Here is a 65781-nt window from a genome sequence, read left to right on the forward strand (position 1 = left end):
TTAATTTATTATAAACTTGGTAAGAAGTTTTTGCTTACGTTTGATATAGAATCGATTATGGTGTTATAGGTAACGTTTGCCATAGAATTTGATCAGACATTTTTATTTCACATTTACATGCCTTATTTATAGGTAAGATTTCACAAGTTTAAATTTTTTTTCAAGTTTCTCTATATCTAAGGTTCTCTTTTTATCTCTCACTTTCTCTTTCATACCTTTATTTTGATTAGGTATAGGTTTTTATGTACATATTTGTACCTTTTGATTAGATTGGTAATATATTCTATGTTTCTTTTTCCTACTTCATATATCTAGGTACGTCAAATCTCTACTATACAACTTTAAATACCTACTATATAGATACAATTGAAGTAATAATGTTTAAATTTTTGTTCTAAAGTTTTTCATCCTATAATATAGGTATAGAAGTATTCGATACCTACATCTTAAGTATATTGATTTCATAGGAATGCATTTAATCTTATATGTTTGAAAATGATTCATTGATGAATTCTAGATTTTGGAATTTGAATTTGAAATTGAAAATTGTGATTTTATTAGTGAATTTGGAATTATTTACTTTATTTGGTTCTAAGGGTAAAATGGATTATTAAAAAAAACCAAATGGACGGCAATTAATAAGAAAAAATGTGTGGACTACATCCAACTTTTATATAACAAAAAGGACTGGGATCGAAAAACCTCTAGTTTCAATTGGGGACAAAATTTAATTTAATCTCCTATGTGCTTTGAATTATCTAGATAATTGGTAAAATTTTAAGTGGGTAATTGCACTGAATTCCAAATTTTGGATGAAAAGAACTATTTTTAAGTATTTAGCCCCCGCCCCCGCCCCCGCCAGGGGGGGGGGGTTGTTGGGCAAAAAATAAATAAAAATACTGGAAATTCTAAATTATGGATGAAAAGAACTATTTTTAAGTTTGGGAAAAATTCTGTTTAGTCCCCGTACTAAGACTCTATCATTATTTCAGTATCTGACATTCTAATTTAATCTAAAAAGTCCCTAAGGTCACAATTTCAATCTAATAGGTCCTCGCATCCAAATGCTCCGTTAACTAGCTGACGTGACACACAATTAGACGCCACGTCAGCACCATGTAAGCAAGGTGGATGGTAAAATGTCCACTATACCCCTATTATTTCTCCTTTCTTTTTAATTTCTTTCATTCTCTTTTCATTTTCTTTTCTCTTCACCAAAAATCCACCATCACCTAACCCTCTCCGCTTCCTCTGATCCTAGAAAAGCCGAATTCCACCTCCATGAAATGATGTAATACCTCAAAAATTTGTTATTAATTTCTTAAAATTTCCGGGAATTAATAAAGTGTTCTTTAGTACAATTTCGCGGTTCGAGAGTGGAGCGAAAGTGTTTCGGACAAATAATTATTCTAAACGTTTTATTTTCGAGCGGTCAAAGAGTTGACTTTTATTCGTTGAGTTTCTCCTAAAACTTCCTTCACGAAAGTCGTAGAGCGCGTCGATACAAGTTCGTGGATATGCGAAACGCAAAAATCGGAGTTCGTATAAAGAAGTTACGGTCATCAGAAGAAGTTTCCATTTTAGTATAAATAGGAAAAAAAATCCAAAAAATTCATAATTTTCCAAAAAAAAAAAAAAAGGAAACTTTCCGGAAACTCTCTCAGCCAACCCCCGACCCACGCTACCCGGTCAGAACTCCATTTTCCGGCGACTTATGGTGGCGGACCAGGCCTAGACCGAAGGGCCTCGGTTTCCCCTTTTGACCCCTGGCAGCGGCTTCCCCTTCTGACCCCTGGCAGCGGCTTCCCCCGGAGAGCACGGTAGACAAAGATCGCGTTGCGGTGGCAGCGGCTCCGTCAAACGAGGTCGGATTTTCTGATTCCGGCTTCGGCAGAGCTCGAAACCGGTCACGTTGGGACGCTTTCCTCCTCTAGATCACAACCATGGCAGCCTTGAAACACGAATTGAAGTGTGGTGGTCGGAATCACGATTTGAAGTTCAACAGTCTAGATTTCTCAGGCATGTTCAAGCTTAATCTAGGTTGAATTGGTCTTAGCTCTAGGTATGAAAATTGCTCCTCTCATCAATATCTACATTCTGGACAGTTAGATTAATCTAGTTTTGAGTTTGGTCAGTGGTGGTGCACCGCCGCCTGTGGTTGAGCTTGGCGGTGTTTCTGGCCATGTCAGTGGCAGTTTCTGGTTCTATATACCATCTACTCGTCGATATGAGCATTTTGATATATAATACGTAATTTTTGGAGATCGTATGAATTTGTTAGGGTTTTTACCGTTTTTGATTGTCTCGGCTTTCGATCTGTGAGGATCAGGCTGTCCGATCGATTTGTAGTTTTGATATATTGACCGTAGAAGTGTTTTGGAGATTTTGATTGGTCTCATATGAGGTTTTGCCCCGATTAGTGTCACTTTCGGATTTTTGGATCTTGGGAGATTCAAAATTTAATTGTTGTTGTGATTCATGTACTGATTCGAGGCTATATTGTCCTCAGGTGCTTGATAGAGTACATTCCATAAATTACCTCATTTTGTGAAGACGCAGCAGGAATTTCAAGGTGAGTAAATCTGACGTGATTCATTTATGAACCGAGTTACAATTTTTTCGATTTAATCGTTAAATTGTGAAATTGTTTTCTGGAAATAAAGATTTGTTTTAAATTATATGAACTTGATCCGCCACTGTTCATAGGTAAGTAAAATGAGAATTTAAGTATAAAAATGATTTTCTCAAGTTTTGCGATTGTGGACTATAGTTGGTATTAGTGGCATTCCTGAGTGAATAACTACGTATATATATTTATGTGTAATAAATTGTGAATTTGTTTGGATTACTGTTGTGAGCATTTACTCTTTGCGGGAATACAATATATCATGTAATTGTTGATTTTATTATATTGAAAGAGTATTTGAGTTTATAGGGTAACATTTTGAGTCGTGTGAAACTTTTTAAATGTTTTCGGATCTATGGATCCGGTGTCACAATAGTGACTGAGGCAAATATATCGGGAACCACGTCTTTACCCGGGTGAGTGGTTACGATCAGTTAGAGCTCTAGTCTGTCAGCCATTGTATGTCATGGGAAGTAACACGTAGGTTACTTGGGACTCATGAGTACACTTTTTTAGAAGAGAGTTTCAAATGGTCTCTTTCTTTTATTGTCCGAGGAGCGACTTGATTTTCATATTATAGGTGAATTGAAATAATATGATTTTATCACTTTAGTGATGTATGTTACCCTGAAGGGGTAAGGATGTCGAGTTTTGAAAATGAGTCATTTTGTGAGATTGTTTCTTTGGAGTTGAAGGATGATTTCTTAGCTTTAGCTTGAGTTGTTTGATTTTCTTATTTATTTTCCATTTTCATTTCTATTGTTTGATTTTAATGTAATCTCCTAAAGTAAACAATATGTAGGGATGTTTTGTTTAATTTTAATGTAATCTCATGAACTAAACTATATGTAGTAATTACTATGGTTTTGGTGATCTCCTAAACTAATATTATATGCAGGGATTGCTAGTTTTATTTAGTATAATTTATTCAATAAAAATGCAATTCTCACCCAAATTTGTTATTTTCCTCTGGAACTTCATGACTTCCATTGCCATGCATATCTCAGCACAAAGTGCGTTTTGTATATGTACTTTTGAAATCTGGCTAAGATGAACATGTGCAACAATGTAAAATGTAAAATGTAGTTATAATATAAAGAGTACGATGTATGATGTAGCTATATAAAATGCCTAATGACTGTAAATGCATATTGATGAGCGCGGGCCTTAAATCTAGTAAAGCATACTGATTGGGATTGAAACGACTTAGTATCGATTCAGATCTCTCCCTTTTTTCTCTCCTAGTCTCAGTTCTTGTTCAGTATTACCTCCCAGCGACGGTGTCTCTGTCATTTAATCCCTTTCATCCATGTCTCATCTACTGGTTTCCCTCTCATCCATCTCTTCCCCCTAGGGTTTTCATGTTTATTGAATTTCAGTCTTGTTTAGTTTTGGTACTGCTAATTTTGTTTCATCGGATTTGGGTCACATATGCTAATACATGATTTTCACATGGATTTGATTAATTGGATTTTGATACATTCGGATTTGGGTAAGCCTTTCACCCTCGTTTTGGTCCTCCAAGCCGCGGGGACATCAGCTCGGTGAGTAGCTCTCAGATCACAATCTCTATTCATTTATATTTGCATTTCGATTTCATGCCAGAGATTTAAATGACTTCTTTTAAGTAGTTGTTCTTGCAATTTTGGATCTGTTTATGGCTCTCTATTCTATTGCTCATTTGTTTTTGGCAAAGTGGTGCGGAATACAGTTTGATTAAGACATAAGCGTCTTTCAGACTAGTATGTAATATTTCCTTTGGTTTATATATTTGACGTAAATATATATTAGTGTGAAATTGCCTAAAACTGTTCATTTCTAATCTATTGTCTTTCTTTTATGTTTAACAGTTTGCAGTTATATGGTTTGGCGGAGCGCATTGTCATGGGAGATGGCAACTGTCAGGTTGTCTTTTCTTGAACGTTATGCTCTGAATTATTATGCCTACAATCACAATTTCATTGTTTGTTCTTGTGATCGAGACGTAAAACATTGATATGTTTCAAGTTTTAATCTATTATTTACTTTAGTTACTAGCAAGCTAAGAGCAAGTTCACCCGTTCGGTCGCCGGGTCACCCACTATTCACTGCTTTTTAGTGTATATTTTCATTCTCTGGATCACGAAATACACTGTGCCCGTAACCCAGGGCAAAAAATACACTGTGCAAGTCACCATGGTGACCCAGAACACTGTACAGGGTGACCCAGGGTACAAAATACACTGTGCTCGTGACCCAGAGGGTAAAATTAACACTAAAAAGCAGTGAATAGTGGATGATCTAGTGACCCAACGGGTGAACTTGCTCTAACAAGTCTAGCATTGATATTTTTATTCAATGTAGAATAATGCATCTTGTGTTTCTTGTGAATAAATATGGTTGTTCGGCCTTCATAGTTGCTGGCCTTCTAAATTGCACTGCACAGCTCAGATTTATAGTAACACATCAATCTTTCTACGTTGACTTTATAATACATACCTAACAATATATGCTACAAATATGTGATGTTATCGTAACTTTTGCAATATTGTGGGGTCCTATACTCATTGAGTGTCTCACTAGTCTCTTATTTTTGTAGCATCGTGCTAGAGTTGGCATTTACACTCATTGGGTATTACTCAGCGGGTATTACCCACCCAATAATAGTTTGTGGGTAATACCCATCAAATAATTCGCGGGTATGGGTATTTACCCAACCCATTTCTAAACGGGTAAACCCATACCCACCCATTTACCCGTTTTGAATATGGGCAGGTTTTTTTTTTCTTTCTATTTTCAATCTTTTCAGTTTTTTTTTTCTTTCCTTTTTTGACAAAAATAAATTTTTTTTTTATTCTTTTTATTTTCATAGTCAATTGAGTATTTCAAATACTTGAGACATTGTTTAAGAAAGAAATTTTTGGTTTAGTCACGAGGAAGCAATAAGTTTAAAACAAATATTTATTTCCGTAAAACAATTTTCACAACTTGGTGATTAAATGTAAAATAATAAAATTCGGTTCGTAAATGAACCATGTGAGATTTACTCACCTCTAAATCCCGCTGTGTCTTCTCTAACAGCCAAAATCACAAAATCACAAATGATTGTTCAATGCAATTCCGTCAAGCACCTAATCACATACGGTCTCAACTTAGCATACAAATCACAATTATACGATGATCCAACGGTCGAATCCTCACGGATCGCCTTTTGAATCATCTTTTCACAAGTATATGATGATCCAACGGTCAGATCCTCACGGATCGCCCTTAGGATCATCCTCTCAAAATTATATGAAGATCCAACGGTTAGATCGTCCCAGATCGCCTTTAGAATCATCCTCACAAACTTATACGACGATCCAACAGTCGGATCTTCACGGATCGCCCTTAGGATCATCCTATCAAAATTATATGATGATCCAACTGTCGGATCGTCCCATATCACATGTAGAATCATCCTCTCAAAATTATATGAAGATCCAATGGTTGGATCGTCCCAGATCGCCTTTAGAATCATCCTCACAAAATTATACTACTATCCAACGGTCGGATCCTCACGGATCTCCCTTAGGATCATCCTCTCAAAATTATACTAAGATCCAACGGTCGGATCCTCTCAGATCGTCCTTAGGATCATCCTTTCAAAATTATAAGAAGATCCAACGGTTGGATCGTCCTAGATCGCTTTTAGAATCATCCTCACCAAAATTATACAATGATGCAACTGTTAGATTCTCACGGATCGCCATTAGGATCATCCTCTCAAAATTATATGAAGATCCAACGGTTGGATAGTCCCGGATCACCTGTAGAATCATTCTCACAAAATTATACTACGATCCAATAGGCGAATCCTCATGGATAGCCTTTTGAATCGTCATCACAGGGTCGAATCACAGGTGATACTACGATCAATATATCAAATCTACAAGTCGATCGGACTGCTTGATCCTCACAGATCAAAGCCCATTTATGCCAATATATCGAAACTACATTTCGTAACAATTGAAACTACATATTGAAATCCACCACGTTCTCAACCCTAGATGCCGGAGTAGCCAATCTCCGGCTAGATTGCTGGGTTGAAAGGAGAGAGAAGAATCAAAGAGAGAGCAGAGAAGAATCGGAGAGAGAAGAGAAGTGAATAGAGTTTGGGTATTGGGTAAATTTTATGTACCCGTGGGTATACCCATACCCACCCGTTTCTATAATGGGTATTTTATAAAATACCCATACCTACCCAAACTTCATAAATGGGTACCCATACCCATAAAAAAATACCCATATGGAATAAATACTCACGGGTACCCATACCAATGGGTTAAAATGTCATCCCTATATCGTGCCTTGTCAGATCAGATATATAGGACCGAAGACAATTATGATCATGCAAAAAAGAAAGTTATTGAACAGGTTGGTTGGTTGGCATTTCAGTGAGTGGATATATTGTAGTAGAGTTGCAGTTAATTTGGCGGTGATTTCCAATGCCTTACCTTTTTCTTCATTTTCTGATGTCTCAGCTCAAGAAAATGCCACAGAACTACAGTGGGTTTATTCTTACTGATGAGTATCCTACTTTTGATGCTTATATAGAAAAAATAAGCAGGTATTCTTCTAATCTTTTTTATGATTTCTTTGTCCAATGCTTAACCGGATTTCTTACTTTATTTAGTTTTCTTTTGCGATTAAATAGTATTGGGGAATGGGGAGAGAATTGCACATTGCAGGCGGCTGCTGATGCGGTATGAGGCACAGTTTTGTGCTACATTTTCCAGTATATGGTTGTATTTATTACCTGACTCTGCTGGCTCAGTTGTTGAATAATATGTCTATGATTTTACTTCAGTTTGGTGCTACGATATACGTATTCTCAATTGCTTACCCTGACGGTGTAATTGCTATTCCTCCCTCATCAAGGTCCACTAGAGGTATCAAATTTTTTTTTTTTTTGCTCCTTTTTTGTCACATTATTTGCCCACTAGAGGTATCAAATTTATTATCTCCTTGTGCAGTGTGTTACATAAGCCATTGGGCTGAGGTACATTACAATTCAGTATATCACAAGGTTGATTGAAGGTACATACTAGATAGCATTTTCTACATGTTCTTTGTTGGCACTTTGTATCCGCCAAATTAGATACTATGTGTTGTTCACATATAATAACTGCATAGTCACTGTCAGCTTTCAAAACCAGAGAAGAGTAAGCCAATGCAACATAAATGAATTGCATGCAAGTGATCAGCATATTTGATCTCGATGTTATATTGTTAAGGGAAAATTTTAAGAACAGTACATGAAGTATAGGCTATTCCGAAGTTCGGTGTATTTGGTTTCAAAGAATTAACTTTGGTACCTGAAGTTCTAATCCAGACCCACTTTTAATACATGACGTCAATAACACCGTTAAATCTATGAAATTATTCAATTTTCTAATTTTTAGGTTTTCACCTCTCTCTCTCTCTCTCTCTCTCGGACACCCATTTCTGGGTATCCTTCTTCTTCTTCCTCCTTTTTCTCCTTCTTCTTCTTCTTATTCCTTCTTCTCTCTCTCTCTCTCTCTCTGTCTGGGACACCCATTTCTGGGTATCTTTCTTCTTCTTCCTCCTTTTTCTCCTTCTTCTTCTTCTTATTCCTTCTTCTTCCTCTCTCCCTCCCTCTCTCGGACACCCATTTTTGGGTATCTTTCTCCTTCCTTCTTCTTCTTCTTCTTCTTCCTTCTTCTTCCTCTCTCCCTACTATTTGATTTGGATACCCAGATTATTTGATTTTTTTCCTCCTCCTTATTCTTCTTCCTTCTTCCTTCTTCCTTCTTCCTTCTTCCTTCTTCCTTCTCCTCCTCCTTCTTCTTCCTTCCTTCCTCCCTCCCTCCCTCTCCGATATCAAGTTTTATGTGGACACCAAATCTAATTTTCTTCTCCTTCTTCCTTCTTCCTTCTTCTCCTTCTTCTTCTTCATTCTTCTTCCTCCCTCCCTCCCCGATTTGATTTGGACACCCAAAATCTGGGTACCCAAATATGATTTTCTCCTTCTCCTTCTTCTTTTGCAATTTTTCTTCTTCTTCTGCAATTCTTCTTCTCCTCCTTCTCCTTCTTCTTCTTCTTCCTCCATCTCCTTCGTCTTCTTCTTCTTCCTCCTTCTGCTTCTTCTTCCTTCTCCTCCTTCTTTTTCTTCTTCTTCCTCCTTCTCCTACTCCTTCTCCTTCCTTCTTCTTCCTCCTTCTCCTTCCTTCTTCTTCTGCAATTTTTTTTTGTTAATTCATGAAGAGACGAATTTGCCCTTACAAATTTGACTAAAATCAGATAGACTAACAGGGGCCGTAACAGCATACACTGATTTTGGGTCGGGATTGTAATGTCATGTACCAAAATTAATTCTTTGAAATCAAATACACCGAACTTCGGAATGGCTTATACTTCATGTACTGTTCTTAAAATTTTTCCTATTGTTAATCATTCATTTGACTTAATTTATGGTTATAATGAGTGTTTTGCATTTTAACATGTAACCCAAGTTGTCAGTCGCATGGTTGTCAGACTGCAGTTCTTGCTGCTTGCCTATGTGTCCTGAAAATTCAACATCTGTCCCAGAAAATTTTCTGACTCCTATTGTGTTTTCTTTTGTTTGTTTTATTTTTCTTTTCTATTGGCGAAAGTAATTTGCTTTTTAACAAAGAAATTATATGAGATGTTAAAATAGAACTGAAAGAGTCCCAACTCCCAAAAGCCCTTTGCTCTTGCTTTCTGCCCTTTGTGACTCACCACACCCATATATCCTTTCTTGAGATCCTGAACTTCTTTCTGTTGCTCCACTATTACTAATCATTAGCAAATCCACTGCTGGGTGACAGTCAGAGTGCTTCATGGAGTTGGGTGAAGTAGGTGCCTCCAAATTGGGATAGGATTTATCTTGGCTTGAGGGTTGGGTTGATTCTGAAAGCTTTGAGTTCAAAAGGAGATGCAGTATTTGATTGTTCTGATATCTTTGTCATCATATGCTAATATCCGATCATCAAACAGAGGGTAGTTAAAATGGAAAGGATTTGGGGGAATAGAAGCTTGTTACGTTTTGGATTCATCAATTATTTTTGAACATGTTTGGGATTTTTATATTGAAAACCAATCCTTTTCCAAAAGGAAAAATGAAATTAATTTTCTTCTGTGGAACAGATGTTGAATTTTGTAGAGGCCAAATCGGCATCTAAGCAGCAACAGCTGCACGTAGCACGTGGCCGAACATGGTTTTCTTCAGTTATTACATTGCCTAATCTTATTCCACTCCTTTGTTTTCGGTTAACATTTTGGGAACCGAAATTTGCACATCCTATTTACCATTAAGGTAAAGTCAAATGGTCACATGACCATGCGCAAAATGGGGGGACTGGAAACCCGTGCGGCCACAATCAAAACACGGAGAGGAACTAAAATTAAACATTAGACATTAAATTTATAATTAATTACGAGAATACCACCACATATATTTCTTTCCCTTTGTACCGAACTACCAACTCATTAGTGACAGCCAGTTGACTATTATTATCAATATTACGAGTTTATCATTGTGATGGGGAAATGGTATCGAACACAGACCTCCAATAATCACTCAACAGACACCAGAAATAAGGAGTAGCAAACTCGTAGAGTATGGCAAATCCATGCCGCAAATAAACTGATATTATTCATACACTATAAACTGTCTTACAACGATTACAATACCCATATTTATAGGGTTCACAATTCTTGGATAATAAGTAGATTTAAACTAAATTGTAAAGAGAATTAAAAGTAAATCCCAAATTAGATGCAAAAAAGATGCCCTAAAATTTTCTAGACAATAATTATTGACGATTACATATCCATAATTAAATATCAAACGCATCATTTGATATGGCCACATATGCTCCTGCATCACATTGTTCTACCAAAAAGAACTCATAGAGATTCTGCTTTAGAACTAACTAGAAACTTACTGAGGGTCAGTAACATATTGAGAGAATTAGTTGTTTCATTTTTCTGGCTGCATTTCATTTCAACACTAATTTTTTGCTTAAACTGCATTATTAGAAGGGTTATTATCACAAATGGTACCTGAACTATACCTCAATCTTATCGATGGTACCTGAACTTCAATTTTGATCACAACCAGTACCCGAACTTTTCGATTTCATTTTAAATGGTACCTAGAGCCACCTCCGGTCAATATTCCGACTAAAAAGGCATGTGAGGCTCACATAGTGATAATTTTTGATGATTTCAAGGGTTGCGATCATATATAGTGATGATTTTTGGTAATAGACTTACCTTGAACTTGAATTTTTTTTTTTTTTAGATTTGGTTTTTTTGGCCAGAATAGTGACTGAATGTGGCCTTAGGTACCATTTAAAATGAAGTCGAAAAGTTCGGGTACTGGTTGTGATCAAAATTGAAGTTCAGGTACCTTCGATAAAATAGAGGATAAGTTCAGGTACCATTTGTGATAATAACCGTTATTAGAAAACTAGAAACTTACTGAGGGTCAGTAACATATTGAGAGAATTAGTTGTTTCATTTTTCTGGCTGCACTTCATTTCAACACTAATTTTTTGCTTAAACTACATTATTAGAAAATACAATGTCCATAATAGATTTAAACTGTGACATATAGACTATTGCTATTGAGGTAGAGCGATGATTATGATATTGCTACTGATGTTCAATAACAATAATAAAACCATAAATTTCAAAATAACATAAATTTTCTCAAAGTGCAACAAAAAGTATATTGCTACCGATGGTAGTAATAAAATAGATACTGCTACTGATCGTTAGTAGCAATGAGAAACTTTGTCTACTACCAAATTGTTTGAACCTATATTTGGCAAGGCCCACGTAGCAGGTAGGTGGGTCGGGCCCGCAAGGACTAATGAAGGACCGCGGCCAATTAGCCGCGGCAAATTAAATATTTATTGTCAAATTGATGGCAAAAAATAACGTGTGCAGAAGAGCCGTTATTAAATCGGAAGAGATCAAATCAATCACAAGGCTTAATGAATGACCGCGGACCCACAAGTCATAATGAATGACCACGGCTAATTAGCCGCGGCAATTCAAAGAGGTTGATTGTAAACGTTACCGAAGTTTGGGGCAATTAACGTGAATGAGCATCAAGAGGTGTTATTACCAATCATCAGTTACAAGACCTAATTGATTGCTCATGATAGAATCAATAATTGATAACGATATCACAAACATCAATACTGCTCTATTTGTAATCAATGCGATCTTAACTGTAAAGGGAGAGATTGTTTCTTTTCCTTTTTTCAGTAGTTTAGCTTCACTATAAAAAGGACCATAGGATTCATTGTTAGAGGTTCTCGACCAAACGCTCTACGCGATTATACAAATTTTATCTCAATACATTTCAACATTTCAGCAACACTTATCAATCTTTACGTGTTTATCTTATCGCTTTCTTTACTAGTATTTATCTTTCCTGCACTTTACTTTGTTGCTCTTTACATTCAAGCAGTTTATCTTCCTGCACTTTATTTGCTGCACCTTTACACATTCCTGCACTTTACTTTGTCTTTACTTGCACTTTTATTTTCTGTTGTTTACTTTACGTTATTTACTTTATACAAAATATAAAATCACAAAAAGAATCATCATCACTTCACTTTCACCTCAATCACCGAGTTACACAGCACTGCGGACAGATAAGGCCGATCGGTGCTAAAGTCCTTGCATTAAGGCAGAGAGAACCCCGCGGCCGAGATCGATCCTTCCTCGGCCCACAATCAACTGATCAGAAGTCAGATCAGCGCAAGATCTACAATCTAGAACAAAACCTTGCTTGGCCTCCCGGCTGCGAGTTGGCACGCCCGCTCACACGTCACCACTCCAGAAGGACACGTGTAAGCCAAAGAAGCCCTCGGCCCAGTGACACCAGGCCGGGACGATTTTTGAGCGAACACAAATACAAATCAAAGGACGTAAAGAAAAGGACCCAAAAGGAAAATAAGAATCCATAAATGAATCTTAAACAAAGTAACCAACGAAAATCAACAAGATGAATTGTGGGGTCTTAGAAGCTTATAAGAAATATTTTTTCTCACTCAAGAATAAAAGCTAAATTGCTGCTGAGACTCAATATATTTACAATGGCTACTAAGAGTCTTTCGACAATGCTACTGACAGTTCGTAACTGGTATTTTTATTGAGTAAGTGCACTTACAAACATTGATACTCACTCTCACTATACTCACTAATGTTATTACTGATTGTCAGTATACTTACTAACATTGTTACTGACCGTCAGTATACTTACTAAAAACAATAACTAAAAAAGGAATTTGAATAAGTAATATCAAAGCTCTAATTGTAATTAACATTAAGCTTCTATAGAAATGACAATATCAAGGTTCCATTTATTATAAAAAGGTAAGTAAACTACTACAAGTTCCTCACAAATTGACTCAAAATAATGAAATTTAAAAATTCAGTTGTCCCACTAGGTCGATGCCAAAGACCATATTGAACAACCTCATCCATGTGTTGGAAACCTCAATAGCAGCCTTGATCTGAATATATAACATAAGAAGAATAATCATGAAGTGAGTACCTCCACAAGACCATTAACATTTGACCTTCAGTAACAAAGGGATTAGCCAATCAATACATCAGAATCTTAAAATTCAACCACAAAAACTAAAAATAAATGCTTCAAACATAACTGCTACACACAAACATTCACCAGTAACAACAATCACACAATTGTTACTAACATTCAATAACAAATCAAATATCATTACTGATGGTCAATAACAACTCAAACATGGCTACTGAGGTTCAATAACAATTCATATATGGTTACTAAAGTTCAATAGTAAATCAGATATGGCTATTGAGGCTCAATAACAAATCAGATATGCTTACTGATTGTTAATAGCAAACCAGATATGCCTATGAGGGTTAATAGCAAACCATACACGCCTATGTGGGTCTAGGTTTTGCTACTAAGGATCAGTAGGAATAAAATAATCCTATTATAGGTCAGTAGGATCATGCCAATTGCTAATGAGGGTCAGTAGGGATTTAGTAGATAGCTAGAGTTCCTAAGAACTTTACCGTCATTATATGTAATGGTAATAAATTGTGTAATATGAACAAAACATCTACCTCAGCCATTGGATACAAATTAAAATACCCTGCAAGAAGAGACTTGAATTAACCAATTGCTTCATGAAAATAGAACGATGAAAACCTAAAGACCAACGATTAAGTAAAATCAGATGTATTAAGTATTAGCCAGGAAAAAGAACAATCAATTATATATATCAACTAGCATTTGATTTCACACCATGAACATAATAAAAAGTAAGTTTGAATTAACAAGACAATCCACATGCAAAACAACCCATTGTGAATTTCAATAGAAATGGAATTGAAAAATTCAAAATACAGAAAAACATACCTCAAAGTGTTAGATCTATAATTCAAAGTTCATGTATGAATGAAAACTTTAGATTCATCGCCTTGATTGATCTCAATCTCGATCCGAATATCAATATCGATCTAGATCTCTTCTCTCCCTGGCTTACAAATCAAATTTCATATTTGAGTGAGATTTTCAAATTCGTGTCCTTGATTAACCCGATCTAGATCTGTTCTCTCTCTCTCTCTCTCTCCCCCTCCCTTCCTCGCTCGCTCTCCCCCCCCCTCCCTCCCTCTTCGTCTGTCTTCCTCATGTGTGTTAAGGGACATTTTCGTCAGTAAAAATTAAAGAATTTGGAAGCGTGTCTACATGACTCACCGCAAGGAAATAGGTCCCTTGGACTCTGCGCGTGGGAATTATTTGCATGAGATTGTAGTTATCAGTAATTTGCTATTTTTACAAATCGCACTCCCTTTAAATTGTTTAATATTATTTTATTTAGTGCTCTTATTTCTCTTCCACAATTACCCTCACTTCTTTACCTGTCGTCCCGTCACACCAACCAAAAAGAACTTTTTTTCTCTCACGATGAGACTTGCAAATTAGAAAGAGATAGGATGATCCAAATTGCCAAGTACCCTTTAGGCCCTTTTGGCTACAGCCGTGCAAATGGGAACAATTTTCTCAAACAAATTAATTTGTTTGAAATGCAAATTCGATTTTAAATTGAGAGAAGATGGTTTTAGGGGTTCACTTTCTAGAAATTGAAAATTTTGATATTGGTCACAAACGCTAGAATAATCTTTGGATTTCTGGGTGTGTTTGATTTCTTATTTATGGTTTCCTTTGCATTTGATGGAGAGACTGATGAAGTTATTTAGGGTAGAAGAGATTGGGTTGAAGTGAATAGCATAGATGGTAAAGAAGAGATGGGAATTAGTGAGGATATTGGATTCAACTGAGTATGACGGACTATATTTATATGCACCTTGATTCTCTCTATTTGAGAAACCCAGGGCTGGCTCCAGCCCTGGGTATAGGCCCAACAAGCCTACGCCTATGCCCCTGATTTCACTGGGCCCTGAAAAAAAAGAAGCCTATTTTTACATATATGCCTCTACTCCTCTTTCTCCCTCCTTTTGTTCTTCTCTGCAATTTCTTCAACCAAAGTACTCACCGCCACGACCATATTTTCGCACCTCTCTATTGCTTGATTTTCACTTGGAGCCTAAAATCAAGACCCATAGCTTACTGATGGATTCAGTTTTAATATATAAATTTCTTTTTGACTAGAAAAGATGAACAAATGACAGAAACTCTTCGGGTTCTTATTATCTAGCTTATTGATGCCTTTGGTTCATTATGATTTTTTTCCTCAAACCGCTTTCTTTAAATCTTAATCTTGGATTGCTGGGTTAGTGCTTTTCTGGGTTAGTCGTGATTCTCTTTTTGATCACTTTTGTTTGTGTAATTGAATCTTGGCTAGCTGGATTGGGGCCTTTATGAGTTGGTATTGATTTTGTCTTTCATTCTCTCTGGGACTTTCTTTCATAAACTTGATTTAGAGTTATCAACAAATGCTTTGCACACGTTTTTCCTGTATTGAAAAAAAAATCAAACGCTTTGCATGGAGAGGGTTGGAGAAGAGTAAAGAAGGAAGACGGACTCCTATCTCATCGCCTAGTTAAGGTTAAAGCAAAAGAGAGATGCATAAGAGAATTCATAAAAATCAAACGCTTTGCATGGAGAGGGGTGGAGAAGAGCCCCACATTTTTGGCAGAGAAAGAAGAGTTTGGCAGCTCTCATCTCCACCGAAAGGATATCAGCCATATATCTTCCTTTTATTCAAAATTTCATCGGCTCACCTTTATCTGGTTTCTTCATAGAGAACAAGAAATGTGAGAGAGCAAAGCAGATCAGAAGAAACGCAGAAGAGCAGAGAGAAAGAGAGACTGCAATCTATGTGAGAGAGGGAGAATGAGATGTTTGAGTGATGAAAGAATTGATATTGCAGATGCAGACTTTAATCTCTAATTACCCAAAGACAAAGATCTATTTGATATTAGGCATATCAATTTAGGACGAGATATAAGGAGAAAGTAGAAATTCAATTGATATGAAGATCAGAAGATGATTAAGACAGGTAGAAGGAGAAATGTAAAATTGGGTGTGCATATTTCACTCCCCTATTTTAAACTGTGTAACATAAATTTCTCTTGATTTGGTTGTCTTTATATTCTATCCTTATTTGAATTGAAATTTGCTTTCCAGACAAATGGAGGAAGTGCAAACCATGGGGGATTATTTTCGTGTAATATAGCGGACTGGAGATGCTGCTATACAAAGGGATGAAGGGGCAGAAAAGCAGCAGGGTGAGGTGCGAAGAGCCACTAACGCAAAAATCAGTGCAGAGTTTCTTTGTTTGCTTTACATTTTGTTTAGATGTTTTGCCAAGCCCCAAACTCTTTAAGGTATTTGTTTGTCTTTAGTGTGATAGTTCTAACTGGGGTGGGCGCTACTCTACTTTTTCCTCCGCTCCCGCTCCCTATTTGTTGATTACACCGTACGAGGACTACTAAATACTTAATACTAAATATAAAGTTTTTTTTTTCGAGTACATTTTGATAAAAGAAAAAAAATTGTTTATACTTCACATTATACCCATATATTTAATACAGAGGGTACAACTGTTGCCTAATTACATTTTCTTTTCTTTTGGTCTCTGAGTATTCGAGTATGGTACTGTATGTATCGTGAAATGCAGTTTTTGATACCTTCCGGTGTAAGGATAAAATTGGCAAGAAGAGTATTAAATCAACTAATGTATTACTTGAACCTATAGAATAGTGATTGGTGTCTATGTGTGTGAACTAAATTAATTAATTGACAAAATAAAGAGGGCTAGTTGCTCATCGAAGTGACTATATGAACTCAACATATATTAAACCAATTTCCCTTAACATATTTAAATTTTTGAAAGCCTAAAATTGCGTTTTTCTAATATAAAAATAACTTTATATTCTAGTGACATAATAGTACATCAACATACTCAGTTTTTTTGTTGCTGATAATAACCGCATGTTTTCATTTTTTTTTTCCGGTATAAAATTTCTAGTATGAAAAAGAAAACAAAAATTATCTAAAGGTTAAATTTTAGAGAAAAACTGAATTAATTTTAAAAGGTAAATTAGCACGTGCTAAAAGGCTAATATGACTATGAGTTAATATGAAAGAAGGCAGTGGGGCCAATTTTTTTTTTAACCGACCTCTAGAGACATAAAATGAGGTGGCACTCCTTGGAGGATTTTGTCCATAAAAAGTGTAACACAAACAAATTAATGTAATTTGAACACAATGAAAGTAGACGATGAAGGCAATTTCTTACACGACTTGAATTGTTTTCCAGTATATATATTGTCTTCATATCAGTCAAAAAAAAAAAATTTGTCTTCATAGTTTTAGGAATCAAACTTGACGTACCCCAAATTAAACTCCAAACATTTGGGTTAAATGAATGAACCAATAATATCATGATAACAAAAATAATACAAAAAGGCAAACACAACATGTGAGCAACAGGAAGTTGGTCAATCTTCCTAAAAAGACCAACACATGTGCTTTCCTTCCTACAACATCAAACAAACTAATGCTAATCAAAATGGCTTAAACTAAAAGATCAATTAATTGAGACTGGTTATTACTTGTTAGCTCACACATGGTCGTAGAAAGAACTAAAGAATACCTCGTGGTCTTATCTTGGTGTTTATTGTAACCCCTTTCTTGTTGTCAGTGAACTTTTCTTCCGCAGAGACATTAACGATGTCGTTGGCATCGAAATTAAAGCAATAATCAAACTTAGGAACACGCTTGGGAGCTGGAGGATGGTCGTTTTCACGCATCAAGTTATTATATGAGGTTTCTTCATTCTCATCTCCACTCTCGCTCTCACCTTCACTCTCACCTTTATACGTTCAGGAGGTTCTCGTCTTGGTGTTTATTGTAATCCCTTTCTTGTTGCCAGTGGACTTGACTTCAGCAGAGACATTAAGGATGCCGTCGGCATCAATATCAAAGCAAATATCAATCTTAGGAACACCTTTGGGAGCTGGAGGAATGTCGTAGAGCTTAAATTCACCCATTAAGTTGTTATACTTGACTTTCTTACTCTCACCTTCAAATACACTGATCAACATTCTATCTTGGTTGTCAGACTTGGTAGTAAAGTACTTGTTCATCTTGAAGGGAACTTTGGTGTTTCTTGGAATCAAAACTGCCATCTCAATACATTCTGAACGACGATCATGAATATGATCATAATCAAGCCTACAAGCAGATGTCCCAAGTGAGAAAGGGGTGACATCCGAGAGAGTGAAGTTTTTAAGCCTATTCCCATTTGGTATTCCACACCCATTTAAGACTGCATTTTGAAGCCTATTCCCATTTTGATTTCCACACCCGTTTAAGACTGCAGCTTGAACAGCTGCTCCATATGCAATTGCCTCATCAGGATTGATGCCCTTACACAATTCCTTCCCTCTGAACACATCCTGTAATAGCTCTTGCACCTTCGGAATTCTAGAAGAGCCACCAGCAAGAACAACATCATCCACATTCCCAGCGTCCATGCAAGCATCACTCAAACACTTTTTCACAGGCTCCATACACTTTTTGAAGAAATTCATGTTCAATTGTTCAAATTTGGCTCGAGTAATAGTTGCATTGAAGTCAATACCCTGATCCAAACAATCGATGTCGATGTCAACTGATGATGTGAATGACAGTCTCCTCTTTGCCTTCTCACATGCATTTTTCAACCTCGTAAGAGCTCTCGAGTTCCCGCTAACGTCCAAATCGTGCTTCCTCTTGAATTGCTCGGCACAGTAGTTCACCATTTTGTTATCAAAGTCTTCACCTCCAAGGTGAGTGTCTCCAGCTGTGGCCATCACATCAAAGACGCCATCACCTATTACCAGTAGTGATACATCTATAGTACCACCACCTAAATCAAATATCATAACTGTTCTTTTGCTCTCCGAACCAGCTTTCTTGTCGAGGCCGTAAGCAATGGCTGCAGCAGTTGGTTCATTTATAATACGAATCACATTTAGGCCAGCGATTTTAGCAGCATTTTTGGTAGCCTGACGTTGTGAGTCATTAAAGTAAGCAGGGACAGTAATAACAGCATTTTTTACAGTTGATCCAAGATAGGCTTCAGCAACTTTATGCATCTTTGTGAGTACCATGGATGATATTTCTTCAGCAGCGAAGTGTTTCTCTTGGCCCTTGTCTTTTACAACAATAATGGGCTTGTCATTAGGACCTTCGATGACCTTGAATGGCCAAAGCTTCAAATCACTTTGAACACATGCGTCACTAAACCTTCTACCTATCAATCGCTTTGCATCTGCAAATGGCAAATTTGTGGAACAGAATCAGGCATTTATGAAACATCCGATATCGAAGCAATACACGTACACGAGACAAACCGGCCAGTTCAATTAACTTTGCCAATCAACAATGTTTGTCGGTTAGGAAAAAAGAAGTAAGATGATTTTCATACCGATCGATGTGCCAGCTTTTAACACTTTTAAAATACGAGTGCTACTTGAGGCACTTATTTCTTTTCTTTTGCAAAATCATAACTTAATAACATGGAGAATATCCACAATAATGTGTCTCGGGAGTGTTAGCTGCAGGGCCTAAATCAATCTCCAAAAGCTTTAAATAACCGGGTTCCCCGGCTTTCCAAAGTTACGAAACCACAATACAGAAGCCTTGTAATCAAGAATTTGTTGAGGAAAGAAAAAGAGGTAAAAGAAAGCAGTTGCAGGAAATAATAATACAATTTATAGAAGACCATTTAATTCTTCTCAAAAAAAAAAAAAAAACCATTTAATTAGAATTTGATATATTTGTGGGTGTGAGATGAATAACATTGATGATTATACCAAAGACTGTATTGGTGGGGTTTTTGATGATCTGGTTAAGTGCTGCATCTCCTACCAATCGCTTAGTATCAGTGAAGGCAACATAAGATGGAGTGGTTCTGTTGCCTTGATCGTTCACTATAATCTCAACACAATCTTGCTGCCACACTGCTACGCACGAGTAGGTTGTCCCCAAGTCAATCCCTATGGCATGACCCGCCATTGTTTCAAGAACTTGAAGAAGAATATATATCGAAGATCTCGAAGATTGATTGTCTGCGGGTTACTTGGTCAGTGTTTTATAAGGTTAGGTTCATGGGTATAATGGGTGTTACTTGCGAGAAAAGTTTTGTAACTATCTAAATAGGAAGGCTTGAAAATCTCGAAAAGGGAACTCAGAAGATACATCGTAGATTCCATGCTTATCTTGTACACCAAGAAATTAAAATCTTAGACAATCTGTTAGATTTGCATCATCTTATTTCGTAGGATTTTGATAGGGCCCAAACAGTTGAACAAGCCCCTATGCCTCATCATTTGATAACCAACTTTCTTTGCAGGATGTCATTATTCTGAGATTATCAGTGATCATGTCAGCAGTGCAATATATTGTTTACTTCAAAATGACTCAAAGTTTCACTTGTATGTTTCTAGTAGTAAATGCAGCAGCTAAGCTGCACTGAAGGAATGGGTTATTAATTATATCAAAGATTTGAAGACAGACCTCTCTCATTCTAATCGAAAATAAAAATAAAGAAACAAAATTCAATGTCACTTATACATTAGGATCGAAAGCAATCAGCTGAGCAAGTCTACATTCATGCAAACTTCATATAGCCCAGGATCACAACAGCAGCACAAACTGCAACTCCAACTGCACCTTCTGCCAGTATGGTGCTATACTTTGCAATAATCTTGGAGGAACTTGAAGTAAACCCAAGCTCAGAGAGTTTCTTATGTGATTCCTCAAAATCTTTGAAAAATGCCACCTCATCCTGCCGTATAACAGATTTTAGCAAAGGAGAAAAGAGAAAGTATATCAAATAGAAACATATCACAATGAGAACAGTATTTCCCATCTCTTATCCTAAAATTCTTTCCCTGCCGTGAATCCCATTTCAAGGTAAACTCACTCCTAATCCACGTCCCACGGGGTATTTTGATACCCCATCCTTACATGCATGTGTGACCTCCTTTCTTTTCCAAATAAACATGGAGATTTAGAACAGTAAATAATCTATACGATGTGAGTTCTAAATATTATTCATAAGCATTACCTAACTTAACGAATAACAATGATACCATTATAAAGTAAGAATAATGTAGACTAGACAGCACAGGTCACCAATCATCCTCATCTCCATCAGCAAATCACCCATTTTTGGGCAGGGCCTAGAACCCACCAATGCCCATCCCTAGCTAAGCACCTCAATAAAACAATTCAATTCATTCCACCAAGAACCAGATTGGGAGAATGATATTCACTCCAAATGGTTCCCAAAATAACCTTAGTGATAGCAAGTGCGAAATTTAACCAAATTAGCCTCATCTTAGAAGTGGCACAGTCACCTGAAGGGGCTGTTCCATTTGCATAATACAGCAAGTCTAACCCAGTATTAATTACAATCACCACAGCAAAGTCCATTATAAAATTTATTACACCAAGTAGCAGATCATCAAGTTTAAGTCAATGCAGAATTCACAGAGACTTTCACTTCAACAAAAAATAGTCGCTGGGACTTCAAAAACTTAGATTACAAGCAATAATAAAGGAAAGCTATTATACTCCAGTGGGCTCAATTCCTAGTTCATAAGAACAAAAGCTCTTAATCCAGACAAAAACTTGTTCCCGTGGGATTGTTTACAATTTACCAGGGGATAACAACAAGTAAGCCATCATATATAAATAGCTCAATCAAACTCTACCAATTTCCAAGTGGTTCGCAGGTTAGGGTTGACCAGATTATGCGCCAAGGGAACATCGGTGAGCACATTTGGTAATGTTGTAAAGGTAGCACCAACTTCTATGCAATAGTAAAAGTAGTTCTAAAAGTTCCAATACTGTTAACCAAGCAGGCTGTGCTATACAACACTTTCCAGCAGTAAAATAGAACTAAACAAGCTCAAATTACCTTTGCATATAGCTCACACATATTTATGGAACTCAGCATCATCTAACAGAGCTGTATCCGAAGAGAGTTTCAGCAATCCCTCTGATTCCCCTTTCAGCAATTCTCTGGTATCAACAATGAGTACACATGCATTCAAAATTTCATACCAAAATGGAAAGAGTACAAATGCATGACAGACATGCATGCAAAATATTATGAAATTTTCACCGTCATGTTTAAGTCTTACACGAAGTATGAGTTATCGAACTTCAGGGGTTCCTGAGTCCAAGGACCATCAAAACCAGACCATAAAAGATTAACACAGAATGAGCATGTGGTCTATCAAATACCAAAGAAAAGCCATAAAGAGAAACAGAAGGAAGATTTACCAGCGCCCGAGAGAGTGCAACAATATCCTTGTCAGATAACCCCATTCGATAGAAGATGTCCCTCAGATGTGGTGCACCTATAATTGGAAACCGGAACCCAATCGACAGAAAAAGAATTCAACATCCAAATTTCTTAACTGAAATTGCACAAGCAACGCAAACAAACAGGCATCTTCACCCAAGCATCTAGCATTCTTAAGTACATTAAAAAGCTAGGAGATAAGGTGCCCTGGATGGGAGGCACGGGGAGGTGATGGTTGACTTCAACATGGGAGCAAGCAGCTTCCAGAAATGCCATGGGTTAACAGGACACAATGCATCCCAGAGCTTCAAAAATAATTCCTATAACTTGTAAGTATATTTCAGAGTATATTTGAAGAAAAGCTTTACTTCCTAGTTTCTCAAAGAACATCACAGTGTTTTGACAACAAGGAATAAATAAAATCAGGAAAAAAATTTGGAAAGCCTGAGTTGTTGTTGTTGTAATGCACCAACAGCATTTTGACGCCTAGTACTAAGCGATGTAAAGAAACTGTCCAGTGTCCACAACTACAAATCAATGACAGTATAGTTGCATTAAAAGACCACCATATGTAGGACTGTGGGCATGCATATAGGTGACATGTGACTTGGATCACATCAGTCTCCCCGTGCATCATTTTTTTTTCCTTCACAATTTCACCTCTAAACTACATAAAAGAAGACCTCAATACCGAATCCATCACGCTAAATGCAAACTTTGATCTATCACATAGAAACTCAACCTATGTATACAGAGCAGAAATTGAAGGAAAATAATGGGTTAGGTTGACATGATTGAGATGGCAAAATAAGATCTGAAATGCTCTCTTCTTTGTTCTCTTCATCTTGCACTACAACAACAGGAAACGGAATGCTAATATATTACAGAAATGTTACTACGAACTGCTCATCTAGCATAACTAGGAAATTCCAAAACCTCTTGAAAATGATAACATTTATGAATCTATGATCCACTCAAGATGCTAGCATAAAGCAAATCGGACGACCAATGTATTTGCAAGGTTGTATAAAACTTGCAAAAAGTATCTAAGGTATTGCAACAGACCTTTTTCAGCATCTGGAAGTCGTCCTTCCTTGGGAGAAATTTTTGAATCCTAAGCTTAACAACAAACTGCTTAGATAGAAACATTTGGCAAGCAATTATGAAGAAACTAGCAACTTTCTTGAAATAAGAAAGAAGTGACCAGTACATACCTTCCTGCCAGGAGTAAAATCAATGGTGAAGGCTCCAGTGACCAGCATATTCTCCAGTGACCTCAACAGCAACAACAGCAGCAAGCTAAAAATAAAGTAATTTTGTCATTAATAGCTTCATTGAAGAGTCCATGCTATGTCCAAGAAATTTAAGGAAAATACTTGTATTATCATTTGCAAAGGCCAAAGCCACTTTTGTAAAACTATAATCACCTGGTATAAGTCTGCATAAATCCTTATATGCTTAGACTTCAGTTCCTCTGACATCAGAAAGAGCTGAAATGATTAGGCGTGACTCACAAATGCATCAATGTAAATTATTAATTATACTATCTTATATATAGTAGCCAGAAGCATAGAAAGTTTTACAGTGTTGTTACAAATATTACCAAATGTATGGCACCTTGGAGGCAACAGAATATTCAACATTTGACAACCGAAATAGAGACATGCTTATGTTACTATCATTCCCCTGTACAGATTCTTTTTACAAATGAGGGTCTAAAGCTAACCGAACTAAGCAAACTCCTCTAGTCTCCTCGTAATAAAAACTTTCCTAGTTTTGGTACCCATTTCGATGTAGACAACAGCTTTTCCCTTTTGATTAATTTCCTATGATATTAGGGGATGCTGGACTTCAACCCAGGTCCTCAAGATGGCCACCATCTACTATCACCAACCAAACCATGTTTTAGGGATTTAACCAGAGCCAGGTTCTCACATAAATAACACAAAGAAGGTGATCCAAGAAGAATGCCAACCATCAGGAATAAAAATTCTTAGACAAATCATACCATTTTACAAAGGAAAGTGCTAATCTGATGTAAGAAGAAGAATACAGAAAGAAAGAAAACTGTTGAACAAGCCAGTAAGCCTCATCATTCGCTAACCAACTTTCTTTGTAGGATGTCATATTCTGTCATTATAAGTACTTGAGTCAGCTGTGCAATATATTGTTTACTTCAAAATGACTCAAAAGTTTCACTTGTATGTTTCTAGTATGAATCCCATATCCCCTTTTCCATATAAACATGGAGATGTAGAACAGTTATTGATCTAATATGATGCAAGTTCTAAAAAGAATAATCTAACGAATAACAACGATACAATTATGAAAGTAAGAATGAATGCGGACCCGGTAGTATAGCAGAGAGATAGAGGCTGATGTGGCGGGGTCTGATTGGATGTGGGTGAACCCAAGACAGTTTGCCATTTTTAGGCTCTTTTCCAACAGAGCCGCCTCTGTGGTTTAGCTCTCTGCGGCAAACTCAGAGCCGTCTAGCCGTCCGGGAACTAAAACCTCACAAAATATGGATGTAGCCGTTAGAAATTAATCTCAAGAGTGATTGCAGCTAGCAGAGACTTAAAAACGAATTGGTTCCTCCAGTATATAACTTGACTCATGCCAAGAATCCAACTACCAACAAACACCACCCTTGAATTCTCCTCCAGTTTCTAAATGGCAAGCATTGCTGTTCTCCTCACCATACTCATCTTCCTCTTCTCCGGAATGCTCGCACTTCTGGCGTGGCACCTGTTCCGGCCCGCGATCACAGATTTCTTCACCGTCATCAAGCACAAGGTATCATCAAGCCAAGAGCCGAAGACGAGCAAGCAAGGAATTCCAGTGCCCCCACCACTACCAAAGAATAACACACCACCAGAATCCTCCCCGAAATCGGCCTCAACATCTCCACCAACCATCGTTCCAGAATCCCCTGCCCGGCCTCCTGCAGCAGATGTGGCCGCGCCGTTCTTGTTCCGGTCGTCGGCGGTCCCGACCACTGCCTTCTGCAGCAGATGTGGCCGCGCCGTTCTTGTTCCGGTCCTCGGCGGTTCCGACCAATGCCTCATCTGCCAACGCACTCCGCCGTCTCCTACTCACTGATCGGGTCCATCAATCTTCCGAAGGGAATCACGTGGATGCTCTATATGAACTATTTTTTGTTATGTGGAAGCAGAACTAATCCTATTAGCAAGTCTAGTTATTAGAACTAATCCTATCCAAGTTTGTTATTAGAACTAATCCTATCCGTTTATCTTAATCTTAGCCGTCTATCTTAATCTTGAGTTTTGTTATTCGTTGTGAGTTCATTTTAATTCTAGCCCGTTTATCTTAATCTTGAGTTTAGTTGTATTGAAAGTTGAAACACAAAGGTTATGCTCCACTAATCTGAGAATAAAGTAGTCAAGCATACACTGAACTAAGGCAAAACCAACATAACAACATTGACAGGCTTGACAAGAAATGCTACATTTTGGCACATGTAATTAAATTGCCACTCCTTTATTTTTTATTATTATTTTTTTTTATTTTTTGAAAATTGGATTTCATTAAAATAAATCAACAAGTATACTCGTTTAGAATGGCATCCCATAGAAAGTCGGGAGCAGAACCAAACCATGTTTGGCTATCACTATTACAAGCTTTACTAGATAATTTATGGGCTACCTTAACATGAAGCAAAGTTTATCTTAAACTCCACATTAGTGCGTAAGAGCTCCTTAACATCTTCGATCAGGTAGCCATGTATATAGAGGTCATCTTCTTCTTGTTTCAGTGCAGCAACTACCATGGAGCAGTCAGTTTCGAAAATAACTCGGTTCTAATTCATACCTACAGCCATTCTTACTGCTTCGTACAATGCTTGTAGTTCGGCATGGAATGGTGTTGTGATGCTATGCAATGGTCTAACAGTTGCTGCTCGGAACTGTCCTCTCGAGTCTCGGAATACAATCCCAGCTCCACTTTGGTCAGATTGTATTTTAAATGCCCTATCAATGTTGCATTTTAGCCAGCCTTCTGGTGGCTTCTTCCAACTTTTATTTCTTGTGACTTGCTGCTGTTCGCTGCTATTTGCTTTCACAAAGTCTTCCAACCACCCTGTGGTCATTAGTACTACATCATGAGGGTGTTGTTTGCTATTTTCCCAAACTTTGAGAATTTCTATTTTTCCCTATGCCCCATATTATCATCATGACCTTCGTGAAAACATCCTTTCCTACACTGTGTACAAGATGTAGAAGTCAATCTTTCAACTCCGTAATACTTGGTGAAGGCAGTGGAATAGCCACTGCTGCCTACACTTCTTGGGCATAAGTGCACCTGACAAATACATGAATATTGTCTTCAACTCCTGTTGCACAGATTGGGCAAGTTTGGTCCCCCATATAACCTTTCGAACTCAAGCATATACAGTTTGGTAATATATTTTCACATGATCTCCAGACCTGTAAAGCTACCTTATTTGGGACTTTGGCATTCCATATAGCTAACCATAGCTTAGAATATATATTCGTGGGTCGTGGAGGAGCAAGTACCAGACCTAATGCCATGTCTCTTGCAACATAATATGTGCTCTTTGTATTAAACGTACCTTTGGTATTAAAATGCTAAACCAGCCTATCTCTTGGGGCTCTCCTACTAAGATGTATACTTAGTATTAGGTTTCAGTCCACTGGTGAGAACCACTGCTCAATTTTTTCAACATCCCAACACAGAGTTTGTGGGCTGATCAGTTCACATACCTGTTTAGGAGCGTCTCTTGGCTGCAGCAATAAAGGGCAACGTGGACAGGAATCTGGAATCCATGGATCCCTCCATATATTAATGCTCTGACCATTTCCTACTTACCATCGGAGACCTTGAGACAATACTGCCTTCCCTTCCCAAATACTTCTCCATAGAAATGAGGGTTGATCACCTAGCTCTACATGTAGAAAGTCATCATTGAGGAAATAGATGGCTTGATAAAGCTTTGCAATGAGTGAATTTGGATTCTTCACTATACACCAACCTTGTTTTTCCAGCATACCTAAATTAAACCAATGTAGATTTTTGAAACCCATTCCACCCTCTTTCTTGGGTACACATAGCCTATCCCAAGACCTCCAATGTATTTTTTGGTTTTCATCCGAGTCACCCCACCAAAAGCCTGCACACAATTGTTGTAGGTCTTCATACAACCCAATAGGTAATCTATAGCAATTCATCACGTAGTTTGGTATTGTCTGTGCCACTACTTTTATTAGAATTTCTTTGCCCACTCCACTCAACAGTTTTGCTCATTATTGCTAAGTTTTTCCTTTAAGTAGCTAAATCTTGCGGTCTTTGTTCTCCCCACAAATGTAGGTAGCCCTAAGTATCTTTCGTGTTTGTTGACCCTCTGTACTCCCAACAAGCTGGCCAATTGATGTTGTATATTAAGGTCGACATTTTTACTAAAAGCTACTTCACTTTTCTACAGGTTAATCTTTTGTCCTGAAGCTGCTTCATACATGGATAGTACATTCCGAAAATGCTGACATTCTTCTTCATTAGATGTGTCAAAGAGGAAGCTATCATCTGCAAAGAGAAGATGGTGTAGCCTTGGTGCAGTAGGGGCTAAAACAATTCCCTGAATCCACTATTGGTTTGATAAACCTTCAGCACATAAGATGAATATATACGGTGACAAAAGGACACCTTGTCTTATGCCTCGTGATAGTCTAACATAGCCGCTAACTTTGCCATTCACCAAGAAGGAGTAATTGAATGTGTTTGAGCCCAAAAGTACCTTTGGGCTGTGTCCTAGGAAAGATTAGCACCACGGACCGATACCAAGGGCCCAAACCGCAAGCTCTTGGCGGATACCGTACAAAGGCTCATACGAAGCACATATTCCACAAGTCCACTACAAATGATCATTAAGATTCCCTGTCCACGTAGGGTTCAGAGAGTACAATGGTCACCTTTGCAGAGAAACATGAATATATCATCATGACTATATGAGCCACATTTAGAAGGTACTCGCAAAGATATGTTTAAGTAACATATCTCAGCCGACCGTACCCAATAAGCAGTTTACTTTACCCATAATTTAATTAGGATTAATTTCAGTTTACCCCCCTGAGGTTTGGGGGTGTCATCATTTCACCCCCTGTACTTTCAATTTTGAATTTTTACCCCCTAAACTTTCCAATTTCAATCAACCGTGTCCAATTTCTACTATTCCGTCCAAATTGGACGTTAAGTTTGACTTTTGAGGGCTAAAATGGTCATTTCAACATAAAAAAATTTAAATTTTTTTTTTTATTTTTCAGTTTTTTTTTTTCCGTTTCTTTGCTTTTTTTTTTTTTTTTTTTTTTTTTTTTTTCTGTTTCTTCGTTTTTTTATTTATTTTATTTTGTTTTCAACCTATACACCACAAGTTATAATAGGTTTATGAAAACAAAAAAATACTCTAGGTAGTTGAAAGCCGCTCGCTGGTCTACGATATTTGTGACATATCTCCGATAAAGTGAAGAATTTAGGATATATCCCAAATAAAGTGAAGAAATATCTGTAAAAAATAATTTTACACTTTATCTGTAAATAAATATCTGTAAAAAATGTTTTTACACAGATATTTCTTCACTTTATTAGGGATATACAGATATTTATAAATAAAGTGTAAAATCATTTTTTACAGATATTTCTTCACTTTATTGGGGATATATCATAAAATTCTTCAATTTATTGGAGATATATCACAAATATCGTAGACCAAAAATGATTTTACACAGATATTTCTTCACTTTATTTGGGATATACAGATATTTATTTACAGATAAAGTGTAAAATTATTTTTTACAAATATTTCTTCACTTTATTGGGGATATATCCTAAAATTCTTCACTTTATCAGAGATATATCACAAATATCATAGACCAATGAGCGGCTTTCAACCACGTAGAGTATTTTTTTTGTTTTTATAAACCTATTATAACTTGTGGTGTATAGGTTGAAGACAAAATAAATAAATAAATTAAAAATTTTTTTAAAAAAATGAAGAAACAGAAGGTAAAAAAAAAAAAACAGAAAAAAATAAATAAATTATTTTTTAAATTTTAAATTTTTTTAAATTTTTTATGTTGAAATGACCATTTTAGCCCTCAAAAGTCAAACTTAACGTCCAATTTGGACGGAATAGTAGAAATTGGACACGGTTGATTGAAATTGGAAAGTTTAGGGGGTAAAAATTCAAAATTGAAAGTACAGGGGGTGAAATGATGACACCCCCAAACCTCAGGGGGACAAACTGAAATTAATCCATTTAATTATATCCAGAGTAACAGACATTTAATAAATTATATGTCTACAACGACAACCAAGATTCTCAGAGAGTAATGCTTTTACAGGTCAGACACCTCTAGTCCATAATAGAATATTCTTCACTTTTATGAGGATCGAGAATTCACATAATAGCCTATATCCGAGGCTAGAACGAGAAAAGAAGGACTCCCAATCAATCAACTAATCTCTACAGATTATCTAAGTCTCTCTGCAGCAACTTATCCCTCAACTTCCTTTCAATCAGTAGACAAGCTCGAGTCGGGCCCTTGCAAACCTCGCGAAGCTAAAGATAAGCTTTAGGACCAAGGACCGCGATCCAGTCCCAGTCTCCCATAAGCCGACTGCCACTAACGTCAGTTGAACCAATGAAGCAATGGTAACGCCCACGCAAACCAGCAAAGCTAGAGTCACGCTTTAGCAACACCCCTGCTTCTTTCCTACTTCCCAGTGATTGCTCTGCTCAATCTGCAACTTTGAGTATCGATTCGGTGTCGCGAAGAGACCAAACAAAAGTCCTCACTCACAAGGTATAGAAAAGAACCCGGTGACAAAATTGGTGCTCTCCTCGTCCTCAGTCGCTCGATAAGAAGTCAAGTCAAGAGACACCCCCGACGATTGCACCCCATGGTGCTGGCACGCCCGCACAATCACATTTCACACAAAAGAGACTGTTGACCAGCCCTACAAAACTGGAGCCAAACAGACTATCTAAATGCTAGCCATGATCAAATCCACCCATTCTGTTGCAAAGCCTAGTTTCAAAAGCATAGCCTGTAGGAAAGGCCATTCCAATCTATCATACGTCTTACTGATGTCTAGTTTTAGGGAAAAATGACCATCCCCTCCTTTGCGATTGTTGTGAAAATGGTGTGCTACCTCCGTTGCTACCAAAATGTTATCTGAAATTAACCGATCCGCTACAATTGCGCTTTGTAGTGGTGAAATAACATCACCTAAAATCCGTTTCAACCTGTTTGCCAGCACTTTGGAGCATATTGTGTATAGTACATTACATAAAGCTATTCCGACATATGTCTCGGGCTCTTGACCTTAGGGATAAGAGTAATATGTGTAAAATTTACCTCTTTAAGCAACATTCCAGAGGATATAAAATGTCTCACTGTTGTGCATACGTCTAGACCTACTGTACTCCAATACTTCTGAAAGAAAAAGGGTGACATGTCATCCAGGCTAGGTGCCTTAGATGGATGCAAATGGAATAGTGTCGTACGAATTTCTTCATCAAATTATGGAGCTAATAACTTGTCATTCATGCTTCTGGTGACTCTTTGTGGAATTGTATTGAGGATAAGCTCAAGTTCTCGTGCATTAACTCTTTCAGTACAAAAGAGCCCCTTGTAATAATCACTAATCACTTTTTCAACCTCAGAGGCTTCACTCACCCACCAATTGTCAACATCAAACAGACCCAAAATTCTGTTTTGCTGCTTTGAGTTTGATGCTCGTCTATGGAAGTACGCAATATTTCTATCTCCCCCTTCAACCATAAGGCCCGAGATTGTTGAATCCAAACAGTTTCCTCTTGTGTGAGTAATTCTTGGAAATTTGCTTGCAAAGCTTTCTTTTCATTGTGGTCATCTGCATCATAGGGTTTGTGCAGTAGTTCATCTAAAAGATCCCTGACGGTTCGCATCTCCACTTGACGAAACATAAAGGTTTTTTTCTGCCATTCTGTAAGCTCTTTCCCTATGTGCTTTATACGTTGGCAAACTTGATGCATTGGGTCTCCATTCACTTCATGCTGCCATCCCCGTTGAACTATTGCTTCACATTCATTATGAGTGGCCCAGTACTACTCAAATTTGAAGGGAAACCTTCGCTTACCAGATCGCAGTAGTGGAGTCTCACTAATATCGACTAGGAGAGTGCTGTGGTCTAAGGAACTTGAAGCCAAGTGGGTGGTTTATGACAACGGGAACAGACCTTGTAGCTCCACAATCCACAGACTTTGATCTAGTCTCTCTTTCGTTTAATAGTCAGACCATGTGTACGGGCTGCCACAGTATCCCATATCAATCAGGGAACTGTCCATCATCGCTTCTTTGAAGGCTTGGATGAGTGTATGTCGACGAGCTACACCTCCCGTCTTCTCTGAATTATTAGCTATCTCATTAAAGTCACCTATAATTAGCCAAGGCAGCGTTGACTGGGCTGCGAGTTGTCTCATCAAGTCCCATGTTTGATGACTGTCTGCTGTGTATGGATAGCCATATATGCCAGTAATCCGGCACTCATTTGGTGCTCCACTTACTCCAATGGCTGCATCTACATGACGTGCAGAGTAGTTTCGGATTCGTACCTGTGCATCATTCATCCACAAGAATGCTATACCTTGATTGTCATCCCCTTTTGGCCAACCTAAGCAGTTATCGAAACCAACTTTGATACGTAGGGTTTCTAGCTGATTCTTGTCTCATAAAGTCTTTGAAAGGAAGATGATTTTTGGTTTCTCTTGTCGGATTAAATCCATTAGTGGCTCTCCTTCTTGAATTACTCACAATCCCTCGACAGTTCCATGCCAGTATACGCAAAGCCACCACCACCGATCACTAGAGATCTTGTTTCCGTTCACGTTGATGGCGTTGTACTAGAGTTTCACTCTCTAAGGCTTTCTGTTATAATAACAAGCTTATCCTTTTAGAACTTTCGTGTTGTCTGAACCCCTCCCATGTTGTTATTATTGCTACTCCTTTATGCTCAACTTCAAAAGTGAGAAGTTTCAGAATAAACACACCCCTTGATTTTTCTTTGAGTTTTCTTTCTTCAAATATTCCACAAAAATTTGTGCATCTCAGATGGTCTACCACAACTTAAACTGAAAAGCCCACTGATCAACAGAAACAACATTTGTGGCTAAACAAAGGCAGCTCTTTCTTATCCTAGAGGCAACAGAAACACCAACTAGAGACTTTCCGGCACAACAAGGCAGTACAATAATACCGGATCTTGCCCTCCCTGAGTGTCAAATGATATAGCAGTTGACATCTAAAGCTTCCAAATTAAAGGCTGTGTTTTTTTATTTTCTATAGTCACTATGAAAGCCTTGTCAAAATTGAAACATAAGGCCATAAAAATCTGTAGTTGCTACTTCAAAGAATTTGGAGGAACTGACATCAATATTAAAAAGAAAATGAGGAAATTTTTTCAAATATGCAAGATATATTTACTTTTTCAACTTCTAGTTCTTCTTCAGTAATTGGATATGTTGGTTCTTCTACAACAAATTTAGTACCACTGGTACTTGTTTCTCTAGAGCTATTGCATCTTCTAAAATTTTTGTTTATCCTGATATTTTCTAGATATATGTCACTTTTTTTGTGATCGTCAAATTTTAGACTAATATCTCCAGTCTTTCTGCTTTCATAAATTGTTGCTTTATCACTTTCTAGTGGCTTGATTCTAAGAAACCCAATTCGGTTGTATATGCATGTTTCGGAAGCATGATCAACTTTGCTGATTGTCAGCTCCTAGAAATTGCAGCAGGCCTTGAGGCTTCTGGACAGGACTTCATTTGGGTTGTGAAGAAACAAAAGAAAGAGATAGAAAAGTGGTTCCCTGAAGGATTTGAGAAGAGAATGGAAGGTAAGGGACTGATTATAAGAGATTGGACTCCTCAAGTGTTGATTCTTGAGCACAAAGCAGTATGACCTAGATACTCCGTGTTGGGGTTGCTATTGGTGCTGAAAAATGGGTTTCATTTGTTGCTGCAAGTTTGAAGAGTGAGGCCAGTGTGAAGAGGGAGGCCATGGAGAAGGCTGTGACAAGAATCATGGAGGGTGATGATGCAGAGAAAATGAGAAACAGAGCTAAAGCGCTTGGAGAGATGGCAAGCAGGGCTGTTGAAGAAGGTGGTTCATCTTTCTCGGATTTAACTTCTCTAATTGAAGAGTTGAGGACCCTTAATGGATTTTTCTTCAGGACTAAATGGCGAGAAAGAAACGTTGCCTGTAGTAATCCTTTGCTGCTCACTGCAACTAAATCATCACCTCCCCAAGTTTTTAAATTGTTGTTTGGCAATTATCCTAGTGTTGGTTTATTGAAAAATAAGAAATAGTTTCTCCAACAACAAGAAACAGCATTGTGAATGGTTATAATTATAAATAAATTGGTACAAAATTGTAAACCAGTTTACACAAATTTCATTTAGAAAAATTTTATGGTACTGATACATCAAATACACTTTGTTAAATATAGAGGTAAATTAATTTAACACAAAAGTGAAGTGTACTAATTTATGAAGTCAGTCTACATATCAAATTTTATTGTACTTCATATGATTTGATGTTATGGACCTTCTGAATGCCCGCCAAATGATTAAAGGAGTTATCTTTGGAGAATTGAAGTCATGTCGGATAACGATTACAATTTCACATTTACTCAACTGCGACTTGTGAAAATAACCAAGAGCTCTGGTGTAAAAGCTGAATTAGATATCATCAAATCTCTACTTTTAAGTTCACTGGTTCTTGAAAGAATGACCATTAAGTCTCATGTCAATTATTCTTCAGAACTAGTACGTGAAAGATTTGCTTCCGTTTAGGCGCTCATCAATGCGTGGGGAGATAATCTACTTGGATCCGTAATTCATCAATGATAGTAGCAACTAACAACATTTGCTTGCAAAGATGAATATGAGGCTTGGAGTAGTTGTACTCTTTGGTACTAGTCTTTACAATGCATGTTTAATTATGTCTCAAACGTTTTAACAATTTCTATCAAAAGTTCCACCGTCATTATTTAGTTAAAATTTTCTTATCAAGGACGTGTCACATGTTTCGTTAGAAAAAATAAGGTCAAATCAAAATTTCGAAAATATAAAATTGATAACTACACTATTGTCTAGCCTGATAGAAGGCCATGCGCCTTAAATATAGTCCTAATGTAATTCCAAAATATATTTATTCTAGAGAAAAAATTGCTAAATTTTGTTGTGAAGTAATTTGCTAAGGTTAATGAATAAAAAAAATGTCAAAGAATATGATTAATCAAAATTTGAAAAGTAATATTTTGTTGACTAAACTCATACTTGTAGGCGATAATCTTTAGTCAAATACGGGTAGGACATGCAGTAGGTGGAAAAACCTAACCTTGGTACGAAATTGGGAATTAAACAAGCCCTTAACGCAGGTACAATATTATCGACTCCATATTTCTGGACCGAAGTGAGTACACGCGCCTTGCTTAGCGCGTCTCACTCCACCAAACGCCATGACATGACGTCAGCCAAGTTATCCCTTGGGCCGAGCTGGCAATCAGCAACAGTGGGTCAGTTTTTTATCTTGGTACAAGTCGGCCATGCTTCCAGATCTAGAATTTGATGAATTTGACTGGAGGGAAAGAACAAATCGAGAGTTTGTGAACATGATTGATCATGTGCTCTTAGTTCATATTGTCCCCATACGCAAGTTCATACTACGCTGTACTATGAATCAGGTAGCCCCGAGAGATATTGATCGATGGATTACTCATCTATCAAGAAACTCTATCAAAGAGTTGATAATTAATCTTTGGATAGTCCAGGAATATAACATTCCATTCTCTCTGTTTTCATGTCAAGGTCTTGTTCGTTTGGAGTTACTCGAGTGTTTGCTCAAACCTCCGTCAACATTCAAAGGGTTCAAGAGCTTGAAGAGTCTTCAACTCCATCATGTCGGCATGGCCCAAGATGCGTTTGAAAATTTGATTCGTTGCAGTCCTCTGCTCGAGAGATTAACATTGCTAAGTTGTGACGGTGTCACCGGTCTCAGAATTGATGCACCCAATCTCCAATATTTGGAAGTTTTAGGTGAGTTTGATGTCGTTAACCTTGACAGTGCCTCAAGTATTACTGAGGCTGAAATTTGGATGGGCATCGGTAATGACCCAATAGGAGTTCCAGCCGGTTGGATTCCTGCCTGCAGTTCTAGCAATTTGCTCATGATCTTTGATCACCTACCTCACATTCGAAGGCTTGAAATTAGGAGGCACTTTTTAGATGTAATGTGCTTGCAAATTTGTTACTTGATCCTCAACATTGTCATTTGAATTTAACCATACTAATTAAATTTTTTGTGTTCTTTATCAGTATTTGTCTCTGGGCGCCTTGCCAGAAAAGCTCACTAAACCATGTCAACATCTGAAGGCTCTTTCTATAGACATATGCTTCGATGATCCGGATGCAATTCCAACTGCTCTATGCCTTCTGAGAAGCTCCCCTGCTCTACAAGAACTAGAAATTTTTGTGAGTTGACTCTGCTGACTTTAAATTACTGTAAAATATATAATTAGTTTCGACAGCTATTTGTCAAAACTTCAAGTTTTGATGCTATAGACATCTTGTAGGTGGATCAGAGAAAGAAACTCCCAAGGATACACTCTATTGTTGAAGAACTGAACTCTCCTTGTGTGAATGACAACTACAATTGCACATTTTCTCAACTGCGACTTGTGAAAATAACTGAGATCTCTGGTGTTAAAGCTGAACTAGATTTCATCAGATTTCTACTTTTAAGTTCACCTTTGCTTGAGAGAATGACTGTCATGCCTGGTAGATTTCCCGAGCCTTCTTATGCGGATGGTTTTCCGAAACTAGTAAAAGAGCTACTCCAGTTTAAACGTGAATCAAAGCATGCAGAGATAATTCTCCTGGACCCATAATTCATCAATGAATTGAAGCAGCTTTGAGGTTCTGGACTGCTGGTGGAAATGAATTTGGGTTTGGAGTTGTACCTTACACTGACGGTATTTAATATTTAGATTTCCACTGTCATTATTAAGTTCAATTTACTTATGAAATGATGTATCAAGTTATATCTTTTGTCAGAACAATGGAAGGTCCGAACAAAATCTGGTAAGAAAAATTTGGGTGTGGCAGTCTCTAATGTAATTTCAATGTCGTTTCATCATCAAAAAACCCTACTCGCTTCTCAGCTTAATTAGATGGTTTTGTTTGTTTCTGAATTTCTATGGCTTTGCACCTTTGACATGCAAATAATAGATGAGAAGTCATTGAACAAATGCAGAGCACCATTGACTTGTTGTTCCCACAGCACTAATGCACTTCCCATTCTCCTTAGAGCTGACCACGAAGACTCCACGTTAAATTGTATATACTTGAAAACTTCTTTTGTATATGACAGGTTAAATTGGGCTAGTATTATTCAATTAGTTGTGGTAATAGAACACTCCTCTGTAATAGTTTGCTTTCTATCTCGATCCAGCTCTAGATTCTCAATACACTTAAACACTAGAGAGTTAGAAAGGGTTATCTTTGTCACCTGGACTTACTTTCATTGAAGTTGCAAGAATGTAGCTCACTACATTGCTAAATGTGCTTACCCTTCTTTTTAGGCATGGTATTGGATGGTGGAACTGCCACCTGATTTCATCTGCCTATCTAACTTTTCATGTAAGAGTCGAAAGTCATCAGAGGGTTATGGTACTCCTTTTGTTGATACTGGGCAGGTTTATAAAATGGCACAGGACGTACTCCTTTTCTTTTCGGTTTTAAAAAAGCCCAAGATGCCAGGGCAGGAGGGAAACAGCTCACAAAAGGGCATAAAGCAAAGAAAAGGCCTTCATGATACAAAGAGGAGAACAAGAACAGTCAAAAGTAGACTCTGGGACAGAAATAGATCTAGACGAAGCTCCGCCATGATCCAGGTTGACGCTTAGGTGTGTTCTAACTCCTTTGAGGTATATCAAGCAATATATTAAGCAATTCAGAAGAATTCCTAGTAGCATCATATTCAAGTATTGTACCAACTATATATCCCTTCCTCATTTGCAGTGATGGAGTCTAATTTAGTGTGCTGGTGCTGAAGATGGAGTCGGACAGAATTAGCAGTTTACCAAATGATGTCACAGAAAAGATTTTTTCATGTATGCCGCTTAGGGAAGCAGTGAGGACAAGTGTTTTATCCAGCAATTGGAGGTACAAATCGGCCATGCTTCAAGATCTAAAATTTAATGAATATGACTGGAGGGAAAGCCAAAATCGGGAGGTCGATGATTATGATGATCAAATCCAAACAACCTTTGCGAACATGGTTGATCATATACTCTTACTTCATATCGGCATCATACGCAAGTTCCAGCTCCTTGCTGACAGGGTAGCCACCAGAGATATTGATCGATGGCTTACTCATCTATAAAGAAACTCTATCAAAGAGTTGGTACTTTGTCTCTGGGTATCTAAATACCACATTCCATTATGTGTGTTTTCTTGTCAAGATGTCGTTCTTTTGGAGTTAACTAAATATTTTCTTCTGGATTCAAATTTAACTGAGGTTTGGCTCAAACCTCCGTCAACGTTCAAAGGATTCAGGAGCTTGAAGAGCCTCCAACTTGTGGGCATCACCATGGCCCAACATGTGTTTGAAGATTTGATATGTTGCAGTCCTCTGCTTGAGAGATTAATATTGCAACATTGTGTTGGTGTCACCACTCTCAATATTGATGCACCAAATGTCAAATTTTTAGATATTTTAGGTGTCTTTGATGTTGTCAATCTTAAAAGTACCCTAAATCTTACTGATGCTTCAATCTATGTGACCATCTATACTGAAGCTCCTCACCAAAGATGGGTTCCTGGCAGTTCTAGCAATTTGCTCAAGATTTTTGATCACCTCTCTCATATTTGAAGGCTCGCAATTAAGTCGCATTTTTTAAATGTAATATATTTGCTAGCCAATTTCATACGTTTATCTAATGATCTTTGACATTGCCATTGGAATCTGATCCATAATAACTAAGTATGTTCTTTTGTGCATTGATCAGTATTTGTCTCTTGGTGCCTTGCCTGAAAAGCTTCCTGAACCATGTGAATATCTGAATGTTCTTTCTATAGACATATGCTTTGATGATCCGGATGCAATTCTAACTGCTCTATGCATTCTGAGAAGCTCCCCTGCTCTACAGGAATTAGAAATTCTTGTGAGTTGATTCTGTTGACTTAAAATTTAATTTATACCAACTTTACGGTAAACTGTCATATTAGTTTAGACAACTGTTTGCCAAAACTTCCAGTTTTAATGCTATAGACCTTTTGTAGATGGATCGCAGAAAGAAACTCACAAGGACACCCAGTGTTGTCGATGAACAGAAATCTTCTTGTTTAGATGTGAGCTACAATTGCACACTTTCTCAACTGAGACTTGTGAAAATAACTGACATCTCTGATTCTCTGGTGTTAAAGCTGAACTAGATTTCATCAGATTTCTACTTTTAAGTTCACCTCTGCTTGAGAGAATGACTATCACACCTCCTCAATTTCCTAAGCCTGCTTCTGTGGATGGTTTTCCGAAACTAGTAATAGAGCTACTCCAGTTTAAACGTGAATCAAAGCATGCAGAGATTATTCTCCTGGACCCATAATTCATCAACGAATTGAAGCAGCTAAGAGGTTCTGGACTTCCTGTAGAAATGAATTTGGCTAGGAGTTGTCCCTTTTGGTACAAGTTTAAAGTCTTTATATCAAGAATTCCATGCACTGTCATTATTAGTTGAACTTGATTACGAAATATGTATCAGGTTACTTTTTCTGTCAGAGTAATGAAAGGTCCGAAGCTAGTAAGAAAAATTTGGGTGTAGTAGCAGTCTCTTTAATGTAATAACAATGTCGGTTCATCATCAGAAACCCTTCTCGCTTCTCAGCTTAAATAGATGGTTTCAATGGCTGTGTATCTTTGACATGCAAATAAATGATGAGCAGTCATTGAACAAATGCAGAGCGACTCTAGCTTGTTCAGCACTTCAGCCAAGGTACCAATGCACTTTGCATGCATTCTCCTTAGAGCTGACACGACGGCTCCATTACTCAATAAATGGAGTACTAGAAAATATTTTTTGTATATGACATGTGAAATTTGCCTAGCTGTTACTCATTAGTTTTAGTAATAGAAAGTACATCTGTAACTATTTCCCTACTATTTCGATCGAGCTCTAGATTCCCAATACACTTGAACACGGGTGAGTCAGAAGAGGTTTGTCTATGTCAACTGGGCTTATGTTCAGCGACGTTGCAACAATGCAGCTCACCACAGGTTCGGTCTTGTATCCTAGATTCAAAACCCTTAAATGAATCAAAATAATTCCACACACAAGCATCCGATTAAAGTATAATCTTCATTTGGACTCTCTCTCTCTCTATCATTTTTTTTTTTTTGGAAGCCCAAAAAGCCAGGGCAGGAAAACAGCTCACTAGGGAATAAATGGACGAGCACCTTATCAGATGCTTAGATAAAGCAAAGAAAAGCCTTTTGTACAAAGTCATAGACACAGGAAAACAAGAACAGTCAAAAGTAAAGTAAGAGTCCCGGACATAACTAGATCTAGACGAAGCTCTGCCAAGAGATCCGGGTCATCACTTAGTTATGTTCTAATTCCTTTGAGATATATCAAGCAATATATTCAGAATAATTCCTAGCTAGATCATGTTCGAGTGCTTTCCCAAGTATATATTCGTTCCTCCTTTGCAGTGATCAAGTTAGAGTGTGCTGGTACTGAGGATGGATTTAGTAGTTTGCCAGATGATGTTACAGAAAAGATTTTGTCACGTTTGCCGCGTAAGGAGGCAGTAAGGACAAGTACTTTATCCAGAAAGTGGAGGTACAAATCAGAAATGCTTCAAGATCTAGTGTTTGATGAATTCAACATGCTATCTTGGTTGTCAGATTTGGTAGTAAAGTACTTGTTCATCTTGAAGGGAACTTTGCTGTTTCTTGGAATCAAAACTGACATCTCATAACATTCTGGAAGATCATGATTACGATCATGATCATAATGAACCCTACAAACTGCTGTGCCAAGTGAGAAAGGTGTGACGTCCGAGAGAGTGAAGTTTTTAAGCCTATTCCCATTTGGTATTCCACACCCATTTAAGAGTTAAGACTGCATCTTGAAGCCTATTCCCTTTTTTATTCCCACACCCGTTTAAGACTGCAGCTCGAACAGCTGCTCCATACGCAATCGCCTCATCAGGATTGATGCCCTTACACAATTCCTTCCCTTTGAACACATCTTGCAATAGCTCTTTCACCCTCGGAATTCTGGAAGAGCCACCAGCAAGAACAACATCATCCACATTCCCAGCGTCCATGCAAGCATCACTCAAACACTTTTTCACAGGCTCCATACACTGCTTGAAGAAATTCATTTTCAATTGTTCAAATTTGGCTCGAGTAATTGTAAGTACATTGGCCTATTACCATTCAACATATGATTTCCCACTACGACGAGGAAACCGGAGCTTCAAGGAAGCAAAGAGAAAGATCACAAGATCGGTTCTTGAAGACAAGATCAAGTCAAATCGAGTCACTGATCTTGAGTTTAATGTGTATTCATTCCATATTGGTTGGTATAAATCTAAATTGATATGCATATCGGTTGTATTAAGTCAATAATCCCTTATGCATTAAAATGGTTTTTAACATGCATATCAATTTGAGACCTTGTTAGGAAAGTGTCGATTGCACATTCAAAAACTGTTTTAAATCTTTCTATATTTATCTTAATCAATTATCAAGAAAAGATTTGATTGAGGGGGAGTTTTTCTCCCTTATAAAAAGGTTTCAAAACTAAAGTTTTGGTTAGGGTTTTTGACGGCTGAAATTGGTTTCTCTTTGAACTTCTTGTTTTGTTCAAATCGTTTTCGAAAAACCCTCTTTAATTGTTTCATGTGTTACTTTGCATAATCATTCACATTCACTCTCAAGATCAGTGATTCAATTGAGTGAAAGGAAGGCTGAAGATTGATTGCCTGGAATGTTGAATCTAGAGTTAGAATGGTTGTAAAACAAGTTAGCATTTGTTGCTAAGAAAAGGTGTTTGTTGTGAACAACACTACTTGTATTCTGTAAACTCTAGTGTTTAATATTGGATTGATTTTTCGTGTTGGCTACGTTAAAAGCCACGCAGCGAAGTTTCCTCAGTGGAGAGGTTTACACTGCGTTAGCAAATCTTCGTGTCATGTATCATACTTTCTTTGGTTAAACTCTTGAGAAAAAGTATTTTATCAACACTGGTTCCATCTAGTATTTTCAATTGGCATCAGAGCGGGTTCTAGAACCTTCTAGAGATCCCAGGAAAGATGGAACATTCACGTGATAGGGCTGCTGGGGGATCTATAAATAGTCCTCCCTGGTTCGAGGGTGGATGTGAAAAATACACTCAATGGAAGATTTACATGAAATCATACCTCTATGCTCAAGATGAACACGTGTGGAACATCGTAGAAAATGGCTGGAGTGTACCTATGACAAAAGCAAAAGAAGAAGGCGCTTCCACTACCACTCCCAAACCAAGGAAGGACTGGACTGAGGAAGAAGTTCGTAACTTGCAAGCAGATTTCAAAGCGAAGAACAGCATCTTCACAGCCCTATCGGAGCGGGAAAAACTGAGGATAAGTCATTGTGAGACTGCCAAGCAGGCATGGGATCTCCTACAGATTACATACGAAGGAAATAAAAAGGTACGTGCACAGAAACTGCAAGCACTGATTTTTGAATTCGAAACCATGACTATGGCAGATGATGAAACCGTGGATGACTTCCATGGTAGAATTCTTAAAATCTCCGGTCAGTGTCGCAGTCTAGGAGCACCTTTTGATGAAGATAAAATAGTCAAAAAGATACTCAGGGCTCTGCCGGAAAAATTTCACTCAAAGGTTACGAGCATAGAGGACTCTTTTGATATAGATGATTATCCACTTGATGAGCTCATCGGAAATTTGAAAACCTATGAGATGAGGTTAAAACCTGAGAAGAAAAACAAGGGCGTAGCCTTCAAAGCAGTGAAAGAAATTGAAGAGGAAGAAGGATCACTAGATCTTGCTCTACTGACGAAGGAATTCAAAAAATTTCTCAAAAGCAAGAACTCCTCTAAAAACACGAATGCTCCCAGAAGGAATAACTATATTGGCAGTGGTAACAACAGTGACTACAATAGTAAGAATGGAAGAGGAAACTTCAAAGGAAATCACTCAGGGAAACCAAAATGCTATGAATGTGGTGGTTTCGGTCACATTTCTACTGACTGTGGAAATAGGAAGCTTGGAAACAGCAACAACAAGTCACTCCTTTCAACTTGGAGTGATGATGAATCTCAAGAAATTGAAAATGTGGCTCTTGTCTCATCATTGTTGCCTGATTCTGAAAGTGATGAGTATTTCTCTGATGATGATGAAACAAATGTTCGCTGCAAACAACTCTACAAAGCTTCAAAGGCCACTCTGATTAGAAACTTGAGCTTGGAAAAAGAAGTAGATTTCCTGAGGACTGAAAAAGAAAAGGTGGAGAAACTATTCGAATCCTCACAATCTGCATGGAAACTGGAGAAAAGCAAACTCGTGAGTGAATCGGCAGATCTACAAGGTGACCAAAAGATACTGACGTGGAAGACTGAAAAGAATGAGTATCTCAACAAGATCAAACTTCTAGAACTGGATGTTAAAGGACAAAGAGCCCTGAACTTGGAACTGTTAGCGAAAAATGAGTCTCTACAACATGAGTTAAAATTAACTCAAGAAAGATTCATGAAGTTTGATATCAGCTCCACTTCCATGTCCAAGTTACTTGGATCAGGAAAAGCTCCTCATGATACATGTGGGCTAGGATACACTGGAGAAGATTCTAAAAGCACCAAATTCGTACGAGCCTCAAAACCATCTGTAGAGCAGATAGATGTCTCCCTTGATGATCATGTCAAAAGTGTAAGGGAAGGTAATTCAAACCAACATCATCAGGTAAAACTTGACCAAGAATCCCCCACTGGTCAACACAGGTACGCAAACCCTAGAACCTTTGTTCCTACTTGTCATCACTGTGGTAAGATTGGCCATATCAGACCTAGATGTAATGAACGGTTTTTAAACTTACAATTTTCTCAAGAAAAATGTACTGTTGAAACCTTACAGGTTGAGCTTAAAGAACAAAAGGAACTCATTAACAAATTAACTGAAATTGTTTCTCAAAAGAATCCTCAAACTGAAAGAAGAAAAGATGTCTGGACCAGAAAAATTAAAAGCAAAAATCATTGGTCCCCTGTTGGTGAAACTGATGATACATGTCTTTTTGTTTGTGCTAGCAAAATTCATCAACGCTCTCACATTGAGGCAACTTGTTTGGTAGCTTTAACTGCATTTGCTGACAAACGACGAGATTTTTGGTATGTTGACAGTGGTTGTTCTAGACACATGACTGGAGACAAAACCTGGTTTACTTCATTTGAGGATGAAAATACCTCTGGATCAGTCACGTTTGGAGATGGGAGGAAAGCTAACATTCTAGCTCGAGGTACAGTAAACACTCCAGGTATACCTAACCTTAAAAATGTGTTATTTGTTGAAGGATTAACTGCAAATCTGATTAGCGTCAACCATTTGGCTGATGACTATGAAGATATGTGGTTTAACAAACAGAGATGTTTGGTCCTAAATCAGAAAGGTGAAGGTATCATGGGAGGTATGAGATCTGTTGATAACTGTTATCATATTCAAGCAAATGAATCTTCTAGTTTGCAGTCTTGTTTGTCTGTTAAATCCACAGAGGAAACCTTTGAACTTTGGCACAGAAAGATGGGACATATCAACTATCAGGACTTGCTGAAATTATCTTCCAAACAATGTGTCCGAGGCTTGCCAAATTTAAAAGGTAAAACTGACAAGATGTGTGGAGACTGCAAGGTTGGAAAGCAAACTAAGGCACCTCACAGAATGGTAAATTCTGCGACAACCTCACAAGTATTGGAACTATTACACATGGATCTCATGGGACCAGCTCAATCTGAAAGTCTTGGAGGTAAGAGCTACATACTAGTAGTTGTAGATGATTTCTCAAGATACACCTGGGTAAACTTCTTGAAAGACAAAACTGAAACGTTTGAGTCCTTTAAGAACTTGAGTCAAAAATTAATCATTGAGAAACAATCATCTAATAACTGTTTAGTGAGAATAAGATCAGATAATGGAACTGAATTTAAAAATGCCTTTTTTTCTAACTACTGTCATGAGCTTGGTGTGTCACATGAGTTCTCAGCTCCAATAACCCCTCAACAAAATGGGATAGTGGAAAGGAAAAATAGGGTACTGCTAGACATGGCTCGAGTATTACTACACGCTGCAGGTTTAAGCAAAAACTTTTGGGCTGAGGCGATCAGCACTGCTTGCTACACAATAAATAGAGTATTCCTTAGACCAGGTAATGATCAAACTGCTTACGAGCTGTGGAAAGGTAAGAAGCCAAATGTTAAACACTTTCATGTTTTTGGCAGTCCTTGTTACATTCTACGAGATAGAGAACACCTTGGTAAGTTTGATGCTAGAAGTGATGATGGTGTGTTCTTGGGGTATTCTCTGAACAGCAGAGCATATAGGGTTTACAATAAAAGAACTCGTGTTGTTATGGAATCCATTAATGTTTCTATTGATGATCAATGTGTGAAACAGGAAGTAACATTTGCAGATACCTCACCCTTCTCGGTCACACCTTCACAGAATACTGAAACATCATCTGAGGAAGAGGAAGAGGAAATCCATGACAACATTTTTGAACCAGCTCCCACCCAAAGAAGAGGGTTCAAGCAAGTTCAAAAAGACCACTCCACTCAAGATATCATCGGCAATCTAACAGATGGTCCGATGACAAGGAGAAAGGCTGCAGTTCAGGTAAGTCCCTCTAAGGTAAGTGAAGAAAATGTATTACTGTGTTTCATTACCGAAAATTTGGTAAGCATGAACATTATATCTCATTTTGGTTTTGTGTCCATTATTGAACCAAAAAATATTAAGGCAGCCTTGTTGGATGATAACTGGATTAGCGCCATGCAAGATGAACTGAATCAGTTTACTAGGAATGATGTATGGTACTTAGTACCAAGGCCTAGTAAGTGCAATGTTATAGGAACTAAGTGGATTTTCAGAAATAAAAGCGATGAAAAAGGAAACGTGATTAGGAATAAAGCCAGACTAGTTGCTCAGGGATATTCACAGGTCGAAGGACTTGACTTTGACGAGACATTTGCTCCTGTAGCTAGGTTGGAATCTGTTAGATTACTCCTATCCATTGCTTGTCATCTCCGGTTCAAATTGTTTCAAATGGATGTCAAAACTGCCTTTCTGAATGGATTTCTTCAGGAGGAAGTTTATGTAGAGCAGCCTCCAGGTTTCCAAGATCCACACAACCTAGATCATGTCTACCGGCTCAAGAAAGCCCTGTATGGGCTAAAGCAGGCTCCTCGAGCCTGGTATGAGAGACTATCCACTCATCTTGTGGGAAAAGGGTATGCTAGAGGATCCATAGATAAAACATTGTTTGTGAAACGAACCAAAAATGACATTATCATTGCCCAAGTGTATGTTGATGATATTGTATTTGGTTCCACTTCTAAATACCTTGTCAAAGAATTTCAATCTGTCATGGAAAGTGAATTTGAAATGAGCATGTGTGGTGAACTAACGTATTTTCTTGGACTGCAAGTAAAGCAGATAGACACAGGTTTGTTTCTCTCTCAATCAAAATACGCTGAGAACCTGATCAAGAAATTCGGTCTTGCTTCCAAGAAGACAGTGACCAATCCCATGAGTACAACTACCAAGTTAACCGAAGATCATGAAGGAAAATCAGTTGATCCGACTCTCTATCGAAGTATGATCGGGAGTTTGCTCTATCTCACTGCCAGCAGACCTGACATCTCTTACAGTGTGGGTGTGTGTGCTCGATTTCAAGCAAACCCCAAAGAATCTCACCTGGACGCTGTCAAAAGAATAATCCGCTATGTGGCAGGTACAGTTAATTGTGGCCTTTTCTATACCTTCGACACTAATGTAGAAATTGCAGGATACTCTGATGCTGACTGGGGAGGAAATTTAAAGGATCGGAAAAGCACTTCAGGGGGATGTTTTTTCATTGGCAACAATCTGGTTGCCTGGCATAGCAAGAAACAAAACTGCATATCCTTGTCTACTGCAGAAGCTGAATATGTTGCCGCTGGAAGTTGCTGCACACAAATACTTTGGATGAAGCAAATGCTTCATGATTATGGCATATCTCAAGGTAAGTTGTCTATTTTCTGTGACAACACTAGTGCTATTAACATCACTAAGAATCCAGTTCAACACTCTCGAACAAAGCACATTGATCTCCGATATCATTTTATTAGGGATTTGGTTGAACAAAACATACTTGAGTTAAGCTTTGTGCCCACTGAAAATCAACTTGCTGATCTGTTCACTAAGCCTCTTGACACTGCTAGGTTTGAAATGTTGAGGAATGCCCTAGGGATATGTTCTAAGCATTAAGGCAAAATGATGACTGTCCACTATTGATTGAGAAAATTGTGATCCTAGTATCCCTTGATCACAGTCACTAGTGAAATGTACATATTTTCAGTCATGTATCTTATGTTATCATGCCTTATTCTGGACAAATGAAATTGTGTACTCATGTTTAGTCACTGAATCAAGTAACCCTACTATGCATCTTCACCTATAGCCTATGTGGTGGCATGTTTCCTTTTGTTTTCTGTCAAATGAGATTCAGTGAAGTAGACGAACTGCTTCATTTGCTCACATAACTAATTCCCTCTTCTCAAAGTAATCAGGTCCTAGTTGTGGTGAACTTTCTAGGATTTGTAAGAAACGAGAACGGAAAATTGTATCCCATCTCTCAAAGTAATCAGGCCTTAGTTGTGGTGAACTTTCTAAGGTTTGCAAGAAACGAGCTGGTGAGTGATCTTTGCACGTAACATAAAATCATGCAGACAACTACTCGAGACTCTCTCCATGGAGCATCCTTGTTATGCTTAGTACCCTAAGAACATCTGTTCTGGGAGTTGCTGAGAAGAGTCTTGTTACATGAGTACTATTTGTCACTAAATAAAGGAGATCTTTGACTCCACTAAAACATGTGCTTGGGAACTATGATTCCTGCTCCTTCTTAGGAGATTTCATGAGCTTTACTTTAGTTCTCTTACGTCACTCCTTCTCTATGACACTAAACTCTTTTCTAAGCCCCACATCATGGTTATATTCACTTCTATCACAGGTTTACTCCTTAAGGTCTAACTATGAGTACCAATTCTTATTGTTGAGAGAATACATCATGCTTCGTACTCTGAACTATGTGCCTTCAACTAAGTGATCTGTGCTCTCTGTGATTAAACTTCGCTATATTTTCTCTCCTCGATATGACCTATGCATTCATTGCCTTGATACTTGCAAAGGAAATGATCCTCTGATATACTTGCAGATTCCCTGAATATATTTTGGCTCTTCGTTTCCTTCCTTGATGGTAATCTGCCTACACTTAATTTCCATAATGATTATGCCTAAGTTGAGGGGGAGAAGTTATCTGCATGCGTATATCTAGGGAAAATAAATTGTCATAACTTCTCTCCCCATTTGAGCCGCTCTCCCAATCGGTGTGTTCCTTGGTCTTCCTTAAACCTAACTGTTCACTACATATAGCCTCTCTTGTCTCCCTCGGATTTTACTCTTGGTTGTCTCTGTGTGCAGGTTCTTTCACCCACTGCTCTCTCACCATGGTTCGCTCACAGCAAACAACTCGCCTTGGAGGACATCGCCGCCTGCCTCCTCCAGAAGAAGGTCGTCAGGCCGCTGCCAGAGCCGGGATTCTCCATCCCGGCATGCACCGTGCACGCAGTCGGAGTCCTCCTCCTCCTGTCTCTCTGGAAAGTCTCCGTGATCAGATTCTGGTGGCTGACTGGCGAATTGCTTGCCTCACGACGGACATGGACGACATGCATTCTCTTCTGGTTCGAACTCGTCATGCCCTGACCACTCTCACACAGGAGATCCGGAACATGCAGCGCCACCCTCCCGGGTTTGACGCTCCCGGTCCATCCCATGCCATGCAGGAGCCTGTCGCACCAGAGGAAAGCTCGGATTCCATGGATGAAGAGAAATTTCTGGACACCGTCACCAAGCTTTGTGAGGAATTTGACGTGCCCTCCCATTCAAAGGGGGAGAAGTAACTTGATTTTTCTTACTTATTTCTGTTTCTGCATTTTTAATTTTTGATGGACAAAAGTTTTTTTTGGTGTGTAAGTGCATAAGCACAGATACTCTTGGGATGCTTGCTATTATTATTCTTAAGTAATCGTATTTTGGCTACTTGGATCCGGAAAAGGATGGAAACTGATTCCTTAATCCAAGTAGCACCCTTTGTTTAGTGATTAGTGTTTATCTGTGAAACCTAACTTGCAGGACAAAAGATGAAAAATCATGTGTTGAATGGGAATGCCCAAAGGGGAGATTGTAAGTACATTGGCCTATTACCATTCAACATATGATTTCCCACTACGACGAGGAAACCGGAGCTTCAAGGAAGCAAAGAGAAAGATCACAAGATCGGTTCTTGAAGACAAGATCAAGTCAAATCGAGTCACTGATCTTGAGTTTAATGTGTATTCATTCCATATTGGTTGGTATAAATCTAAATTGATATGCATATCGGTTGTATTAAGTCAATAATCCCTTATGCATTAAAATGGTTTTTAACATGCATATCAATTTGAGACCTTGTTAGGAAAGTGTCGATTGCACATTCAAAAACTGTTTTAAATCTTTCTATATTTATCTTAATCAATTATCAAGAAAAGATTTGATTGAGGGGGAGTTTTTCTCCCTTATAAAAAGGTTTCAAAACTAAAGTTTTGGTTAGGGTTTTTGACGGCTGAAATTGGTTTCTCTTTGAACTTCTTGTTTTGTTCAAATCGTTTTCGAAAAACCCTCTTTAATTGTTTCATGTGTTACTTTGCATAATCATTCACATTCACTCTCAAGATCAGTGATTCAATTGAGTGAAAGGAAGGCTGAAGATTGATTGCCTGGAATGTTGAATCTAGAGTTAGAATGGTTGTAAAACAAGTTAGCATTTGTTGCTAAGAAAAGGTGTTTGTTGTGAACAACACTACTTGTATTCTGTAAACTCTAGTGTTTAATATTGGATTGATTTTTCGTGTTGGCTACGTTAAAAGCCACGCAGTGAAGTTTCCTCAGTGGAGAGGTTTACACTGCGTTAGCAAATCTTCGTGTCATGTATCATACTTTCTTTGGTTAAACTCTTGAGAAAAAGTATTTTATCAACACTGGTTCCATCTAGTATTTTCAGTAATAGTTGCATTGAAGTCAATACCCTGATCCAAACAGTCGATGTCGATGTCAACTGAAGATGTGAATGACAGTCTCCTCTTTGCCTTCTCACATGCATTTTTCAACCTAGTAAGAGCTCTCGAGTTCCCTCTAACGTCCAAATCACTCTTCCTCTTGAATTGCTCGGCACAATATTTCACCATTTCGTTATCAAAATCTTGACCTCCAAGGTGGGTATCTCCAGCGGTGGCCATCGCATCAAAGACGCCATCACCTATTACCAGTAGTGATACATCTATAGTACCACCACCTAAATCAAATATCATAACAGTTCTTTTGCCCTCTGTACCGGCTTTCTTGTCGAGGCTGTAAGCAATGGCTGCAGCAGTTGGTTCATTTATCATACGAATCACATTTAGGCCAGCGATTTTAGCAGCATTTTTGATAGCCTGACGTTGTGAGTCATTAAAGTAAGCAGGGACAGTAATAACAGCATTTTTTACACTTGATCCAAGATAGGCTTCAGCAACTTTATGCATGTTTGCGAGTACCATGGATGATATTTCTTCAGCAGCAAAATGTTTCTCTAGGCCCTTGTCTTTCACAACAATAATGGGCTTGTCATTAGGACCTTCGATGACCAAAGCTTCAAATCACTCGAACACATGCATCACTAAATCTTCTACCTATCAATCGCTTTGCATCTGCAAATGGCAAATTTGTGGAACAGAATCAGGCATTTATGAAACATCCGATATCGAAGCAATACACATACACGAGACAAACCGGCCAGTTCAATTAACTTTGCCAAGCAACAATGTTTGTCGGTTAGGAAAAAAGTTAGGATGATTTTCATACCGATCGATGTGCCAGCTTTTAACACTGAGAAAATACGAGTGCTACTTGAGGCACTTATTTCTTTTCTTTTGCAAAATTATAACTTAATGACATGGAGAATATCCACAATGTGTCGCGAGAAGTGTTAGTGGCTTCTTTAGTATTAGCTGCAGGGCCTAAATCAATCTCCAAAAGCTTTAAATAACCTGGATAATTCCCAGGCTTTCCAAAGTTACGAAACCACAATACAGAAGCCTAATAATTAAGAATTTGTTGAGGAAAGAAAAAAGAGGTAAAACAACGCAGCTGCAGGAAATAATAATACAATTTATAGAAGAAAGACCATTTAATTCTTCTCAAAAAAGAAAAGAAAAAAAAGGACTATTTAATTAGAATTTGATATATTTGTGGATGTGAGATGAATAAGATTGATGATCATACCAAAGACTGTATTGGTGGGGTTTTTGATGATCTGGTTAAGTGCTGCATCTCCTACCAATCGCTTAGTATCAGTGAAGGCAACATAAGATGGAGTGGTTCTGTTGCCTTGATCGTTCACTATAATCTCAACACGATTTTGCTGCCACACTGCTACGCACGAGTAGGTTGTCCCCAAGTCAATTCCTATGGCATGACCCGCCATTGTTTCAAGAACTTAAAGAAGAATATATAAAACAAGATCGAAGAAAACTGGTCTCGATGATTGATTGTCTGCTGGTTACTTGGTCAGTGTTTTATAAGAAACAAAATTCACTGTCACTTATTCATTAGGATGGAAAGCAATCTTTTGCGAACTTCATAGAAGTAGCCCAGGATCACAACAGCAGCACAAATTGCAACTCCAACTGCACCTTGTGCCAGTATGGTGCTACCCTTTGCAACAATCTTGGAGGAACTTGTAGTAAACCCAAGCTCAGAGAGTTTCTTATGTGATTCAGCATAATCTCTGAAAAATGCCTCCTCATCCTGCCATATGCCAAATTTTAGAAAAGGTGAAAAGAGAAAGCATATCAAATAGAAACATATCACAATCAGAACAGTATTTCCCATCTCTTATCCTAATTTCTTTCCCTGCCGTGAATCCCTTTCAACGTAAACTCACTCCTCATCCACGTCCCATGGGGTATTTTGATACCCCATCCTTACATGAGTGACCTCCTTTCTTTTCCATATAAACATGGACATTTAGAACAGTAATTGATCTATACGATGTGAGTTCTAAACGAATAATCAAATAAAAGCATTACCTAACTTAACGAATAACAATGATACCATTATAAAGTAAGAACGATGGAGACTAGACAGCACAGGTCACCAATCATCCTCATCTCCATCAGCAAATCACCCATTTTGGGCAGGGCCTAGAACCCACCCATCCCTAGCTAAAATAATTCAATTCATTCAACCAAGAACCAGATTGGGAGAATGATATTATTCACTCCAAATGGTTCCCAAAATAACCTTAGTCATAGCAAGTGCGAAATTTAACCAAATTATTTGGCAGAGTCACCTGAAGAGTTGCTCCATTTGCATAGTACAGCAAGTCTAATCCAGTATTAATTACTATCACCAGCAAAGTCCATTATAAAATTGATTACACTAAGTAGCAGATCATCAAGTTTATCTCAATGCAGAAGTCATAGGGACTTCCATTTCAATAAAAAAAAAGGTCGCAGGGACTTCATAAACTTAGAGCACAAGCAATAATAAAAGAAAGCTATTATACTCGAGTGGACTCCATTCCTAGTTCATAAGAACAAAAGCTCTTAAAGCAGATCAAAACTTGTTCCCGTGGTAAGCCATCATATATAAATAGCTCAATCAAACTCTACCAATTTCCAAGTGGTTCGCAGGTTAGGGTTGACCAGATTATGCGCCAAGGGAACATCGGTGAGGCAAATTTGATAATGTTGTAAAGGTAGCACCAACTTCTATGCAATAGTAAAAGTAGTTCAAAAAGTTCCAATACTGTTAATCAAGCAGGCTGTGCTATACAACACTTTCCAGCAGTAAAATAGAACTAAACAAGCTCAAATTACCTTTGCATATAGCTCAACATATTTACGGAACTCAGCATCATCTAACAGAGCTGTTGATGTAGAACAGATGGCGGTCCAATTTCAAGAACAATTGGATCGTGCTAAAGGTGGAAACCGAAAAGTGACTAGTAGACGTGAAATGGGCCTCCGGAGTCCGATTGGGACGCACTTTAGCTTTTCGGAAAGGGAATCGCGCCAGAAATCAAACTCGTGGCTATGCCACGATGTGTGACCTTTTTCGGGCTTTCGGGGTCGTTTAGGGCCTCAAAACTGCATTTTTCTATTTTACCCGTTTTTGGTTTTCTTATTTAATTTTGGGTTGTTTTCGTTTTTATCCATGGGCCTTAGGGTTTCGTTGTTAGTCGCCCTAGGGTACTTTTCTCTTATTTATGCGGCTGCAGAACGGATCTTATCATCTTTTATCAATTAAATTGAGATTATTCTCTTTTATCTCTGGTGGACTCCAGAATCTTTTGCTTAGGTTTATTGCTGGTAAACCTAGTTATCAATCCGACTGCGTCAGGTGGTATCAGAGCAGGTCTTCCCTGTCTCTTTTATTTACCTTCGTAGCAATGGGTGAAGTCACGAAATCAGATATTGAAGCTCTTACAGCAGCGTTTACCGCTGCCATCAATTCCATGGATAATCAGATCGGAGAAATTCGTGGATTGTTGGGTGAGAGGAACAACAACAACCACAACAACAATAATCAGCGTAGAGATGGGGAAGGAGGCCAGCGAGTTAGGGCTCCACGTGGTGAAGTTGTTGATAATACATCAGAATCTGAACCTGAAGAAGAAATTTTACAACATGAACAACATGGACAAGCTGACCAGGATTACAAAGTCAAGGCCGAAATTCCTTTCTTTTCGGGCAATTTGGGTGTAGAAGATTATTTGGATTGGCAGCTTCAGGTGGACAGATTCTTTGAGATTATGGAAGTGCCTGAACACAAGCAAGTTAAGCATGTAGCCTGGAGATTGAAGAGTACTGCAGCAGTATGGTGGGATAAGTTGTAGAACACTTGAAGGAAGCAGAGGAAGCAGGGTGTTAGAACATGGCGAAGAATGAAGCAGTTGATGATGGAAAGGTTCTTGCCAGATGATTATGAGCAGATTCTATATAGGCTGTATATTGAATGTGTCCAGGGAACTAGGACGGTGGCTGATTATACGGCTGAGTTCTTACGCTATTCAGAGCGTAACGAATTAGGAGAAACTGAAGGCCAGAAGGTGGCTCGCTATATCAGTGGGCTGAAGCCTTCCATTCAGGAGAGAATTGGGTTACAAACTGTTCATACTATGGCCGAAGTTACAAACCTAGCATTGAAAGCAGAGTTGTTGGAGAAACCTTCACGAGCTTCTTCTTTCCAAAGGTATAACTACCAAAGGAGTGCAGATTTGGTTAATGCCTCAACTGCCAAGGGTACAACTACGCTGCAGAGAGCAGAAAACGCCTTTAAAGCTTCTAATCCCCCTTTTAAAGGTGCGGGCAGTTCTAACAATTCTAGTGGTGCTCAAAATAGAGCCCCGAATCAGAGGTTTAATAATCCTTATGCTAGACCTACAGGAGATGTCTGTTATCGATGCAACAAGCCTGGGCATAGATCTAATGTGTGTCCTGAGAGGAGACAAACTGCCCTTATAGATGATTATGATGAGGATGAAGAAGAAGTTGGAAGAGATGGCGATTATGATGGGGCTGAGTTTGCGGAGGAGGAATCTCCTGAGAAGATTAATATTGTGTTGCAGCGGGTTCTACTATGTCCTAAAGATGAAGGGCAGCGGCGCAATATTTTCAGGTCACTTTGTTCCATTAATAACAAAGTGTGCAATTTAATTGTGGATAATGGAAGCTGCGAAAATTTTGTGGCCAAGAAACTGGTGGAATATTTGCAGTTACCTACGCAACCTCATGAGACACCTTATTCCCTCGGGTGGGTCAAGAAAGGTCCACAAGTTCGAGTTGTTGAATCCTGCAAAGTACCGGTAACCATTGGTAAGCATTATAAAGATGAAGTTTTATGCGACATTATTGATATGGATGCTTGTCATATTTTGTTTGGACGACCTTGGCAATTTGATGTGGATGTGACTTATAAAGGCAGGGACAATGTGATGTTGTTTATGTGGAATAACCATAAAATTGCTATGGCTCCTGTGTGTCAATTTGAGAAGTCTGGTGTGAAGAAAGTGGAGAGTTTCCTGACCTTGTCTAGCAGTGAACTTGAGATGGAGAGGGCCTTTAAAGAATCTGAGGTTTTCTGTCCAATGGTGATAAAAGGGTTGTTGTCTGCAGAAAAGGAAGAAGTGGTGATCCCCAAGGAAGTGCAGAACATATTGGGGGCATTTAAAAAGCTGATCTCGGATGAGTTGCCCAACGAGCTGCCACCTATGAGAGACATTCAACATCAGATTGATTTGGTGCCTGGAGCTAGCTTGCCCAATCTGCCACATTACCGAATGAGTCCCAAGGAGAATGAGATTTTGAGAGAGCAGATTGAAGATTTGTTGAAAAAGGGGTTCATTCGAGAAAGTATGAGTCCTTGTGCAGTTCCAGTCCTCCTTGTTCCTAAGAAGGGCAATCAATGGCGGATGTGTGTTGATAGCAGGGCCATTAATAAGATAACTGTGAAGTACAGGTTCCCTATTCCTCGTTTGGAAGACATGCTTGATGAGCTAGAGGGTTCCAAAGTGTTTACCAAGATAGACCTTCGAAGTGGATATCACCAGATTCGAATCAAGCCAGGAGATGAATGGAAGACAGCTTTTAAGAGCAAGGATGGCTTGTACGAGTGGATGGTTATGCCATTCGGATTGTCTAATGCACCCAGCACTTTTATGAGGCTTATGAACCAGGTTTTTCGCCCTTTTATAGGTTCCTTTGTAGTAGTGTATTTTGATGTTATACTGATATATAGCAGGACCAAAGAAGAACATCTGGTGTACTTGAAGCAGGTTTTGGTAGCTTTACAGGAGAATAAACTGTACATCAACCAAAAAAAATGTACATTCTGCACCAGCAAGTTATTATTTCTGGGATTTGTGGTTGGAGAAGAAGGCATTCAGGTTGATGAAGAGAAGGTACGGGCTATAAGAGAATGGCCAGCTCCAAAGACAGCTTCTGAGGTGCGGAGCTTTCATGGTTTAGCTACCTTCTACAGGAGGTTTGTGAAGAATTTCAGTACCATTACTGCCCCTATTACTGAATGTTTGAAGAAAGGCAAATTCCAGTGGGGAGAGGAACAAGAGAAGAGTTTTGCCTTGATCAAAGAAAAGCTTTGTACTGCACCAGTTCTCGCTCTTCCTAATTTTGATAAGGTTTTTGAGGTTGAATGTGATGCTAGTGGCGTGGGAGTAGGTGCTGTGTTGTCACAAGAGAAGAAACCAGTAGCATTCTTTAGTGAAAAGCTGAGTGAAGCTCGCCAGAAGTGGAGTACTTATGATCAAGAATTTTATGCAGTGTTCCGAGCATTGAGACAATGGGAGCACTACCTGATTCAGAGAGAATTTGTACTGTTCACGGATCATCAAGCCTTGAAGTACCTTAATAGTCAGAAAACTGTGAATAAGATGCATGCCAGGTGGGTGAGTTTTCTGCAGAAATTTCCTTTTGTGATTCAACATAAATCTGGTACTCTTAATAGGGTGGCAGATGCTTTGAGTAGGAGGGCTTCCTTGCTGGTCACCTTAGCTCAGGAGATTGTGGGGTTTGAGCTCTTGAAGGAGTTGTATGAGGAAGATACTGATTTTAAGGAGATCTGGACCAAATGCAGTAGCAATAATGCAGTTGCAGATTTTTATGTGAATGAAGGGTATTTATTCAAAGGCAATCGGTTATGTATCCCTAGTTCTTCATTGCGAGAAAAACTGATTCGAGATCTGCATGGAGGGGGTTTGAGTGGGCACTTGGGCCGAGACAAAACTATTGCTAGCCTTGAGGAGAGGTATTTCTGGCCACAGTTGAAGAAGGACGCAGGAACTATCGTAAGGAAGTGCTACACCTGCCAGGTTTCTAAGGGTCAGTCTCAAAACACAGGTCTTTATCTACCTTTACCTGTTCCTGATGATATTTGGCAGGACCTTGCTATGGATTTTGTGTTGGGACTACCCCGTACCCAAAGGGGAGTGGATTCAGTGTTTGTGGTAGTTGACAGGTTCTCTAAGATGGTGCATTTCATCGCATGTAAGAAGACTGCTGATGCTTCTAATATAGCTAAACTGTTCTTCAGAGAAGTGGTTCGTTTGCATGGAGTACCCAAGTCCATTACATCTGACCGAGACACCAAGTTCCTTAGCCATTTCTGGATTACCTTGTGGAGGATGTTTGGAACAACTTTGAACCGTAGCAGCACAGCTCATCCTCAAACTGATGGACAGACAGAGGTTACTAATAGAACCTTGGGTAACATGGTTCGGAGTGTTTGTGGAGATAGGCCCAAACAATGGGATTATGCTTTACCACAGGTGGAGTTTGCTTATAACAGTGCTGTGCATAGTGCAACAGGGAAGTCCCCATTCTCCTTAGTTTATACTGCTGTTCCTCGACATGTGGTGGATTTGGTAAAGCTTCCTAAAGTTCCTGCTGTTAGTGTTGTTGCTGAAAGCCTGGCCAAGGATGTGCAGTTTGTTCAAGAATCAACTAAGGGCAAATTGGAACAAACTAATGCCAAGTATAAAGCTGCAGCTGACAAGCATCGGCGAGTTAAAGTGTTCCAGGAAGGTGATGACGTGATGGTGTTCCTGAGGAAGGAGAGATTCCCTGTTGGTAACTATAACAAGTTGAAGCCCAGAAAGTATGGTCCTTTTAAGGTGGTGAAGAAGATCAATGATAATGCTTATGTTGTTGCACTTCCAGATTCAATGGGCATTTCTAACACTTTCAATGTTGCTGATCTGCATGAGTTTCGTGAAGATGAGGCTCTTTATCCTGAAGAGAACTCGGGGTCGAGTTCTTCGGAGGTGGAGGAGACTGATGTAGAACAGATGGCGGTCCAATTTCAAGAACAATTGGATCGTGCTAAAGGTGGAAACCGAAAAGTGACTAGTAGACGTGAAATGGGCCTCCGGAGTCCGATTGGGACGCACTTTAGCTTTTCGGAAAGGGAATCGCGCCAGAAATCAAACTCGTGGCTATGCCACGACGTGTGACCTTTTTCGGGCTTTCGGGGTCGTTTAGGGCCTCAAAACTGCATTTTTCTATTTTACCCGTTTTTGGTTTTCTTAGTTAATTTTGGGTTGTTTTCGTTTTTATCCATGGGCCTTAGGGTTTCGTTGTTAGTCGCCCTAGGGTACTTTTCTCTTATTTATGCAGCCGCAAGCGGCTGCAGAACGGATCTTATCATCTTTTATCAATTAAATTGAGATTATTCTCTTTTATCTCTGGTGGACTCCAGAATCTTTTGCTTAGGTTTATTGCTGGTAAACCTAGTTATCAATCCGACTGCGTCAGCTGTATCTGATGAAAGTTTCAGCAATCCCTCTGATTCCCCTTTCAGCAATTCTCTAGTATCAACAATGAGTACACATGCATTCAAAATTTCAGACCAAAATGGAAAGAGTACAAATGCATGACAGACATGCAAGCAAAATAATATGAAATTATGTTGTACCAAAAAAAATAATATGAAATTATGAAATTTTCACCGTCAAGTTTAAGTCTTACATGAAGTATTGAGTTATCAAACTTCAGGGGTTCCTGAGTCCAAGGACCATCAAAACCAGACCATAAAAGATTAACGCAGAATGAGCATGTGGTCTATCAAATACCAAAGAAAAGCCATAAAGAGAAACAGAAGGAAGATTTACCAGCGCCCGAGAGAGTGCAACAATATCCTTGTCAGATAACCCCATTCGATAGAAGATGTCCCTCATATGTGCTGCACCTATAATTGGAACCAAATCGACAGAAAAAGAATTCAACATCCAAATTTCTTAACTGGCATCTTCACCCAAGCAACGCAAACAAACAGGCATCTTCACCCAAGCATCTAGCATTCTTAAGTACATTAACAAAGCTAGGAGATAAGGTGCCCTGGATGGGAGGCGCGGGGAGGTGATGGTTGAGTTCAACATGGGAGCAAGCAGCTTCCAGAAATGCCATGGGTTAACAGGACACAATGCATCCCAGAGCTTCAAAAATAATTCCTATAACTTGTAAGTATATTTCATTGTATATTTGAAGAAAAGCTTTACTTCCTAGTTTCTCAAAGAACATCACAGTGTTTTGACAACAAGGAATAAATAAAATCAGGAAATAAAGTTGGAAAGCCTGAGTTGTTGTAATGCAACAACAGCATTTTGACGCCTAGTACTAAGCGATGTAAAGAAACTGTCCACAACTACAAATCAATGACAGTATAGTTGCATTAAAAGACCACCATATGTAGGACTGTGGGCGTGCATATAGGTGACATGTGACCTGGATCACATCAGTCTCCCCGTGCATCATTTTTTTTCCTTCACAATTTCACCTCTAAACTACATAAAAGAAGACCTCAATACCGAATCCACCCCATCACGCTCAATGCAAACTTTGATCTATCGCATAGAAACTCAACCTATGTATACAGAGCAGAAATTGGAGGAAAATAGTGGGTTAGGTTGACATGATTGAGATGGCAAAAATAAGATCTGAAATGCTCTCTTCTTTGTTCTCTTCATCTTGCACTACAACAACACGAAACAGAATGCTAATATATTACAGAAATGTTACTACGAACCGCTCATCTAGTATAACTAGGAAATTCCAAAACCTCCTGAAAATGGATAACATTTACGAATCTATGATCCACTCAAGATGCTAGCATAAAGCAAACCAGACGACCAATATATTTGCAAGGTTGTATAAAACTTGCAAAAAGTATCTAAGGTATCGCAACAGACCTTTTTTAGCATCTGGAAGTTGTCCTTCCTTGGGAGAAATTTTTGAATCCTAAGCTTAACAACAAACCGCTTAGATAGAAACATTTGGCAAGCAATTATGAAGAAACTAGCAACTTTCTTGAAATAAGAAAGAAGTGACCAGTACATACCTTCCTGCCAGGAGTAAAATCAATGGTGACCTCAACAGCAACAACACCAGCAAGCTAAAAATAAAGTAATTTTGTCATTTAATAGCTTCATTGAAGAGTCCATGCTATGTCCAAGAAATTTAAGGAAAATACTTGTATTATCATTTGCAAAGGCCAAAGCCACTTTTGTATGCTTAGACTTCAGTTCCTCTGACATCAGAAAGAGCTGAAATTGTTAGGCGTTACTCACAAATGCATCAATGTAAATTAATAATTATACTATCTTATATATAGTAGCCAGAAGCGTATAAAGTTTTACAGTGTTATTACAAATATTACCAAATGTATGGCACCTTGGAGACAACAGAACATTCAACATTCAATGTAGAAAATCACCATTGGGGAAGTAGATGGCTTGATAAAGCTTTGCAATGAGTGAATTTGGATTCTTCACTATATGCCAACCTTGTTTTGCCAGCATGCCTAAATTAAACCAATGTAGATTTTTGAAACCCTTTCCGCCCTCTTTCTTGGGTACACATAGCCTATCCCAAGACCTCTAATGTATTTTCTGGTTTTCATCCAAGTCACCCCACCAAAAGCCTGCACACAATTGCTGTAGATCTTCACACAACCCAATAGGTAATCTATAGCAGTTCATCACATAGTTTGGTACTGTCTGTGCCACTGCATTTATTAGAATTTCTTTGCCCGCTCCACTCAACAGTTTTGCTCTCCAGCTAACTACCTTATTGGTAAGTTTTTACTTCAAGTAGCTAAATGCTGCGGTCTTTGTTCTCCCCACAAATGTAGGTAGTCCCAAGTATCTTTAGTGTTTGTTGACCCTATGTACTCCCAACAAGCTGGCCAATTGATGTTGTATATTAAGGTCGACATTTTTACTGAAAGCTACTTCACTTTTCTGCAGGTTTATCTTCTTTCCTAATTCCCAGTGATTGTTCTGCTCAATCTGCAACATTGAGTATCAATTCGGTGTCGCGAAGAGACGAAACAAAGTCCTCACTCACCAGGCATAGAGAAGAACTCGATGACAAAGTTGGTGCTCTCCTTGTCCTCAATCGCTCGATCAGAAGTCAAGTCAAGGGACACCCCCGACGACTGCACCCCATGGTGCTGGCATGCCCCCGCAATCACATTCTACACAAAAGAGACTGTTGACCGGCCCTACAAAATTGGAGCCAAATAGACTGTCTGAATGCTAGCCATGATCAAATCCACCCATTCTATTGCAAAGCCTAGTTTCAAAAGCATAGCTTATAGGAAAGGTCATTCCAATATATCATACGCCTTACTGATGTCTAGTTTTAGGGAAAAATGACCATCCTCTCCTCTGCGATTGTTGTGCAAATGGTGTGCTACCTCCGTTGCTACCAAAATGTTATCTGAAATTATCCGATCTGGTACAAATGCGCTTTGCAGTGGTGAAATAACATCACCTAAAATCCGTTTCAGCCTGTTTGACATCACTTTGGAGCATATTCTGTATGGTACATTACACAAAGCTATCTGTCTTAAGTCCGACTTATGTCTCGGGCTCTTGACCTTAGGGATAAGCATAATATGTGTAAAATTTACATCTTTAAGCATCATTCCAGAGGATAGAAAATGTCTCACTGCTGTGCATACGTCTAGACCTACTGTACTCCAGTACTTCTGAAAGAAAAGGGTGACATGCCATCCGGGCCAGGTGCCTTAGATGGATGCATGTGGAATAGTGTAGTACAAATTTCTTCATCAGAGTATGGAGCTAATAACTTTCATTCATGCTTCTGGTGACTCTCTGTGGAATTGTATTGAGCATAAGCTCAAGTGCTCGTGCATTAACTCCTTCAGTACAAAAGAGCCCCTTGTAATAATCACTAATCAATTTTTCAATCTCAGAGGCTTCACTCACCCACTGATTGTCAGCATCAAACAGACCCAAAATTCTGTTTCGCTGCTTTCAGTTCAATGCTTGTCTATGGAAATATGCAGTATTTCTATCTCCCCCTTCAACCATAAAGCCCGAGATCGTTGAATCCAAACAGTTTCCTGTTGTGTGAGTAATTCTTGGACCTTTGCTTGCAAAGATTTCTTTTCATTGTTGTCATTTGCATCATAGGGTTTGCGCAGTAGTTCATCTAAACGATCCCTGACTGTTCGCATCTCCACCTGACGAAACATAAAGGTTTTTTTTCAACCATTCTGTATGCTCTTTCCTTGTGTGCTTTATACATTGGCAGACCTGATGCATTCACTTCATGTTGCCATTCCCGTTGAACTATTGCTTCACATTCATTATGAGTTTCCCAGTATTGCTCAAATCTGAAGGGAGACCTTCGCTTACCAGATCGCAGTAGTGGAGTCTCACTAATATTCACCAGGAGAGGGCTGTGGTCTGAGGAACTTGATGTCAGGTGGGTGGTTTGTGACAAAGAGAACAAACCTCGTAGCTCCACAGTCCACAGACTTCAATCTAGTCTCTCTTTCGTTTGATAGTTAGATCATGTGTACGGGCTGCCACAATATCCCATATCAATCAGGGAACAGACCATTATTGCTTCTCTAAAGGCTTGGATGAGTGTATGTCGACGAGCTACACCTCCCGTCTTCTCTGAATTATCAGCTATCTCATTGAAGTCACCTACAATCAGCCAAGGGAGCGTTGACTAGTCTACGAGTTGTCTCATCAAGTCCCATATTTAATGACTGTCTGATATGTGTGGATAGCCATATATGCCCTTAAGTCGCCACTCATCTGGTGCTCTCCAATGGCTGCATCTACATGGCGTGCAGAGTAGTTTATGATTCGTACATGTGCATCATTCATCCACAAGAACGCTATACCTTGATTGTCATCCCCTTTTGGCCAACCTAAGCAGTTATCGAAACCAACTTTGATACGTAGGGTTTCTAGCTGGTTCTTGTCGCATAAAGTCTCAGAAAGGAAGAGGATTTTTGGATTAAATCTATCATTGCTCTCCTTCTTGAATTACCACAATCCCTTGACAGTTCCATGCTGGTATACGCAAAATCACCACTGATCACTAGAGATCTTGTTTCTGTTCACGTTGAAGGTGTTGTACTAGAGTTTCACTCTATAGGGTTTTATGTTATAATAACAAGCTTATCTTTTTAGAAATTTCGTGTTGTTGTTATTGCTACTCCTTTATGCTCAACTACGAAAGTGAGAAGTTTCAGAATAGACACACCCCTGCTTTTTCTTTGAGTTTTCTTTCTTCAAATATTCCACAAAAATTTGTGCATCTCATATGGTCAACCACAACTTAAACTGAAAAGCCCACTGCTCAATAGAAACAGCATTTGTTGCTAAACAAAGGCAACTCTTTCTTATCGTGGAGGTAACAGAAACACCAACTAGAGACTTTCTGGCACCACAAGGCAGTACAATAATACCCGATCTTGCCCTCCCTGAGTATCAAGTTGACATCTAAAGCATCCAAATTAAAGGCTGTGTTTTTTGGTTTCTATAGTCACTATGAAAGCCTTGTCAAAATTGAAACATAAGACCATAAAAATCTGTAGTTGCTACTTCAGAGAATTTGGAGGAACTAACATCAATATTAAAAATAAAATGAGGAAATTTTTTCAAATATGCAAGATATATATACTTTTTCAACTTCTAGTTCTTCTTTAGTAGTTGGATCTGTTGGTTCTTCTACAACAAATTTAGTACCACTGGTACTTGTTTTTCTAGAGCTATTGCATCTTCTGAAATTTTTGTTTATCCTGATATTTTCAGGACATACGTTACTTTTTCTGTGATCGTCAAATTTTAAACTGATATCTCCAGTCTTTCTGCTTTCATAAATTGCTGCTTTATCACTTTCTGGTAGTTTCTTTGGACCACATAATTTCCATTCGATAGGAAAAGTTACTTCATTCCAAGTAACTTTTTGTATTTGTCGTGAATGGTTCTTTTGGTTGGTGAGAAATCGAGTAGTAAGACATAGGATATTTGATATCCTTGTCTTAAGTTCTATAGTGGTACTCATCAGTTTATTGTATATTTTGTATATTATTGCAAGTTCTTGCATACTTTCTTTCATTGTTATGTCATCTGTCTTGACTCTCAGTCTCAGACAGTGAGCAGCATAAAGAAGTTTGAGAAGCAGTTGAAATATGCTACTTGATTGCATAAAGATGCTTCAAGGAGTTCAAGTGTTCCCAACAAACTGGATTGAAAATCTGTTAGTGTATTGTCTTGTAAGACACATAGTACTGAACAATTTATGCCTTCTCGAAGAAGAAGTTTTATGCCTACTTGGACTGCTCCAATATGCATAAATTGATAATTTTTTGCTTTTGCTCTAGCAACTTCTTGAGGAGTGATCATAAATAGATCTCTCATGTTGTAGATGGAGTTGTAAATTCCAATAATTTGAAATGGTGGATGTCCATCACTTCAAACTTTCCTCTTTTATAGATTTGTTTGAAATCTAATTTAGAAATTGCAAAGTTTTTTTACCTCTTGTTCTATTTCATTGTATTCGAACTCTTCTGCATTTAGAAGTTAATACTCTTTTTTTTTTTTTTTAAAGATGCTCATCATTTTAACATCTCTTGCTACCAAGTGTTTTGGTTTTTCAAACTAGTAGAGGGTTCTAGAAAAATCATATTTGGAGTATGATTCTTCTCAGGTTTTTCTAATGGTTTGAACCCGTTAGATTTCTTGGATTTTACTGGAAGATTTTTCTTATTTTTTAGTAAATGTTTCGTAGAATCCAATATTTCTGTATGTTCACTGATTTTTCTACTAACACTTGTTAGCTGTTCTTCTTCCCCTTTAGGAAGTTCTTTGATATAATCTAGTTTAGTTTCTAATTTTTCTAATTGGAAGATTATATCTGGTAGTTTTTCTAGATGATATTGACATCTAGATAATTCTTTTATCAGATTATGATGTTTCTCATAAGAGAGTTTTAAAAGATAGTTCAACTTCTCTATAATTAATATTCAGACATTGTCCCCATTAGGGATTCATTTTGAGCTTTTTCAGCAAGCTCTGATACCAGTTTAGGCGGATCTAACCGATGCTCATACAATCAAGAGGTTTTTGTTCCTCTTTAAGAATATTTTTGATATGCTTCAAAATTATAGATTCTTTTCTGGACTATAAAAATAATATCTCAGTAACTTAGGATTTCTCTCCTGAGTCTAGATCTAAAATCTTGTAACTGTCTCAACTTTTCTCTTTCTTCTGCTAATTCTTTACTAGTTGAGAGTTTCTATTGGGATCTCCAAATCTGCTCACTTGACCTCACTCTATTATGAATTATTAAATGACATATATAACCTACTATAAAATGACTATTAAGGACAATAATTATTAAAAAAAAAAAGGTTATATTTATTTTCTCTAGACTTTCCAATTCAATAATATTAGATTGCATTCTTTATTATTTTTCCTATTTATTTTTATTTTCTAATTTCACTACATACTCATTAAAGCATTCATATATATATATATATATATATTAAGAAATAAAACTACGATTAAGATAAAAATGTATGATATGTATATTGAACGCATATTGGTTTGGGAGAACAAAATAAATTGTATTATGCACTAAATCTAAATCTATCCATTATATTTGTAAAAAGAAGAAGGAAAAAAAAAGAGCTAGCAAATAAAAATAAATAAAAAATATTTAAATAATTAATCATGAGGTACAGAAAATAGACAAACATTAAGAAAAAATGATTAATCTTTTTTTTTTTTTAACAGCCAAAAAAGAAAAAGTAAATAAAAAAAATCACATAATAGTTCATGTTATTTTATTGTTATTAATTTTTAAAACTCAATACCTTGTGTTTGATTTTTTTTTTTATTGGATAAGAGATTTATGTTGTCTGATTAAGAAATGGAAATGTAATTAAAATTTATAGAATAATTAAATCATTGAAATGACTAAGTTTTTTATTATAAAGATCTTAGTTTGTTTGTAAATTAATTATATGAGTGAGGTTATTTGAGGAACTTTAGTGAG

The 65781-nt window shown here is 38.1% G+C and overlaps 3 protein-coding genes, 1 long non-coding RNA gene and 3 pseudogenes across 9 annotated transcripts; 2 read left to right on the plus strand and 5 right to left on the minus strand.

The window, feature by feature from the left end:
• Positions 1 to 7108: 7108 nt before the first annotated feature.
• LOC112172682 (OVARIAN TUMOR DOMAIN-containing deubiquitinating enzyme 10-like) lies at positions 7109 to 16542 on the plus strand. Of its 2 annotated transcripts, none has more exons than XM_024310130.2 (5): positions 7109 to 7214; positions 7302 to 7350; positions 7455 to 7536; positions 7621 to 7684; positions 16290 to 16542. In XM_024310130.2, the coding sequence occupies exons 1-4, from the start codon at positions 7120 to 7122 to the stop codon at positions 7680 to 7682; spliced, it is 288 nt and encodes a 95-aa protein (XP_024165898.2). In that variant the 5' UTR covers positions 7109 to 7119; the 3' UTR covers positions 7683 to 7684; positions 16290 to 16542. The 2 variants fall into 2 exon arrangements, with proteins under 2 accessions (XP_024165898.2, XP_040364620.1); XM_040508686.1 differs by lacking the exon at positions 16290 to 16542 and adding an exon at positions 9457 to 9702.
• On the minus strand, positions 12971 to 14294 carry LOC121050075. Its single transcript, XR_005801679.1, has 3 exons — positions 14058 to 14294; positions 13763 to 13791; positions 12971 to 13164 (listed from the first exon to the last, which is right to left on the minus strand). It is a non-coding gene; the product is annotated as an uncharacterized LOC121050075 (long non-coding RNA).
• A 1267-nt stretch (positions 16543 to 17809) lies between the features above and the next one.
• LOC112170721 (heat shock cognate 70 kDa protein) lies at positions 17810 to 20168 on the minus strand. The gene is made up of 3 exons (XM_024308037.2): positions 19967 to 20168; positions 18474 to 19422; positions 17810 to 18401 (listed from the first exon to the last, which is right to left on the minus strand). Exons 1-3 carry the CDS (start codon positions 20166 to 20168, stop codon positions 17990 to 17992), a joined length of 1563 nt encoding a protein of 520 aa, XP_024163805.1. The 3' UTR covers positions 17810 to 17989.
• A 457-nt stretch (positions 20169 to 20625) lies between these two features.
• Positions 20626 to 24949, minus strand: LOC112172683 (annotated as a pseudogene).
• Positions 24950 to 35071: 10122 nt separating this feature from the next.
• LOC112172680 (F-box/FBD/LRR-repeat protein At1g13570) lies at positions 35072 to 39400 on the plus strand. 5 transcript variants are annotated; one of them, XR_002925326.2, is made up of 7 exons: positions 35072 to 35229; positions 35354 to 35772; positions 35861 to 36016; positions 36118 to 37470; positions 37565 to 38447; positions 38554 to 38709; positions 38828 to 39394. XR_002925326.2 is itself a non-coding variant. In XM_024310124.2 (7 exons), exons 1-3 carry the CDS (start codon positions 35092 to 35094, stop codon positions 36430 to 36432), a joined length of 1152 nt encoding a protein of 383 aa, XP_024165892.1. In that variant the 5' UTR covers positions 35072 to 35091; the 3' UTR covers positions 36433 to 36516; positions 37240 to 37470; positions 37565 to 38447; positions 38554 to 38709; positions 38828 to 39395. The 5 variants fall into 5 exon arrangements, 4 of the variants coding, with proteins under 4 accessions (XP_024165892.1, XP_024165896.1, XP_024165887.1 ...); XM_024310124.2 differs by having other exon boundaries at positions 35072 to 35772; positions 36118 to 36516; positions 37240 to 37470; positions 38828 to 39395; XM_024310128.2 differs by having other exon boundaries at positions 35072 to 35772; positions 36118 to 36516; positions 37258 to 37470; positions 38828 to 39395.
• Positions 39401 to 40401: 1001 nt separating this feature from the next.
• Positions 40402 to 51362, minus strand: LOC112170722 (annotated as a pseudogene).
• A 113-nt stretch (positions 51363 to 51475) lies between these two features.
• On the minus strand, positions 51476 to 59869 carry LOC112170724 (annotated as a pseudogene).
• Positions 59870 to 65781: the final 5912 nt, after the last annotated feature.

Source organism: Rosa chinensis, chromosome 6, assembly GCF_002994745.2.
Source record: "Rosa chinensis cultivar Old Blush chromosome 6, RchiOBHm-V2, whole genome shotgun sequence".
NCBI lineage: Eukaryota > Viridiplantae > Streptophyta > Magnoliopsida > Rosales > Rosaceae > Rosa > Rosa chinensis.

Bases quoted from the DNA above. Each gene is read 5' to 3' on its own strand.
- LOC112172680 (XM_024310119.2), top strand. From the start codon at position 35,092: ATGCTTCCAGATCTAGAATTTGATGAATTTGACTGGAGGGAAAGAACA. The intron at 35,773-35,860 runs GTAATGTGCTTG...GTTCTTTATCAG, and splicing joins TTAGGAGGCACTTTTTAGAT to TATTTGTCTCTGGGCGCCTT. The intron at 36,017-36,117 runs GTGAGTTGACTC...GACATCTTGTAG, and splicing joins TACAAGAACTAGAAATTTTT to GTGGATCAGAGAAAGAAACT.
- LOC112172682 (XM_024310130.2), top strand. From the start codon at position 7,120: ATGTCTCAGCTCAAGAAAATGCCACAGAACTACAGTGGGTTTATTCTT. The intron at 7,215-7,301 runs GTATTCTTCTAA...GCGATTAAATAG, and splicing joins TATATAGAAAAAATAAGCAG to TATTGGGGAATGGGGAGAGA. The intron at 7,351-7,454 runs GTATGAGGCACA...ATTTTACTTCAG, and splicing joins TGCAGGCGGCTGCTGATGCG to TTTGGTGCTACGATATACGT.
- LOC112170721 (XM_024308037.2), bottom strand. From the start codon at position 20,168: ATGGCGGGTCATGCCATAGGGATTGACTTGGGGACAACCTACTCGTGC. The intron at 19,423-19,966 runs GTATAATCATCA...TGCCATTTGCAG, and splicing joins CCCCACCAATACAGTCTTTG to ATGCAAAGCGATTGATAGGT. The intron at 18,402-18,473 runs GTGTGGAAATCA...AAATGGGAATAG, and splicing joins CAAGCTGCAGTCTTAAACGG to GCTTAAAAACTTCACTCTCT.